Consider the following 72,089-nt stretch of genomic DNA (forward strand, 5'->3'; position numbering starts at 1 on the left):
TGTATACCTAGAGATATGACACTGAGCAGATTTGTGGAAGGGCAAGGTGTACATGTACATGGGGCTTTATGTGGAATGTTGTGGTAATTATTCTGTTAAAGGGGGCAGGTGATAAGAAAACAGGAGTGGTAACTCAGAATGAGGAGGAATTAAAGGGTTAGTTCTCCTCTTACCTGGAGAATTTTTGGAAAATTTGTGATGTCTCCAGACTTCCCAGGGCAAGTTATACACACACAATATCATTTTATTTGAGTGCTGGGGGAGAGAACAGCCCTACAAGGCTGGAGAGTTCTTGATACAGGGAATATTAAATAAAGAGTACATTAAAATTATACACCCAGGGAGCATGTAAGAAAAGTGAAGACAAAACAAAATGCCAACTAAACGTTCAAAGTCAGGCCTTGAATTCCATCTGTTTTCCTGGTTGTAGAATCTCGGCCAGGCAGGTTCACACTGATGATCCTCAGTGTCCTCACCTGTTGAACCATGACAAAGAAGGTCCAGTGTGAGCTTGAAATAAAGCAACACTTATAACAACATGTGTGGCATGGTTCCTGGTCCACACTACATATCCTATAAGTGGCTGTTCACAAATCTCAGGAAATGTGTCATTCACCAAATAATAATAATAATGGTTATGTCGCCAAGATGACTTGCCAGTAGCTCTGTGCCCACACAAACTATACCACCTTTACCCTTGCAAACAAACCATCCATCCCACGAGATAACTCCAGCACCTCATCAAACTCTCAGGGAAGACAAATGGTTCTAAAGAAGGCAGACTGGAAGCAGAGCATGGTGGCCTATATCTTTAATCCCAGCACTTGGGAGGCAGAACTGTGTAGATCTCTGTGAGTTCGAGGCCAGCCTAGTCTACAGAGTGAGTTCCAAGACAGGCTCCAAAACTACACAGAGAAACCCTGTTTTGAAAAACAAAAAAGGTAGACTGGGACCCTCCCTATTCTCTCATACATAGATACAGCATTGTTATAATTCAAGTGCAATCTACAGATAAACTTTGAAAAGGGCATATTTGTCAAATGCATAAGTATGTAGTATTTTTATCCTACATGTGTCTGCCACATGACATGAATGCTGAGCACTCAGAATCATATTCTCCAGTGCTCATTTAAATCTGTGCCACAAGTAGAATGTAGAGGACCTCAAAGTTGTTTAGCTTCTATTCAAGTTCAGTTGCAGGAAACTTGCACTGACAGCCTTGATTTGGGGACGTATATTCACCACTGTGTTACAGAAACAGCAATCACATTGGAGCTGTAAGCAATCACATGTAACAAAGAGAGAAACTACACTAGTAAAAAGTATGAGAGCCCAGTAGATTCTTGTGTTTTACCACAGAACATGGACTTTTGCCCAATTGCTTTCTAACTACCCATATCTAAGTATCTACATCTTATTCCCCTTTTCTAAGGTCTCAGCTTCCATTCTCCAAACAGCAATTCGAGGTCAGGGGTGTCTCTCACTGCCTTCAAACTCAGCATAGCCCTGCAATCAACCCACACACACACACTCAGTTCTCCTATAGAAGAGGCGTCTTTCACCTGGTTCCTCCCATTTCCTTGAACCTACCCTCTACTTAAATGACTCAAACTATGCCATATGTAGGAAAACTAACCCCCAGTCCTGTATGCTACCACTATATATGGGAATATGATGAGAAGGTGATGAACAATTAATTTAAGAAGCATCAGTGACTTAGCCCAGACAAGGTAGCCCTGTTTGTATAAGGAGTCCCATTTGGAATATATATTGGTGGTAGTCTTAATAGGATATATTAAGTAATCCACATCTCTCCATCTTCCTTCCTCAGCAAATAGTTGCACTTCATATCTGATACTCTGGGTAATATATAAGAATCACCCTCCATTTGTTTGTCTTTTTTCTTACTCATCTCTCCCATGTTTCCACGTACATCCTGTTAATGATATGACTACCAATATGTATTCCAAATGGGACCCCTTTTTACATGTGCAGGACTACCTTGTCTGACCTAAGTCATGGTTGTTTCTTGAATGAAATATTCATCAACTTCTCATCATATTTCCAGCTTCACCTTTTATCCTCTGCAGTCTATTCTTCAGCAGTGGCCAAAGAGAATTTGAAAGGCCAATCAGATTAAGGGAAGAAGGCACACTGCCAACTGTCTGGGTCAGTCACTGAGACAAGAAACAAATGAGCAACCCAGGCTCTGGGCCTTCTGCTCTAACACTGTCTCAGCTGTAAACTACAAATAAGACAGTCATAATGTCATTTGTCTTGTATGCTAAAAAACTGACAGTAAAGGAAAGATCCACAGTGATATTATATGCCACTTAGTTGTCATGACATGACACTACATAACATGCCACTTGTGACACTCATCTGGACCCTTAACAGGATGGTAAAGTGAGACTCTGTTTCTGATAATTATGTTTATAGCTGTTGACCTTGAAGATGCAGAATCTAAAAAAGAAAAATAGGTATTTGACAGAATATCAAGAACTAAGGTCATGGGTTCATTTCTGTCCCTTCCTTCTTACAAGGATCCTGAGTCAGCATGGTTAGCGTGATGGTGACGCAACCACAACAGCAAACTACCTCATCATAAAATACAGCACTGTCTCCTGCTCACCCTGTCTCCAGTGTGGGTTGGTTGAACATCACAGTCCACAGTTTTCATATCCCCACTGTAGGAAATCGCCAGACTGAGAGTGCAATGACTATGAGACGCAGCATTATTTTGTTTGTTGTACTTAATCCTCACATCATGATGCAATGTAGGTGTCTTTATCTCAATGATACAGGTTCATATGCAGGGGCGGGGGAGATTTGGCCTGGTTGATGACTGTCAGTTATGAACTCTCTGATGTGTGGAAACAGAAAAATTCAGAATCATTCAAAGTGATTCTCCTTCCCAGTTGACATGCGGCTGTAAGCGTTGTTGGGAGGACTGCGTTCCTGAGTACTTGAGCTCGCCGTCCTCCCACCTTGCTGACTTCCTTCCTGTATGTCTTGAGCTTAGTCAGCTTCATGAATCTGCACACGTCTGGCAATCTATTTCCTCTGAGCTGCCATTCAAGGGAGTGTGTCCAGTTAAAAGAAACTAAACAAAAACAAGCTGACCAGAAACCCTAAATAACAGAACTCTTTTCTACATTCTAATTTCAAAAGGAAGAAGCAATTCACAGTGAAGTATGGCGACCTGAGTAGTTTCAGGTATGGGTTGTCTTAAAAAGCAACTCTTTGGGTGATACTAAGGAAGGAACCCAAGACCTTCAACTTGATGTAAAAGTGCTTCATCACTGGCTCACACACATCGCCCCAGAAAACCGCTTCCTTTTATATTCACCTTGTCCTTTCCTGTGTAGTAAGAGGACCACTCCTAGGACAGCAAGGTCCTTAGTTGGTAAAGAGAGCCTCAAATGTCTTTACACAGTACTTATGCAGTAAGAAGCCTAGGCTGACAGCGTTAAGAAGGCTGTCATGCTAAAGGCAATGGGGGGAGGGTGCCATCTGATAAATATTCAAAAAGCAAGACCTCTCAGCCTGAATCTCACATTTCCAAATCATCCTGTTTGTACACATCTAATCCTTCCTACCTCACCAAAGATGAGGGACGGTGCTTTCTACCCTGCTGGCTTCCCCCAAGCCACACTATCAAGAATACCAAGTGTGATATGGGAAGGTTGGCAACTCCACAACTACTCATGCTGAACCCAAATGGCAGGTACAATGCACAATTTAGCAAGTGCTGACATTCCTGTGTAACTGTAACGCCAATGCAGCCATCTAATAAGGTATTCATTCATTCCTTTTGAACACTTTCTTCTTCCTTTGGGCTTCCTCTGCCCACTCCTTTCTGTCCTCTCCCTCATGCCCAAATGCCCACTGACCTCTTTTCTGTCACTATATATTGATGTGCATTTCCTAGCATTTCATGTCATTATAATTATACGATATATACTTTTTTCGACAAATTCATTTGTTTTGTCATTTATCCATGTTGTACATACCAAGAGTTCACTTCTCTTTTGTTGCTGTACAGTGTTTTATTGTATGAATATATGGTTTGCTTTTCTATTAACTATTTTCAATATCATTGTTTTGACAACTACAAATGATGAACACTCATAAAAAGTTCATATGGGGACCCCAGTCTGACAGCTGGGGAACCAGCATATGACTGAACCAGACCCCCTGAACATGGGTGTCAGTTGGGCGGCCTGGACAGCCTATGGGGCCTCTGGTAATAGAACCAGTATTTATCCCTAGTACACAAATGGGCTTTGGGTGCCCATTCCCTATAGAGGGATACTGTTTCAGCCTAGATACATGGGGGAGAATCTAGGTCCTACCCCAAATGATGTACCAAAATTTGATGATCCCTCATGGGAGGCCTTACCCTCCCTGAGGAGTGGATGGGAGGTGGAATGGGGAGTTGGTGGAGAAAACAGTAGGTTGGGAGGGAGAGGAAACTGGAATTGGTATGTAAAATAATATTTTTTTAAATTTAAATAAAAATTGAGTTTTAAAAAGTTTTGTATAGGCATAAGCTCTTATTTCTCTTGGGTATAGATGTAAGAATGGAGAAGATAGTGTATATTCAGGCTGTTCCTCAAAGTGGCTATACCATTGTACTTTCCTTGCACTATGTAAAGGTTCAGCTTTTTCATATCCTTGTCAAAACTCAGCCTGTTACTCTCTGTTAGTTAATGCAACCCACCAAGTCTATAGTACTGTCTTACTGTGACCTTGGTTAGCATTTCCCCAATGGCTAATGATACCAGGCATTTTTTTTTCATGTATTTATTTGCCAGTCACACATCTTTGGGCAAGTTGCCCTATCCTTATGTTTTTTCTTATTATGGACAAAACTTGGATTTTATCCATGCAGCAGGATTTTTCCTGTAGACATGTGAATACTTTTCACTCATCATCTACAGTGAAGTTTAAGATATTTTTAAGTACACACACAATGTATGTGTGCATAAATGCACCCTAATCTGTCCAGGAAAAAAATATTTTTGCAAGAACATATCACAGAATAGAAACCCCAGGAAACTCTTGCTTAGCTATATCTGACCAGAAAGGTTTCCATTTAGGCAATGGAAGCCGGAACCCAGAGTCAGGGCTGGTTATGTGCTAACAGGAAGTGCTACTGCAGCTGTTAGGACAGGGGCCAGGGCAGAGCTAATAGGTTCCTATGGAAACAAGATAGATACCCAAAGCTGGCAAAAGCCAAGTGTATCTTCTACAAGACAGGGAGTGTACATGCATGCATGGATTCAGAAGTCAGGCAAGCTGGGCTTTAAATCTCCTCTAGCTATAGGCCCAGGGATCTTGAGAAAATTTTATACAGAAATGTTCAACAAAAGAATTCTAGGAAACTCTGATATAGATTTAAAATACTGAAAGCCATTGCCCGCTAGCTTAGATTACCATGAAAGTCTTGTGTCCGCATCTGCCAGGTTGTTTACACACATTGCTTCATCTGGTCTGAAGAGCAACACCAATTTCATTTTAGCCGGGAAGAGGCTGCCACAGTTTGAATTGGACATTCCCCAAAGGCACACATGGCTAAGACTTGGGCTCCCATGTTAGGAGACAGGAGAATCTCTAAGGGTTCTAATAGGAGGTCTTGTAGTCACTGGAAGCACTTGGAGAGGACACGAGAGCCTCAGAATCCTCATCTGCTCTTTTCAGTTGCCAGCCATGCCCACAACCAGAACCTGCTCCCTGCTAGCCTGAGATAGTCACCAATGGCCCCAAACTAGAGGTCAGCCAAGTGTGGATGAAAACTGTGAGCCAAAAGAAACCTTTCTGTCACTAAGCTGATTTATCTGAGGCATCTGTTACAGTGACAAAATGTTGACTAACACAGAAGCTAATTCTAAGCGCGGCTATGACTACAGTTAGTCATGGGCTTGCAGCTGAGCCGCACCCAAGGCTCTGCCAGTGCCTTCCCCATGTACTACTAAGCCTTCCCACAGACACCTCTGTCTGTGTCCCCAGGACAGCTCCTCCCATTTGCTTTGTCTCCTCTATATCTGTTTCCTTTGCTCTGAAACTGGGCTAAACACAGTGTGGGTATAATTTGACACTGCTTATTTTTAAGCAACTTTTAACTTTTTTTGAACTTCCTCATTACTTTCTTTTTCCACTGCCCTTTCCTCTACTTCTCCAAATGCATCCTGCATGGTTTTTAAACCTTGCATTTAGAGAGTACAAAGTAAAACCGGAAACACTGTGCAATTACTTTTCCATTTTCTTTTTGCCCTAAAGGTCAGGGGCAGAGGGGTTTCCTCACTCTTCAAAGAGTCCAAAGGCAGCACCCTAAACCTCTGTTTAGCTTCCTTTGGTGTCTCCTAACAAGCCCTGACCGACTATTGATGTCTTCATTCAAGTAAGTTCCTCATTGTGTTTTGAAAGGCGTTCGCTATGGTGCAGTGTGGTGTGTGTGTGTGTGTGTGTGTGTGCTTGTGTGTGTAACTAAACATTGATCCCTGAATCAGTGCTGTACGATTTAAACATTTTGTCTTCCAATGCATATTTTAGTTTTTAGGTGGATGTTTTATTTGTCTGACCCACTATCAGATGAGAAGATGGTTACCACCTTTCATTATCTTTCTTCTTTATTTCCTTATTTCAGTGGTTTGTTAGACATGGTCTCACCATGTTGTCTAGACTAACTCTAACCTCACAATCCTCCTGCCACGACCTCACAAGCTCTGGGTCTACACCATACCCCGCTGTATATATTTCTTAATACATCTACAGTTGGTAGTCAAACAACCTGTTTCCCTACCACTTTAAGTTAGAAAACTGAGGGGGAAAAAAGGTCAGTCTTTCTTGCTAGCATCAGATGTCTGGCAAGAAGAATCATCAGCTTCCACACTCTTCATACATATCGGATAAAGGCAGTGCCTATCATGACAGGGTCAAAATCATGTCCATTATCTTATTGTTGTGTCCAACAGGATCTGAGCTTTACTTGTTAGCAAGTTGTTCAGATTTGAATAGCACATTTACCTAGTCTCTGACTGACTGTTTTGTCAGGAGACAGCTAGCTTCTCCCCAAGAAAAATCACTTGGTTACATTAGGAAGTTGAAATCCCATGGGAAAGCAGTCACCAGGCTGCAGCAGAGTTGACCTTGAAGAATGCTTAGCAGCCCAAAAGAAGGAAGCCTTCATTTGAACTTAATGTGTCCTTTTATTTGTTTGAGGATTGTAGTTGAGGTGCTGTGTGTTAAAAATAAGAAGGCCACTTTGCCTTATCCTTAAACCTCATCTTCAGTGTGGGCGTGTTTTTATTATACCCTACAGAAAACTGACTTTTAAAAAGATTTCTTTATCTTTGCTTTATGTGTATGAGTGCTTGCTTGTATGCACACATGCATTTCATGTGTCTGCAGTCCCTCTGGAGGCCAGAAAATGGTGTTGGATACCCTGGAACTGGAATTACAAACAGTTGTGAGCCACGGAGTGGACCTGGGAACTGAACCTCTGTCCTTTGCAAGAGCAGCCAGTGCTCTTAACTTCTGAGCCATGTTTTCAGTCCCTGACTTCTGTTTTGTTTTAAAGGGCAAGTGTATGGAAATGGTTTGAGAAATAAAATAAAACGCTACTCAGAAAATGAAAGTGAATTGCATAAAGGGACAGCAGTTACAGAGAGGCAATCATACCCAAAAGACCCTGAGCTAAATCATATAGATTCCACAACGTAAGGTGGACTCTATATTGATCATTATGTGAAGTCTGGCTGTAAATAAACTGTTGTGTGTATTCTGCAAAGACAATGGCTGAGGAGTCAAACAAAAGGACAGTCCTTTGCCTCTTGGCCATCAGTAAAATAACCTGAGAATAGAGATCCTCATGACCGGTGCAGGGGAATGGACAACATAGAAAGAGGAGTGGTAGGGTCAGCAAGAATGTTCTTTCTCTCCTTTCCATACTAGAACCGCAGAACTAAACCCAGAGTTAGAAAAATAGTCCTAGGGCTGGCCAGATAACTCAGTGTTTGAGACCACTGGCTGTTCTTCCAAAGAAACTGGGTTCAATTCCCAGCACCCAAATGTGAGCTCAAGCATCCACAACTCCAGCACAAGGGGATCTAATGCCCTTTTCTGGCCTTGACAGAAACTAAACATGGCACATGGTGCACATTCACACATGTAGGCAAAACACCCATAAACATTAATAATAATTTTAAAAAGAAAATACTCTTTTGCATGAGTGCTTTGTTTTATACTTTGGAACAAAGGTAATTAGTGACTAGTCAAAGTGAAAAATTACAAGAGAGTTTCTATTTTGAACAAGACCAGGATGCTCTCAGAGCCCAAATGGATGCTGCTGGCACTTACGACTACAGAACTGTATGGTACTCAGATTGGGAGATTTGAAGGAGCTCCATGACTTTGACAGCCTCCACCACAAGCTCTGCATACATTCCAGGCCTTCAGTTTGCCTTGCAGTCCAGTCCTGTCTACTCTCTGCAGATGGGAGAGACACACCAGGCAGACCCCTGCCCAGGCCTCTCTCACATCCAAGGACCCTGCATGAACCATTTTCTATATACTTCAAGAGAACCTCAATGACTTAGGGGTCACCTTCTAGCTGTAAGAAGTGATGCATAGTACTCCAGAAAAGAACAAAGGGAAACTTTCAGATCAGACCTTGATCTGAGCAGCAGCAGCACCTGGGAAGACCCTCAGCTGCCACTGGCTTCCTTGAGCCGATTTCCCAGCACTCAGAACAGCAAAGGCTGAGAAAGTCGCTGCTCTTGGGAAGTGTCTGAGTGAGCAGATGGGAGTCAGAGCATACTACCTCATTACTTCACATAATCTTAGCAAAGAGCAACAGCTGAATGACTGGGACACAGAAGGCCTTACAGCTTGGCAACAGTTTCAAAGACAAACAATGTCTAAGACCTGGCACATGTCATGAGAGCTGAGAACCACAACTTGGCCCAAAAAGGACACCGTCAGGACAATTGGAGACACTTTCACTTCTGTGGGAATTATAATCACAGGGCATTGTGTATTTATTTGCTATTTGGCTTATTTTTTCTTTCGACTTGCAAAGATTTCAGAGACACCCTAGTCCATGCCTTCGTTTTCCATAAGAGGCCTCAAATGGCCAGGAAGGCCTATGTAGCCTACCCACATAGCCCGTTATATGGCTTGTGGGAGAGTCTAGCATGAGTGCAGTGGTGCAGGCAGCATTGTGTGACACACGGTTAGTTACATTCAGGCAAACTCTGCCCACTCCTAGTTCTTTCTGGTTGAATTGCATAGACATGGACAAGTCACAGGGGCTTCCCTCAGGAGGTGATTAGGACTTTAATATTGTCCTTACTTCCCAGTCCGTGAGGCCACTTGGATAGCTTTGATCCACTCAGTACGCTCCTTGGGAGTGGCCGCCTGCAGGTAATAGTGAACTTCATCTGCTGTGATGATCTCAAAAAGGTTCTCATCATCGCTCTTCTTGCCTGGCATGAGAGAAAGTAAAGCAACATATGAGCTCCAAAAACTCTCCAGTCCACCTCCTCCCCCAAATCATGAAATGACCATTTCTCAGTGTCCTAAGCAAAGCCTGCATTCATATACACTGCCTAAGGATACATTCAGTATTTGTAAAGATAGCTATGTAGTGTGATCATTAAGAAACACATAAAATACTCAAGGAGAAACATTTTCTTTCATAATGTGTAAGTAAGCTAGATTTCTTGCACACCAATAGTATCTCTTGAGTAAATTCCGATGGTATTTAAGGAGTACCTTTGTTTTACTCATAAGCCAAGAGCCAATATATTTATGCACAAGCATGCATATATATAATGAACCTAAAATAGATCTAACCTTAGCATTGTAAATATAGTCTAAACTAAGAGCCAAGTCTGAGCTCTTAAAGAAAGATGAAAAGGCAAATAAACCTAAAATGTCAAGATGAAGCCAGAGCCTAACGTTGCATGGTTCACTCCTTTTAAAATGGCATGTCTTCATTTGATTCAAGATAAAGCATCAAGCAGACAAACACACATCAAACAAATTAGTGTGTAGTGATGCCTGTTGAAATTTGGTAATTGTTTCATACTTTTCTCTATAATTTTGTGTTTAAAAATATGATTTCTTTTATAACAACACACACAAAAAAATGGGTTTGGGTTGTGAAAATTGCATCTCCGGTGACTCTGTGTCCTCTACACCTAACAAGGCAGTGACAGTCGAATGGTTAATCCATGAGTCAGTCATTGGCATGTGAGTGCAAGGGAACAGAAATCACCCAGTACAGCCCCTTATTTTCAGAGCAGGAACTAAGACCCGGCAGGGTGGCATGCTCACTGGGGGGCTCTGTGGCAGACTGAGTTACACAGACCTAGCCCACTGTACCCAGGAAAGCTTCCCACTAGGCATCTCCCCTCACTGTGTAAGTATCCCATGTATTGCCAAGTGTTTCCTTATATGGATAAGTATATGATCTCCTCTAAGGAAACCTGCAGCATCAGGAGCTGCTGCCAAGGTCTTCATGGAAGCCAGGATGGAGGTGATAGGTTTTTCTAGCATTATTCAGTGCCACACTCAAAGCATCCACAAAAGCCGCTCCCATTTCCCAGGTTCTGAAAGGCAGGCCAGCTCTTTGGATGGAATGACACTTGCTCCCTCCCGATAGTAAATTTATGCATGTTGGTGCCTCATGATTGATTGATTAGCTCAATATGCACAGGTGTAGAGTAGCAGTAGACACATTTGTCTCCCACAGAAATTCATCCTTACCATCATGATTGCTCTCCACTGATGTCACCACACAGCCCCTCAAGTGAATCGCTCCCAGGGGATCTTCACCCTAGAAGAGAGAGGGGCTGCTGTGTCTCCAATGTGGACCTGCCTCATCCTGTTGCTGCAGACCTCACACAGGCTCACTCAAGTACATGTCAGGTAAGAGCAGAGGGCGACGAGAAAAAAACCTTTTCAGAACGTCTATCCTCCCCTACAAGCTGCATGAGAAGATATAAGGCAGTCTGAAACTCAGATCTGGAGGAAAGGGGGTGTGGCAGAGATGAGATGCTCAGGTTATGACATCCCACTGAAGAACTGCCTGTTTTCGCCTTTGACACAGAATGTCAGCGCTCACAGGAGTTAGACAAGGAACAGCATGTGTGAGCAGGGGAAGGCCTCAATCCCAACAGATGACATGAGCCTCTTTATTTCCAAGTCTGATCTTTTCATTGAGGGCAAATCCTCTTCTTTAGCCAACGGGCAGAACTGCTGGACCTACAGGGATTGTCCAGTTGTCCTAGAAGATGAATTATCTATTCTTGCACATTGAACCACGAGCATGGTGTTAGACGAAATGAGTTGCTACAAAAATATTAAACTGGAGAGTACTTGGGAAGATATTGTGGACTAAAAACTGCTTTCTTGTGACCTGGTAAAGGAGAAAATTAGAATAAGAAAGGATAGACTTTGCTCTGATAGGAAAGGGAAGGGGGAGCTTTGAAAATTCACAATGGTGGTGATAGAACAGGTAAAAAGTGCAGAGAAAATACAGGAGACACAAGTGAATGAGGTGAAATCCAAGCCTCCCTCGGGCACTAGAGAGATGGCTCAGCAGCTAAGGGGAACTTCTGCACTTGTATGAGGACAAGGTTCTGATCTCAGCACCAATATAACACCTACATGTGCCCCCCCCAACACACACACCTATAACCCAAACCTGTGGAAAAAGCAGGATTGCTAGGGCTCATTAGCTTCCAGCCTAAGCAGAAAATGACAAGAAAGCTAAACTCTAGTTTCCAGGAGAAAACTCACCTCAAAGAAATAAATCAAAGAGTGATAGAGGAAGGTCTAATATTATCCTCTGGTCTCCACATACGTTTACAATCATGCCCTCCTACGCAGTCATGCACGTGCACACACACATACGTGCACACACATGCACACACATGCACACACACACACACACACACACACACACACACACACACGGAGAAGCCTTGTCCAAAAGCACTTTGTTTTCTCCAATGTAAGCATCAATGCCCTCAAATGGCTGCTCAATAAGAATACCCCCTAATAGAGCCAACAGGTAAGCCAAGACATGCACAGAAACACAAGAAAAAAAAAAGCAGTATGACTCCTCCAGGAAGCCATAATAACCCCTCACTGGCTGAATTTGGAGATGCTGAAATCAGTAGATACAATATAGGCTGGAGGCATACTAGTGAAATGATCAGCGACCTCAGACCTCAGACCACAAACAAGAAGATGAAGTCAATCTAAGACCTGGGGAGGAAAGTCAGCAACAAAGAGGAAACAGCCAGAAAAATGGAAAATCGACAATATAGATTGAAAAGTGGCAAGGAAGAAAATTCAACAAGAAAGAGGAGATGCGGAGAAACAACAACACATAGATGTTGAAATTGAAAATCCCAATAAACGAAATAAAAATAGAGCACGAAGTACCACCAATGTGTTTGACCAAGCAAAATGAAAAATATCAGGGATGGAGGAGAAGATTGGAGACTATGACATCCAAACATCAATTAATATACATCAATAAGTAAATGAACAAACAGAACACAGTGTCCAAGAACTCCAGGTCCTAAGACCAAACCTAAGAATCCATGGAACAGGGGGAGATGTGGTAGAAAATGAAGATAGATAATCTGTTTGATCAAATTGTAGCGGAAAGTTACACAACCCTACAGAAAGGACATGCCCAGAGAAGAAACTTTCCACAGCATATTGTAGCTGCAATAGTAACAAAACAGAGCAGAGAAACAATATAAAAAAACTGGAAGGGAGGTGCATGTATATCTGTGGTGGGATGTTGAGTCCCAAGGGAAAGCTGGGGAGTGATATAGCTGGGTCACATGGTAGTTCTCTTTTTAGTCATCTGAGAAAACTCTGTGCTGATCTCCGTAATGGCTGGACTAGTTTGTACTCCCATCATTCCTGAATAAAAGTCCTCTTTCCTCAACAGCTGCTCTGAGAGGAGTGAGGCGGTGTCTCAAAAAAAGTTTGTGATGATAAGAATGCTTAACACTTTTTAAAAACATTTATTAACCATGTGTAATTATTCTCTTTAAAATTACCTGTTCAATTCTTCCACTTGTTGGTTGATTGGCAGAGTTTTTCATGTTTAATTTTTTTCAGTTCTTTGAAAATTCTGTATATTATAACTCCTCTGAAGTTTAGCTAGTAAGTACTTTTTCCATTCTGCCAGCCATCTGTTTGCTTTGCTTATAGTTGCTTTTGCTGTGTAGGGTTTTTTTTTTTTTAATTTTAATTTAGTCAATCTGTTGATTCTTGGATATAGTCTCTGTGCTGTGGGAAATCTGCTCGGAAAGCCATGTGTCTTGATGTACATTGCCTCTGTTTTCCATGATTAGTTTCAGTGCTTCAGGTTTTATATACAGTTAACTTCCCCACACAGGGTGAAAGATGCAGTTCTGCTTCCATTTTGTACATGGATAGCCAGTTTTGCCAGCACCACTTGTTGAATAAGCTGTCTTTTTTTTCTACTAAATGTTTGTGTTCCTTTGTCAAAATTCAGATGGCTGTAGCTTTGCTGATTTATTTCTGAGTCCTCTCTTCCATTCCATCGTTGTAACTGTCTGTTTTTATGCAAGTATCTGGCTGTCTTTCTCAATACAGCTCTGTTGTATAATTTGAGGTGAGGTGTTATGGCACCTCCAGGCATGTTCTTTCTCCCTAAGATTACTTTGGCTATGTGTGGCCTTTTGTGATTCCATATGAATTCTTGGATTACTTTCCCTAGTTCTATGAAGAATTGCATCGGTGTTTTGATGGGAACTTCATGGAGTTCATAGTTTACTTCTAGTAGTATAGTCATTTTCATATATTAATCCTGCCACTATATGTGTGGGAGGGCATTAATGAGGATAAAACCTTAAAAACTAGAAAATAATCAAAAAGGTTAGGATAGGTAATGAGGAAGGATGTGAAGTTTCAAAAAGACATGTGAAACGTGAAGGAAGAGATGGAAGGAAGCTTGCAATGGGGAGCAGAGGAATGGGGTAGATATCTAAGGAGTTAGGAGAATCTTCTAAGACACACTTTGTTTGAAAGTGTTATAACTATATCTAGTACCTGTAATTTGAAAAGGCTTAAAAATAAAGTAATCTCTCCTAATAAGGCAAACACATAGAACAATATCAGATCCCTATCAGTAGTCCTGGAACCAGGAAAGCATGGAACAATATGTTTCAAAGGCTTAAATGTACTAATTGTAAGCATAATTGCTATATACAGAAATGCTATCTTTTAAAACTCATAGAAAATAAGGACATTTAAGAGAGTCACAAACTAAGCCAGTGCATGGAGCTTGGGCCAGCACTTAAAAAGATTATTTTTATTAGATTGCATTTGTATGTGAGCCACAGAGAAACCCTGTCTTGAAAATGTAGATGTTAAGTTAGAGGAGCTAGCAAGAGACAAACAGAAGAGAAAGCCGACCATTCATAACTAAAAGTCTCCATATCGTGATTTGGGATCTATTTGGTTGTCCGAAAGAAAAAGCCTGCTGCAGAGTAAGAAAGATATTCTCACTTGACAGCACAGGAAAGAATAAACTTCATGGATAAATAAAGTAAGAAAATCCAGGAAAGGATCCATTATGTCCAGCACAGTCAGCTAGCAAGCCCCTGATACTACTAAAGGTGAAAGAACATAACAACTACTATTGTATCCAATAAGAAGAAACGCCAACAAAATTACAGAAATGAGTAAACATCAAGAATAAACTTAATTGTAAATGTCTTCAGCTCACCTTTAGAGGCAGACTGGCTGGCTCTATTAACTAACAAGAGTCACCTCTCTATTGTCCCTAAGAAACACACATCACCAGCTAAGGCACCAACAGGCTCAAACTCAAAGGATCGGCTCAGCCAATCAAGTGACTACCAGCCCAGAATAAGCTGTTGTAGTTATTATGGGATCTGACAAAGACTTCAAACCAAATTTAGTTAGAAGAAACAGCATATTAATAAAGAAAATGTTTGTCAAGAATATACAATAATTATAAATATATGTTTCAAATAATGGAGTTCGTAATTCTGTTAAGCAAACACTAATGGTTAATAAAGGTTAATCATGGTGAGTGACTTCAGTGCTCCTCCCATTTCTGTAAAGATGTCATGCACACTAAAAACCAGCAAAGACAATCCAGACTTGAACTTAGCTCAGACGCTCTTCACTGTGTATGCAGAACATTCCATCTCCAGATAAAGAAGATACATCTTCTCAGAGCTCTTCAGCATGTCTCTCTGTGAACCTGAATAGGGCTTTACAAGGCAGGCTGCCTCATTATTCTCCCAACAGCCCTTCAAAGGCTTGTTTACCCCAGAGACAAATTACTGGGTGGCAACTTTGAGCAAACACTGACACAGGTTTCTATTTTCCAGGATTTTTCAAAGCACAAATCAGAGCTCTGTGGCTTTCCCTGGAATGACCAAAAATAGAAAAAATAGATGTCCTCTGGGTCCACTGGAAAAGTGGCATTATAAATCAGGGAAAGTGCCTCTTATGTAAGAGTACATTCTGTAATTAGTTTTCCAGGACCTTCAGGGGCATTCTTGTGAAACACAGCACCTGTGCCCCCGTCCCAGCTGTCATCTTCTCCTTTGATAATGCCTCCTGGAATCTGGAATTCCTGGCTGGAATCTGGAGCAATAGCAACATGGCATTGGTGATATCCAGACTTTGAGAGGTTGGACCAGCCAGCCAATACAGTGAGGACACTTTCCACTCTCTGCGTTTGGTGGGAGGTGGACGGCTCGACACTGACACTGTCTTGATCGAAAGCTTTCTGCAGTCCTTCAGAGTGCTTGGTGCTGGAAATCTGCCTCCATGCCATCCTCCCGGTCAATCAATACTTCATCTTTTCTATGTACCAACACGCAGACCATCCAGTCTTACCTCAGGCAGCAGCAGTAGCAGAGAGACAAAACACAAGGTAAGGGTCCCAGCATTATTACCAAAATCAGGGGGAACCCTAAAATTCACATGAAAATACAGGAAGGCTGAAAATCCTAAACAATTCTAGACAGAAGCAGCAATGGTTGGAGGCATCAGGGTCTCTGATTGCACTGGAGCTACAATAACCAAGACGGGATTAGTTCAAATAATGGAAACACAGACGGGGGAACAGAACAGAGAGCCAAAAGATGCACCGCAAAGCTGTAGCAAGGGAATCTTAAACCAAAGTTCCAAAAACGCACATTACAAAAAATATGGTGGTCTTCAACAGTGTTGGGAAAGCTGGATGCAAATTTAAAAAAAAAAATCCACAGCTCTCACTCTGCACAAAATCAACTCGGAATGTATAAAAGATCTTAATGTAAATCCTGAAACAACAACATGGGTAAACCATTTCAAGATATTGCTTAGGAATATGGTTCCTGAAAAGAATTCCAACAGCACAGAAAATACCAAGAACTGACCAATGGGATGCAAGAAACTGAAAATCCTTCCCCACATCAGTAAAATCAGCAGAGAAACGACAGCCTGCAGAACAGAAGAAACTCTGCCTGCTCTACACCAAACATGATGCGAATATCTGTGATGAATGAAGAACCCATAAATAAAATACCAAGGAAAACAAATCATCAAATTAAAAATTGAGTTAGTTGTTGGGAGGAGTGGGTGGGGGTGTGTTTGGGGAGGGGGAGGGGGAGGAGAGATGGGAGGGAGAACTGTGGTTGGAATGTAAAATGAAATTTAAAAATAATTTTAAAAATAAAAATTGGTCTAGTGACATGAATAGACAGTTCTCAAAAGAAGAAATACAAGCAATTAATAAGTATTTGCTAAAGGTTTGGATGCCCTTGGCCATTAGAGAAATGCAAATCAAAGTCATATTGAGATTCTATTTCACCCCAGTCAGAATGGTCGTCATTTAAAAACAAAAACAGTAAATACTGGCAAGAATATGGACAAACACAAACACACACTGTTAGTGGGAATGTAAACTGAGGTAGCCACTACTTAAATCAATGTGGAGGGTCCTCAAAAGACTAAAAATAGAAAACACACTATAATTCAATCTAGAAGTTGGATTAAATGGATGGGCAATTAAAATGCGTTACATATACAGCTATAAAAATTAAAAATATTGATATTTGTAGGAGAACGGATAGAACTATAGACCATTTTGTTAAAGGATGATTAGCCAGTCTCAGAAAGATAATAGCCCGCATGTTCTCTTCTCTGAAGAACTTAGCAGAATGGGGGCTACAAATGAGGAGGAAGAGGTACAAAAGGGAGGAAGGGAAGGAGTGTGATGGACTGTACGCGACGCGACGTGAGAGCCGAAGGACTATTCAAAGGAAGGGAGGACCAAATAGGCGTGGAAAAGAGGAAAGAAGGGAGGACAGGGGTAAAGGAATGACACCAAACTAGGCAGTGATAACATGGATCTCAAAGGGGACACAAAGTTATACTGAGTTAACCAAATACATATAACGTATTGATATTTTCTCCACTCCTGAGTCTTTGCTGGTCTAAGAGGCCTGAGAACTCAAACATTGCCTCGGGAGGTGACAGAATAACACAACAGAGAGCAGGAAGAAAAGAAACATGAGGGTGAGATGAAAGTCATGGAAACAGAGGGGGCGTGGCCCCAGCTCCCAGGCACTGCAAAGCTTCCATGTGAGTGGACTTATCAACCATATAACCTCACCCCAGCAGGGTCATAGTAATGCAGGTAGGCCGGGTCTTCTCTTAGGATGAACTTCCTCACTTTCCAGTTTTTCCTCCTGTGCCCCTGTATCAGGGAGCAGAGAAAGCAAGGATGAGTTGCTAGCGTCACTCTGCACACTCAGTGCCCCAGGTAAAAAGTCTGCTGAGATACAGGATAAAGAATACCATGGCGACTTACTACGTCATGGCCCATGTCTTTCTCAGGGAGGTAGCACCAAGGCCAACTAACGAGACAGATGTCATCGAATCATGTGAATAAATCTATCTTCCAACTTTAGAATTATGTGAAATGGCGCAATATGTGCGTGACATGTTAGGCAGTGCTGAGCATATAATTTGATTCAGGACATGGTCCTGTTTTTTTGTGGAGTCTATGATCCATATGGAAATAGGCTGTGACAAAATCCAAATAAAATACTAGATATTAATGATGGGTTTCAAAAGAATTAAATGAGAGATATGTAATTGTAGATATGAGCTATCAAAGCGTAATGAAGATATCTACTTGCTGTCTTTCTGTCTGTCTTTGTCTTCCCCCGCACCCCCCTGGTGTGTGTGTGTGTGTGTGTGTGTGTGTGTGTGTGTGTGTGTGTGTGTGTGTGTGCAGGTGGATGTGTATGCATGTATGTGTGTGAAAGTCAGCAGTCAACCTCAGACCTTAAGTGTCATTCCTCACTAGCTGTCTAACTTACTTTCTGATACAGTGTCTTTCATTAGGATCTGGAGCTTGTCAATAAAAGTGGGGTAGATGGCCAACAAAGCCCAGTGATTTGTCTGTCTTTTTCTGTGTAGAACGGGGATTACAGATTAGTTCCATGCCAGACTTTTTACATGGGTTCTGGTGATAGAACACAGTGTCTCATTCCTACATGTATGCACGTGCACCATGTGTATGCTTGGTGTTTCTGGGTGTCATAAGGCGTTGGGTATCCTGTAACTGGAGGTAGGGATGTCTGTTGCCCTTGTGAGTGCTAGGAGCTGAACCCCAGCTCTCTTCAAGAACAGGGAGGGTTCTTAGATGGTAAGCCATCTTCCCACCTCAGAATGACTTCTGAGATCCATCAGCCTCTACAAAAATGGGTATTTCCTTTGCCTTAATAACAGTGCCCATGAGGTCTGAGCACTTAAGTTGCCTCCGACAATTTCTTCTCTGTTACAAGAGGTGAAAGCCATGCTGTCTTACATGACTACCAAGTTACCCTGAGCTTATGGGTCAGCCAACCTTGAGCAGCTACCATGTTCTCTCAAAGTTTATTATAAGTATCTGATCGCCTTTCTGTAAGGATTATTCACTGAGGGATTTCAAGAACATATCCATGCCTGAGTTTTCTAGCAACCATTAACTGAATTATCAGTTGTTCATTATATATGATTTTGTTCACTTGCCAAGTTGTTTATTGTTTATTACAGAGCAAAAGAGTGTTGAATTCTGTGGCACAAACAATAAAAGCACATTTCAATGCCATCTCTGCTCTCCAGAACAGAGTCAAATGTTGCTCCCACTTGAATTCCCCTACCCTCCCCTCTCTTCCCTCCTTCCTTCTCTCTCTCTCCCACTCCAGTTTTTTCCCCTTGGTCTGAACATGAGTCTGTATTACAAAATGTCACATTCTTAAAGGAAATAACCAATGTAGCAGGTGGCCTTAGACAATGAGTTGGCTGGATGAAAGGAAAGTCAGGGATCTTTGTGAACACAAATTAAATGAAACAATCACAAGCTACTATGGTATATACTCAAAGCTCTCCCATATTGGGAGTTGAGGTGGGTAAGGAGGATTCTGTTGCCCTGTGTCTGAGGGACGAGGCAGCCAAGCCACCCCTTCAGTGCCCCCTTTTCCAAAGAGACCCCATACTCTCTTAACTCTTACCCTCATATGCTTGGCACCTAGAACTATGTAGAGCTTCAGTTTACCCCAGACTTGCAGCAAGCCTGATTGTAGACACCTGACATTGTACATAATCACACACACACACACACACACACACACACACACACACACCTGTGTTATTCCCTTGCACTCAAATAAGACCTGATCTTAGCTAGCTATTCCTACATAATTGGCTCATGCCATTGTTTTTGGTCTCACCAGGCTTCACCAATGGTACCTCCTTGATCTTAAATATTACCATATAGTATGACCTATTCCTGTTTTCTGATTACCTTGAAGTACTTTATCATAAAATAGCTTTATCTTTTGAATGACATCTCTTGGCTAAGTTATTTCTTCTGATTAAGGGGAGGGCAGTATTTTCTTAAAAAACTTTTCATCATCATGACATTGGCAAAAGAAGCATTTCACTATTTCTACAGGAATTTTCTGTGATGCCTGCTCTAGTCATAACCCAACATTATGTTCATCATCTACTTAGCATTTTGTCTTTCACCTTCTGGCTCTCATTTTCTTGTTGATTATTGGTCAAGTAAACTAAATTCTATGTAATAATATCGACATTTTTCTTTTTCATTTGTTTCTTTTGTCTTTTTGATAAAGTGTTGATGCATAGTCTAGCCAGGCCTTGAGCTCACAGCAATCCCTGTGGTTAAGCTTTGTGAGTGCCAGGATCACAGATATGTACCTCCATCCTCAGTTCACAATGGTAATTTAGAAAAAGTTAGAAGGCTTGAAAAAGTGGGGGGAAACAGTGGTGGCCACTCACCTGCTTCAGTAGACATCCCTGCTTGATGATAACCCCTCTGAATTCTTCTCTCAGAATCACATCATCATCACTGGAATTCTCTTCGCAGAAGAACCCACTGTCGGGCTGTTGGGAAAGCACACAGCAGGTTTTCGCCAGTCTCAAGCATGTTTCTATACCTACATCTGCAGCCCCTCCTGCCAGCAACTTTTCCTTCATGCTGCGCTGTGCACAATGACACAAAGCTTCAAGGTTACTCTGGGTTTCCTGTCTAAGCCTCCCCCATTTTCCTGCTCCTTTTTCATCTCTATTCAAGGGTGATATACTCAATAGCATTTCATTTTCTATGGCGCTCCAGGCTATATCCTAAGCCTATCTCAGCCTTCTTTTACCAGGAACGTTTCTTACTTCAAAGTCTTCCTTCTCATGGGACTTGATGGTCACATGTTTGAAATCATACTGACCACACCCTGATGCAACACTCTCTCCACGATGACTTGTCACTTAGCTCCAACTCTAGCCTTGAGAGAATCAGGACTATGTGCATCAATCATCTCGGGTCAGGAGAATTGGAGATTTTCTGAGCTATATAAGAGTGAAAAACCGCACAGAGGAGGAGCTGCTGTGGGGAGTTAATTTAGCACCCTTAATTTAAATGGCTATAAAAAGACAGACCAAGGGTCTGAAACTCCCCAAAAAGTGAAATGAAACGCTATCTGGGATGTTCACCTCATTTGTGTAAGAAGAATGGTTCTTTATGTCACTTTCCTAACTTCTACATTCTGATCCAAAATAGAAACAAAATTGTCAAAAAAAAAATCCCCCTAGAAATCCACAGTTGCTAAAATAATCATGTGATCACAAGTTAGGCTCGTGTTACATAATATGTAGTTTAGCAATGTCAGGAGGCATAACATAGGAAGCATGAAAGTTTATGAGAGGTAGTGTATACAAAAGCCCAGTGCATATTTTATTGTACATTTGAACACAGAAAAACAGCTCATCACATTTGTGATTTCATGGGCAGCCCCCTAAAAAGGACAGCATACCAGGACTGACACTGATGTGTTCCCTTTGTCTGGGACAACATATACCATGCAGAGGTACACAGTACACTTTTATAAATGAATTGATTGTTTAGAATAAGAATAAAGGTAGTAAGATCTCAAAAGTGAGTTTAGAGAAAACTATTGAAGTACACTTTAAAGTGTTCAAATGGAGAAGGCAGCATTTGAGGGGGCAGCTGTTAAGTCTATAAAGTGCTGGTGGTAATAGAAGCTTTATGGGTCTGTGCTTTCAGGGCTGATAGTATTTGTTATTAAAGTGCAGTGTGTGTGTGTGTGTGTGTGTGTTTCTGTGTGTCTGCATATGTGTGTGTGTATCTGTGTGTGTATATCTGTGTGTGTATGTATCTGTGTTGTATGTGTATCTGTATGTGTGTATCTATGTGTGTGTCTGTGTATCTGTGCATGTATGTGTGTTTCTGTGTGTGTGTGTGTGTATGTGTGTGTATGTCTGTGTGTGTGTATCTGTGTGCCTGTGTGTGTATCTGTGTGTGTATGCGTATCTGCGTGTGGGTGTATCTGTGTGTGTATGTGCATATATGTGTGTCTGTGTGTGTATATCTGTGTGTGTGTATCTGTGTATGTATGTGTGTCTGTGTGTGTGTGTATCTGTGTGTGTGTATCTATCTGTGTGTGTATCTTGTGTGTATGTGTATCTGTATGTGTGTATCTGTGTGTGTATGTGTATCTGTATGTGTGTATCTGTGTGTGTATGTGTATCTGTATGTGTGTATCTGTGTGTGTGCATCTGTGTGTTTGTATCTGTGTGTATGAGTATCTGTGTGTGTGTGTGTGTGTATTTGAATATGTACAAGCAGGTACATGACATCAAGTCCTTTGACCATGGAGGTCAAAGGACAACTTGCAGGAGGTGATTCTCCCCCTCCACAATGTAAGTTCTGGGGATTGAACTCAGCTCATCAGGCTTGGCAGCAAGTACCTGTATGCAGTGAGTCATCTCAGCAGCTTGTGATTAACTTTCTGTGTCTGGTTGGCTCCTTCTGGCCTTAGGACCAGACATTCTGTTTGCATATGTGGCTGTAAACTGATACCAACAGAAAAATCTACCCTGGTCCCAAGACAGGAAAATTAAGCCGGTAGTTTTTCATACTTACAAAGAAGTAGAAAGCATCAGGGTTGTCCAGAAAAGGGTTTTCAGCTATCCCATCTGCTGCATTCTTAGACAGATCCCCCGCAGGCTGCAGGTACCCTTCACTGAGCAGTGATGCAGAGATCATGAGGCCTTCCTGGCGATTCCGGACCGACTTATTAGAAACCAGCCAATCTATAACACCACTTCCTGGATGAGAACATCAGGAGGAAAGTTAACTCTTTCCCAAGCTGCAGACCACTGAAGCAGTCTTCAGTGCGTCTTTGACTAGGTGTGCTGAAGTCTGAAAGACCTCACTGGGGCTTCTCTGCCCCAGTGATAAAAGGTACCTCTGCCCCATTGCATGTGAACACTGACTGCCTCCTAGTCTTCACCACTCAGCTGACACCACCTGACTCTCATGACGACTCCACTCATGGAGAGTTCTAGAATTCATTGTGACAGTCTGTGGGAAAGACTTGAGTACTGGTAAATGCTCTTCAGACTTGGAGATGCATTCATCAGAAAATAAGCCTGGCCTAGATCTGGTGGCTGAGTCTCTAGAGGAACCCCTTCTTATTCCTTTAACCTGGGGCTGTCTCATATTGACCCCAGCCCCACATCCTTAATGCCCGCCTTGCTTTTATTGTTTCCCTTGGTAGCTCGATGGCAAAGCTTGGTCCTGACTTGATGCAAAAGGCTACTGCCTGCATTCTCTGAAACACACTTCTGTGAGATACTTTCTCATCCTGCAAATTACATCCTTTCCCCTTCCCCTTCCTGACTCTGACCTAAGCCATTTTCATGGATTTTCTGAGGCGCTAACAAAGATTTTCTCAGATGCTCACACTGTTATAATTCCTCCAAGGTGTATGCCTATGGCATCTCTTGCAAGCATGTTTACTATACTGAGTGTCTGGCACACTTACTCCCAAATTAACTTCCCGTTTTGCTGTCTATAATGAGCCATCTTGCTGGTGGTTACTTCATTTTTCCAGATGCATACTCTGCACATTTCCACCCATAACCCATCAGAAATCTCCCCCACAAACCACCTCTATTTTGAGGTCCAATTGAAGCACTGCCTCTTAAGCAGCTCAGCAGCTCACTTAGTTCTTTCTCTTTCCTGAACTCATGGAGCTGATACATAGATATAACCTCTTTCACCATAATAAGTAATTGAAAACTTGGAACTCAAAGTGTTTGGTGTGTGTCAGGGACTATTCTACTACAAAACAACAAGTCTGGAAAATATGTGCACTGCAATTTCCCATCATACAGACAGTAAAGCACAGAGACAGTTATTGGCCAGAAGTTTTGTGGCTGATAAGTTGCAGGTCCAGAGTTTGAAACCAGGCAGTTTCTAATAAATGTGTTTTCACACCGCTTAAACTGGCGATACCTACTACCTCACTGTAGTGTCTGATACCCCCAACATTATGATTTAAATTTTATGCTACACATCTTAATTCTTGTTTGCCATAGTGTGGGTTGCAGCATATTAAGCTGTTCCTATTCCTAATGCTTTTTCAACATAATGCTAAATATCGGAGAAAAGGGATGCCTGATTGATATAGTAGTGACTTCTGAAGCCTTATCTTGAAAAAAAGAAAAAGAAAAACAGTCTTTTTCTACCCTGGTTTCTGTTTCCACACAGGCAGAATTGTAATCTCTTGGTCTGCATTCTGCAATTCTGTGCACCCACTATGCACGACACTGCACTGCACACACACAGCTGTGGGGGACACCACTTTCTCTCCCCAGCTGCCCACATTGGTAGTGTACATCATTTTACCTGTGAAGCAGTGGTTAAAAACCTTCTTGTCCTTCTCCAGATTCAGCTCCTTTATTCCTTTTTCAGGGTCTTTCATGGACAGATACAAAGCCCTGTACAGAGACAAAAGTGGAGGTGAGCAAGGAGCATTTGAAATGGTGAACCACCTTAGAGAGCCCTCAGTGAGCTACATTTCCCCAGTCCTTGGAGTAGCCCTAAGCCTAACCTCTCTGCCAGACCAGCAGTAGTTGAAGGGCAGTGTTCCAATTTGTACACGTGGCCTGCAAAGCATTTAGCACATGCACTTAATATCACTTAAATTCAATAATCTCTTTGTTAATTTAATCCTGGTGCTTAAGATGGAGAGTTGTCCTGCTGTGTGCCAAAGGTTAAGAGTTCCCTGAGCCAATTTTGGAGGAACAATGATTTTTAAAGTCTCTGCAATAGTTTGGATCTGGCATGTCCTGCAAATATCCGTGCCTTAAAGGCTTATGGCCCAGCTTGGTTGAAGCATCAAGGAATGCGGCCAGGGTGATGGTAGCTCTTTCAGTAAAGTGTTTGGCAGGGAAACATGAAGACCAGAGTTCAGATCCCCAGCTCCCACAGGGGAAAAAAAAACACAGTAGCTTGTAATCCCAGCACTGTGGGGGTCAAGACAGGAGAATCCATCCCTGAAGCAGGCTGGTCTACTAATCTCATCCAGTCAGTGAGCTACAGGTTCAGTGAGAAACTTTTCTCAAAAAGTAAGGTGGAGAGCAACTGAGAAAGACATCTGAAATCAGCCTCCAGCCTCCATGTGAGCCTACATACGTAAATACATGGAGCCACATACAGGTGCAAACATCTCACACACACACACAAACACACGTGAGTGAGTGAGTGAGTGAGTGAGTGAGTGAGTGAGTGAGTGAGTGAATGAGAGATTTTTCAAATCATTGTGGACATGCCCTTAAAGGAGACACAAGTTCCTTCTTTTGTATCCCAATCACAAAATGAACAGATATGCTCTGTTGTACATATATGCCATCATGTGCAGCCGCTAACCACCATTGTGGGACTAAAAGAAATAGATCAAACTAAACACTTTGAGCCACAATAAATCCCCCTTCTCCTAAATTGATTCATCTAGATATTTGTTAAATCGGTACAAAGACAACAGTCTCCCCATTCTTAGAGGGTTTTGAGAAGGCCATTTGTCACAATTGCCTTCAAGAAAGTGAGAAAGTCATTTTTCTTCTAATCATCTCTTCTTTTTCTTTTTCTTTTCTTTTCTTTTTCTTTTTTTTTTTTTTTGAAAACAATAAGGTAAAATAGTGAGTTCTTGTGTTTTGTCCCTGGAATAAATAAACTAAAAATAGCCTCTTCCAAATATTTCTAAGCCTCTGTTTCTTTGTTTTGGGCATCATTTCTACTTAGTTCTGAAAGTTCTGTCCAGGAATATGGTCATAAGTTGTCTGATGCCAGCAGCTATGTCTAGACCAGATTTCTCCTCTTGGGGCCTTATCCAAGTAAGAGAAGTTTTAGTTCTCATGCAGCTCAACATGATTCCATTCCTGTGGCATGCCAACTCTTACATTAGTTGTACAAAAAGTATGTCTCTCATGCCCTCTCAGAGACTGTGTTCAACCCCACCCTATGTGAACTGAATTCTTGTCACACATATTAAGCAGCCAACGCGGTATTCCTTCTAATGAGTCTCTTGTTTAACACCAAAGAGCAAATCTACCAAGAAGGATGGCAGTCCTGGAGAAAGAAACCCTTATAATTAGAGCAGATGGAAGGAACACTAGAAAGAACCACACTCCCAGCCCCAGCAGGCCTGGGATTACCTGCTGCTCCCTGACCACCTTTATATTACAAATGTCACCTGCATTTCCATGTCATCAATAGCTCACCTCAGAAGCCATTCATCAAGTCAGCACACCAAGGCTTCCAGACTGAGTGTTCACACTGGTTAGCCCTTCCTGACTAAGAGTGAAAGCATGAATCCGAACTTGAACTTGGTCTGCATGGCCCCTGCTTTTCCCTTGCTACCTACAAACCCTGAAATGCTCTTTCAAGGCTAACTTTAGACTACGTCATAGATGAAGCAACCACTCTACTGCCCTCTCTCACTTTTCTTCATCCCCTCTCTCTCTCTCCTCTTTCCCCTCCTCCATTCTGTCTTTCACACCTTTTGTCTTCTCTCTCTCTCTCCACTCTTCTTTTTCACCCCTGTCTCTCTTCTCTCCTCTCCATACACCACAAGCCTTTCTGCTCAGCCCCTGGGCCTTGGAGGTGCTGTTCATCAAAGATGACCACAGCAAGATTTGAAGCAGGATTTTTCAGATCAAACAGGAAAAGAAAATCAAAGGGTGGATGGAAAGAGGCAAACTCAAAAAATTACCCCAAGTCAATGGTTTCTGGCAGACGAATGGACCTCCTTGTGGATTTTCTTGCAAACTTCTGGCCTCCTTCAATACATTTAATGGCTTTCTTGATGTCCCGAACCCAAGCATCTCTCTCCTCCAGGTATGCTGCCTGGAAGAAGTGGTCCTGCTGTTTGGTTGTAGTGATCTTCAACACAAACTGAAAATCAAAATACATCCCATTAGAAATGTCTGCTTTCAAGGCCCCTCATGAAGCATAGCAGCTGATACAAACTTGTTCCGCCAAAGAGAGAGTCTAATGCCAGTGTAAAATTTGGATGTTGACAAGAGGGGACACTTGTCCAGAAAGCACTGCTGAAATGCAGATAGACACCAAAGTCAGCAGTTGGCACGTCTAAGTCCATAAATTGAGACTTAAGGATGGAGAGGCGAGGAGAGCTGGGAAGCAGAATTTGAAAAGGGTATTCAAGGTCAGCAGATGACACAAGGGTCACTGAGGCTAGTGACATCAACTCACCATCCTTTTGCCAAAGTCCTGACAGGGGCTAGTGAGAGTACTCCCTTTCAGGGGGATCATTCCCTTGGGGCTGTTGTCACTTTTCTTCTTATAAAACTCAATTCCATCTTCTAAGAGCACAACCCACATGGGTTTCCAGGTGCTAAACATGCTTCCCTGTAATGACAGGAAAGAGCCAAGAAGACGAGGCAGACAGGACAATTGTGGTCTGTATTTTCCGGTTAAGCAGAACAGATTCATGCTTTCTTGGAGTGGACGTTAAAAGTATTTTGTGACTAAACACAAATCCTCCCAAAGTGGTGATTTCTTGGGACACCGTTCTATTTCCCACTAGTTGCTATTTGCTTGAGTTGGCCATATTCTCTGCACACCCTTTTCGAACTCGGCAGCGCTTAGACCTCTCCTCCCGCTCCATCCTTACGGCCCAGCTTATGGGCCTCTCCCGTGAAGGCTTTCCAAACTACACTTTGTGGCTTGATCTGAAGGTTACATCCCACTTTTCTCACTGACTGTCCTTTGCATCCTAAAACTTCATTGTACCCTTCCTTTTAGAGTCAGTCCCTGTTAGCTTTCTGTTACTGTGATAAAAACACTCTGCCCCAGAGCAACCTGGTGCTGAAAGGATTTGTTTCAGCTTATAGTTTCCAAGCCCTCGGGGAGAAAAGTCAGGACAGGAGCTCAAGCCTGGAGCCTGGAGACAGGACTTGAAGCAGAGATCATGGAGGAATGCCACCTGTTGGCTCACTTTCTCTGGGATGTTCTGCTATGCTACCTTTCTTACATTCTCCCTTTCCAGACTGAGCCCTTCTGTACCAGTTACCCACGGGCCAGCCTGATGGAAGCAGTTCCTCAGTTGAGATCGCCTTTGCCCAGATATGTCTAGGTTTGTGTTAAGTTGACAAACTCTAACTAGCGCCTTTTGGTTAAACTGCCATAGTGTGGTTGTCCTTCCTTGCCAGAAATGGGCATTAGCAGGTCCCTTCATTCATGCATGTCATTGAGCATAGTCACCCAGAGACTTTACCTCCCACAGCTCTTTACCTAAAAACCACATTCTCACCCTGATGCTGTGAGTAGTAACCGTCAGCAAGCTTTTCTGTTTTATTTTTAAGTGTGTGGGGGGAGGATGGGTGGGTGTGGGGAGTAAGGTCACAGTGATCAGAGAACAACTTGTAGGGATAAGTTCTCTCAAAAATAAAAATAAAACCTCTCTCTCCCTTCCTCCCTTCCTCCCTCCTTCTCTGCCTGTCTCTCTGCCCCCTCTTCTTTTCTGTTGCTCGTGTCCACACAGGCCAGTCTCCCCACTTCCCTCCCCCCTTTCCCCTAATTAAAAAAGTCCACATGAAAAAAATAAAAATAAAACATTTTCAACAAAATATCCATGATTTCCTTTTTCTTTTTCCTCTTCACAAGGGAGGGAGATAAATACTAAACAGTTAGTTAAGATTTGTGAGATGGCTCAGCCAATAAAGGCTTTTCCTGCCTAGCCTGATGACCAGAATTCAAGCACATGACAGAAGGAGGAAACCAATCAACTACTGCCTGATTGGGCTTAAGTTACACTCCATAGGAGTAAAGGCATCTCTGGTACAGTAAACCTGACCAAGACATGGTTTTGCAGGTCACAGACTCCAGGGTTGAACCTACTACTGAGACTCTACTAAATGGACGAAGTATCAAGCTGCCTCTAAATGTGTGCCTCTCTTCCTGTTGATCATGAAGTTCTCAGACCTCATCAGAGAACTTCTTCGGTGCAATGGACAGTGGTTAGTAAGAAACACAGAGCTGGTGAAGTGCAGAGAACACATGTCAGTGGGTGCTCAGCCACAGATGGAACATCTGTGTCACACCCTCTACCCAAGGCTCAGGGACCACAGTAGAGAAGGAGGTGGAAAGAACATGAGGTCAGGGAGAACCAGAGGCAAACCGTGTCCTCTGAACATTACAGGGACACTGAGCTCATGGACTCAATGGTTGTGATTGTCTGCAGAAGACCTTCAAGAGATAGAGCCAGCCAGCATTCTAGCACACAGCAGGGAAAGTTCACAAGCTGCCACCCCTGACTGAGGAGCTATAGCCAGTCTCCTTCTCTGGAAGGAGCAGTCATTAAAAGTGTGGGCCTTGGTGAGGGAACCACGCTTTGGTGGATGGCTCCACAGCTGAGAGTAAATGAGTAGCACAAATTAGAGTCAATGTGGAAAAAAAAAAAAAAAGGCCTGGAGAACAGGCAAAGTATGGAGGTAGATCTGGGAGGGGTTAAGGGGAGGTATAGGGGTGGGTATAATAAATACACATTGTATGAAATTATCAACGGTTTAGTAAAATTATGTTTTTAAATTAACTATTGTGCTAGACCAAGGCAGTCCTTTCCGGTCTCTAAACTCAAACAGTTTAGAAAGGAAGGGGTAAGTTCTTGGCCTCTATCCTTTGACTCACAGGGACACCCTGTTGTAACTATCACAAACAGAATTATCAACCATTTCCCAGCAGATCCTGCTGTGCATCGGGGAACACAAAGGCCCTCATATATAAAAGGAAAATTAATTATACAAAGAGGATAAATGCATAAAGATACATATAGGACTGTCATTTTGCTTGTTCAAATGATTCCTTTATTCCAGTCTTAACATAATCTTTGTCTGCTAAAAATGCACTATCATTTTCTGCTCCAGAAGTAAAACTGGCCAGACAAACAATGATTAGCCTTTTCCAAAATGAACAGTATTTGACAGTACATGAAATAATTTTAATTAAATTCTTTCCTGGTTTACAACTTCAATTATTTTCATTTACAATCCTGCAAACTAGTAAGTAAAAACCATCCAATTTTTAAATGGACAGCAGCATGAAATGGGTATATCATTCAAGAAGACATCCAAAATCCCACACACCCCCAACCCCTCCCCCAACCCCCAACCCCACCCCCATACACACCAAAGCCTCAACATCATTTTCATCAGGGAACAGAGATTCGGACCACAGCGGGATGCTGATGTGCAACCAGTAGAATACCTAACATTTATGAAGGGTGAGAAGAGCCTCCCTAGACAAGAAGGTGGAATAACTGGAAAGCGCACCCACAGACCAACATCTGGCAGTTTGTGTGAATGCTAATGCGGGACATTATGACAAAGAGGAGGCAGGTGATTTGTACAAAAAGAGCTATATTGCCACTCCAAGCTCGAAAGTGGAATGGTGACTTACGATGGTGGTATTTATCGTATCTCCTCTGCCCTTTATGCAACTGCTACAAGCCACCAATTTGTCACTCAGACAGCCTAATACAGCACCTACTCTTGCTGATGCCTATATATTTCCCTCAATCTTCTGTTCACCCAGAGAATAAACTTGAGGCAGAAGTAACTTGTCCTAGTATGCTTGCCCAGTTAACATGAAATTGAGACTAGAATCTCTTAACTACTTGTTAATGCTCTTCCCCTTCCCCTCAGATGCTGTCTCTGTTTTGGTTCTTGAGTAACCAAGTAATTACAACTTAATGATAAATAGGGAGGTACATAGGTAAGTAGGTGGATTGGTGGATAGACAGACAGACAGGCAGACAGACAGATAGAACTCTTCCAAAATGATGTCTGGGACTACCATTGCTCCAGACTTTTTACTTTTTCAGGTTTTGGAATACATATAATATATTTTGAAGATGAAACCCAAGTCTAACCATGGAATTCATTTGTATGCCATATACACCTTATACACACAGCTAAATGGTAATTTTATATAATATTTTAATCATTTTGTGCATAAAACAAAGTCTCTCACAATAGGTAGGTTTTAGGTTATGAGTCACCAGTGAGTAACAGTGATCCTCATGGCACCTGGTACATTAATTACATGACAGCAAGAGAAACTACAAAGGATGACATGAGATCATATTTAAAATGAATTTCTGTATATTTTTTGAAACACCTATAAAAACTGAAAACAAATTGAAAGTGCATGATACTTAACAACATAACATCATTGAGTTAAGGTCAATGTCCTTAATATGTACTATTAAAACTCATTAGAATTAATAAATGATATATACATACATTCAAAGCTTTTAAATAGAGAATAATATGAAAAGTTGATTTTCAAAAGGATTACCTAGGGGCCAATAAACAGCATTACCTTAACAGCAACCCAAGGAATGCAAACTGAAGTTAGGTAAAATAATCTTTCCTACTAAGGCTTAAGATTTGTAAGATATATTGGAGAAGAGTTGTGATATGAAACCAAAAAAACTCTAAGTCAGAAGTTTGATGTCATTTGTCAAAAAAAAAAAAAAAAAAAAAAAAAAAAAAAAAAAACACCCTTGCCATGCTTTAGAGATAGTCCAGGCCCTAAGATGAAGAGGGATATCCTCTTTGTAAATGTACAGAAACTATTTCTAAACAGTATTTTGTTAGGCAAATGTAAGATGTGACTTTAATGACTCAAAGAAATTATATCTGTGGATGACTGCAGGCCCTGAGTTGTTCTATCTCACACCCAACACTTGCTAGAAATACCACTTAAGCACATTTATTTTTAAACCTCGTTTTCTACAGCTGGAAAATGGAGATAATAATATCTACATCTTAGTGGTCGTTTGGACATTAAATAAAGCTACCCATAGACATGGCTGGACATGATATCTGGCATCCAGAAACCACTGCTTAAAATACTGCCAATTCTACTGAACTGTTTACAAAAGCCAAGCCAAGAAGAACCAGCCTAGATGTGTATCGCCAGCTGAACAAATAAAGGCATACACAGTTTTACAAAAATGAAATTATGACATTGCAAGAAAGTGGATATAGCTAAAAATTACTGTGTTTAATGAAGTAAGATAGACCCAAAGAGTATCATGTACTAACTAGATTTAAAAGTATATATGTATATTTATATATATATATGTATATATGTGTAGATGTCTGTATGTGTGTGTTATGATTGTATCCGTGTGTACATGTTTGTGTATGTGTACTGCATGCGCATGTGTGTATGTGTGTGTTTGTGCATGTATGTGTGTGTATCATGAAACTAGAAAATGGGCTGTGAGAGGAGGGAGAAATTGCATGAGAGTTCAGAAATGAAGAGGGTAAGGGAAGGAGTATGGTGACCAGCTGGTGAAAGAGGAAACCAGCTAGAGGGTGTGAGAGGGCATGGGGAAGGAGATGGTGGAGAAAATGAGTAAGAGTGGAGTGGAGTGACTCATATGTATGAATGCCACTCATATGTCATTACTCTGTCTGTTAGACTTCAAAAAAAAATTTTTTGTAAGTACCTGAGCATATAGTGCCCATTAGTCTCTGTCAATGGAATACTAGGTGAATAAGCTTTAAATCTCCAAAATAATGAAAATAGGAAGTCAAGAAAAGTTTCTAGAGCTGAAGAGGTGGATCAGTGGTTAAGGGCACTAACTGCTCCTCCAGAAATCTTTCTGAACACTGCAAAGTGAATGAATATGCCATTGCTTTGAAAATACATAAATAGTGGGCCATTGCAACATTTATGTATAATACTGGGGAAATAACATTAAAGTTCATGTCCTATTTACAATGATTAACCATAGAAAGAACGGTGGGATTTGAAAACTACATTAAAATGGCTTTCATTAGGTATTTTAAGAAATACAATGGAGTAGGAAAAAATAATGTAACAAAATACTAAAATCGCTTTCTTTTAAGAAAAAGAAAGAAAATAAGCGGTGTCATAAAGTCCTAAGTCCTTCATACATTTGAAAAATTATTAAGTTCTTAAAATATACGTTTTTTTTTAACTGTGCAGAGAATATTTCTAAATCACATTTTGGTAGGCAAACTTAATATGTAAATTTGAAAGGCTAATTTTAGTATTGGTCAAGAATTGTTTTCTGCAGCTACATTTATCAGCTAGTCTATAAATGTGTCTCAGGAGGGACGAAATTTTCAGAATGAAAATGAAGTTAGGTTGAACATGGTAGAACTTGGCTGTCATCCCAGATGAAGCAGGAGGCTAACAATTTTGAGGGCAGACTAAACTTCATAGTGACATCCTGTCTCAAAGCCAACAACAAAAGAATGAAAAATATGTTAGCCCTCTGGAACTAAGCTAAGAGGTTAGAGAAATAGTTATTACAGGTTGTCACCTGACACTAATGTCTTCTGACTTTGGTTCTACTTGTGTTCCATTTATCATATTTGCTTTAGCTACAGGCATAGTTCATGAATTTTCACACCACCTCAAGCATATCAAACCCTAAATCACTCCAAGCTGAAATCTTAAAGCACAGAGGAATCGTAACTAATATGGCAGGAAACCATGCATTCTACAGATCCCCCTTCCTTTGTCTATCGCACAGTGGACCTCCAGCAATGAGGGTTTTCTCAGACATCATAAGGTAGTGGGGGCGGGGGAGGCTGGTGCTCCTGTGCCAGCTCAAGAAGAAACATGCCACCCGAAAAGAGATTTCACACAGTTCTGAAAACTTACCAGGCTGTCTACCAGGACCACCTGGAGCCCAGATAATGACAGACGGTGATGGACTGGGTCATCGATGCTGCTGAATAGTGTACACTTTCCCATTTATACAGAAACCTATTTATACTGCATGAAGGCAGACTCCCTCCCAGTGTGCCACATTGAATGCATGTCTTTGCTCTGTTTTTCCTAAGTATAGACTAATTTTGCAAGCTCTATGCTTCTCGGGTGTCTTGGGGACCAAAGCCTCATTCTGTGACCAGGACAGCTACAAATTAACTGAGGGCTGGTTCACAAGAGAATTCTATGGTGGCATTATTTCTCCAGGAGAGTTGTTGAGAAAAAGTGAATAGACCAAGAAGAGAAAGGCAAACTTGATAAGTATTTTGCTCAAAGATGTTTAGTTTGATTTTTGGTGGTTTTGTTGTTGTTGTTGTTGTTGTTGTTATTGTTAGTGGTGGTGCTGGTGCTGGTGGTGGTAGTGGTAGTGGCTGATTTGGGCTTTAGTTTTAGTTTTGTTTTTTGAGACAGCCCAGGCTGGCCTCGAACACACTATGTAGCTGAGGGTGACCTTGAACTTATCATTGTCCTTTCTCCCTTCGCACTGGCATTACTCAGGCCAGCCTAGAACCTGTGGTAATCCTCCTGACTCAGCCTCTTGAGTACTAAGACTATAGGCATGAGATACCACATTCAGCTTCTAGATTACTTGGAAGTTCCACCAGGTAGAAGTTTCAGAAAACATTTTTATTTGCATCAAAGGAAAATATTAAACTTGTTGGCTATCTGACAAGAAAAGTATTAAATATTAATTAATATATTAATAAAAATAAACTACGCACAAGTGAGAAAGTTGATTACATGCTTCACATCCCTTTCTACCTGATTTCTACACATTTTTGTAGCACTGCTAGCCCTTTAGACTTCTATTATCAAGTTAGTGTGACAAGCCTGATCCTCTCCCTTGATGCAAAAGGAATAGTAACTGCTAGGAGCATGTGTTATGTGATAACACTAGGAGTGCTTTAGCTGAGTTTTCTTCCCTTTTTCCGAATACTGTAAATGTTACTTCAATGTGGAATCCTGATTCTCTGACCTCTTTTAAGTCTATTTAAACACTTTCTTCTATGAGAAAAGTTCAGAAATGACAGAACATTTTATATGCTTTAGACATGAACTGCATGTTGAGAGTATAGAAATAAACATGATGCAATCTCCATCCTCAAACAGGTCAGAATCTACCAGAAGGGAGTGTAACCTCTTGTTCAGTGTGTCCTATTGCACTGGCAGAAGCCAGGACGGGCAGCTCAGTGATGAGGCAAGCAGACTGTTGTGCTTAGGACCCTCCCAGACACTTCCTAAAACGAAGCCTTCTTCTAACTTCCCCTTTCCTCCAAACTTCTCTTTTATATGTCAATGTAGAGCTCATATTCAAAGAATTCTACTATGGCCAAACTACATAAGAACTGTGTGTCATCTGAAACTATGTAAGAACCGCTCACTGTTTATACTACTCCCCCACACCTATAGGGTACGTAAATGAGGTTAGATTAAATCAGTCTTTAATGTATGTTACATTATAAATCTTATCATCCAGATTCCTACTTCTTGGAAGCTTGTTTTACATGTATATAAGCCCTTTGGATGAAAGGGAACAAGCCTATCCAGTGGTATATTTTTATATGAATAAATTCTGCCAGAGTGGACTTTCCCTGACAAAACACATTAAATAAGCTGGACAGAAGGGCAATGAGCTTAACAGCCTGATTTCCTGAATTTCAGATTTATGCTCACATTTCACCTTTGTCTTTTCCAGGCTCTGAGACCTTAATCAAACTATTCATTTTTCTCTATGCACCAGTACCTACTTCTACTTATAAGCACTAAGGAATATGATACACTTAAGATGAGCACACTCTTAGCCTGTGGCAGGGCCTCAGAAATGGCCACAATACAGACAGGTCAGAGCCCAGTTTTGTAAGCAATACCATCTGAATTATTCTGGCTTGAAAGTGACCTGGATCCCATCTATCAGAGAAAAGGTTTCTTTGAAAAAGGGGGTCACTATGGTTTGAACGCACGAGGACCACATGAACACTGGTTACAGTGGTCACATGCAACACTAGGGGTCATCCCGGTCCTATACTGCCTTGTTCCACATCAGCTGTGCCAAGCTTTATCTTGAGGGGCTTAAGCAAGACCTTCTGCCTCTCTGTTCCTCAATTTCCTCTTCGGCAAATAATGGATAATCATATGCATTCTCTAGGACAATCCTCAGAATGACCTATAAATGCACTAAATGCTTAGAACTGTACCTAACGTGATGAGAAGACATAACTGCCACCAGAGGGAAATGCAGACTTCTAGGGATCATTTCATTATGTTCAGAAGACAGCATGACTACAGGAAAGAATTCCTGAACAAAACCCCCAGTCTGTTCTGTTCTGTCTTTATCCTAGACTTGCCCACTTATGGTTCATTTACTTAGTTACGTACTGTTTAACAATGTCTTACTTATAATGTACTTTGATTAACACCCCTTCTCCAGTCAGCCTCTCTTATCTCCCTCCTACCTCCACCAAATCCCTTCTTCCCAACACTAGCTCAACACTGGGCTCAACAATAGATACTTTACACTGGGCTCAACAATATATACCTTACACTAGACTCCACAATATATACCTTTCACTGGGCTTAACAATATAGATCTTGCACTGAACTCAACAACACATACCAGACTCAACAACATACACCTTCTGCCATAAATCTCTGGAAACTCACCACCAGCCCCCTGGCCTTGTCTTTTTCACCAACCTGATTTCTGAGCTGTCTATCAACCTCATGGGCTGTCTATCAACCTCATAGGACATTCAAGTCTTAAGCTGCTGTTTGAGTCTTTCCTTCAATACCTGGTTGTTTTCATGGAAACTAGCTATCAGCAATGAGAGATAAAACATGGAGTTTTACCTTGTTTTAAAGCTATGATTAGAAGAACATCCAATTCATAGGTAATCAATAATGATCAAACTATTTATGTCTCAAGAACTAATTCCCTAATCACAAAGAAAGAATGTGAAGTTACTAAACCCAGTGTTTTGCAATACATCTGTGCACTATGGGGTCATGAGATGGGACTTTTATATTAGGCAAGCCTGAATGTGAACCCCAGGTTATCCTTGTACAGCTGTTTGGTAATGAGCAAGTCATCTACTCCCTGAAGTTTTAGGGCTGAAGAGAGATCACATTGGTGTAGCTGAATCTACAGGACCACAAATGCTCCTTAAAATAATCACAAGTGACAAACTCAGAGGCAAGAAGTGCTATTTAGAATGAAAGGGTTGAAAAATGACAGTCACATTTCTCCCCTTCTTAACCATACCCTCTATTTAAGGATCTTAGCCAAGAGGCAAAAGAGGAAACATAAATTGTGAAATGTAGACACTTATCTCTAACAGAACAAAAAGAGAAACATGGGCTCATGAGATGGCTCAGCCGGAAATGCACTGACCACCAAGCCAGATGACTTAAATCTAATCTCAGGAACCACATGGTGAAAAGAGAAAACCGACCTCTGCAACTTGTCCAGTGACCACAGCACATACACTGTGGCACATGCTGTACACACACAGAGAGAAGGGGGGACAGAAACATGTTACAGTCTATACCACTGGCCAACGACCCCAAGACTTGGCAAAATTCCTACACCAGCATTTTCCAATGTTGTATTTTTTCCAACCAAAATATCCTAACTCAAAAATAAATTATTTCATAAGACATAGGAGAAAGACATGTATAATTCCTATCCTGGAATTTTCAACTGCATAGAAGAGACTTCTGTTATTATTACTTGACATGCCTTTATCTGAGCAGCCACACCCATGACTCCTAAAGTCTCCACAGCAGGAGATTCTCATCAGTTCTTTCCTCAGGATTGATTTGGAACCATCACACATCTTCCAAGTTGTCGAGGTATGTGTTCTTGCTGATGTCCATCTTCACTTTTTTGGTTTTTCGAGACAGGGTTTCTCTGTGTAGCTCTGTAAACCAGGTTGACCTCAAACTCACAGAGACCCACCTGCCTCTGCCTCCCAAGTGCTGGGATTAAAGGCATGCACCACCACTGCCCTGCCAGATAGATTTTAACCCACATATTATATAATTGAAAGAAACTTAAAATATAAGGAAGTCAAGAAACTCAGGTTTACTTCTGCAACTCACAAGCTATTTCTGAAACAAATAGCTCTGTAAAATACCAAATTAGAAGCTTGGGGTTATAGCTCAGTGGCTAACGACTTTTGCTTAGCTAACCATATATGATGCCCTGGATTTGAGTTCCAACACTGAGAGAAAATTCAAACAACAGTAAAGTGCCAAATTAGAAAACTCTTTGTATATTACAAGAGGAGTGTATGAGTCCCTGAGGAAATGCAAAACAACCTGAAAAGACACATATGAGATTGAATATTACGTAAATTTAAGTGCACTATTAAAGTGTATTTTCACAAGAATTATGGAAGACCTACATTGTGGAAATAAATATCAATGTGAGGTTTCACTCTGCTCTCTTCTAGTCTTTCCTAGATTGACACCTCTCGGTAATAATCTGAGAGAATCATGTGACTGATTAAAAACTGTTAAATGGGGCTGGAGCGATGGCTTGGCCGTTAAAGGTTAGGCTCACAACCAAAAAAAAAAAAAAAAAAAAAAAAAAAAAAAAAAAACCTGTTAAATCCAGGTGCTTCATAGCCCTGAATCCTTTCCAAGGGAAATGGCCTCACTTATTGAAGATTGAATCACCTATATTTTTGTGGTATAGTGACTGTAAAATATAAGGACACAAACTTTATGACAGCACTTTTGTCATTTTGTACTAAAACAAGGCCTGTCCTATGAGGTGGCTCAACAGATACCGGTGCCTGCCAGCAAGCAGAATGGTCTGAATTAGATTCCCAGAGCCTATACTGGGAAGAAACAAAACTGATTCCTGCAAGCTGTCCTCAGACATTTATACACACACCATGCAAGATGTGCACCCACACAAATACAAAGACACACACACATACACACACACACACACACAATTCACAATTAGATGCTCTTCCGTATGATCAGGGAGGAGATCAGTTCAATCAACCATGGTTCTTTCAGTTCTCAGACAGGGACAGCATGGGTGCCAGTTACCAATAATCTACACCCAGCTGTTTCATTTACATGCTCTTTCTAGAAAGGATGTTTCAAATTCATCTAGCCTAACAGAAGACCACTGAAGGCACATGTATCCTCCAGCACCAACTCATAACTCTTGCCACCACAGATACACTGTGAACACTAATGGAGATTATCTTTGCTTCTGTGAAAACCCAGCAGTGCTAGGGAACTCAATGCCCAAAGATAGAGAGGGTGCTTCTCCTGACTCTGTCACATGCATTGAAATCTTAGTCTCTTCACTGTTTCTCACTAACCCAAAATAAAATAGAATCAGATCACAATGTATACCATTTAGTGCCCATACACATAGGATATTAGAAACTAAAAAGAAACAAATGCAACTCTAAGATAAACTTGCAGCTGAGTGGGGTTGTTCATTCCTGTAAGCCCAGCTTTTAGGAGCCTGAGTCAGGAGGTTTGCCACCAGTTCAATGTTAGCCTTGCAAACACATTAAGAGCTATAGAGTAAGACCCCATCTCAAAATTGATTAACCAAAGCAGGGCCTGGATCGAACACGCCTTTAATTCCAGCACTCTGGAGGGAGATGCAGGCAAATCTCTGTAAGTTTGAGGTAAGCCTTGTCTACAGAGCAAGTTCCAGGACAGGCTCCAAAGCTACACAGAGAAACCCTGTCTTGGAAAAAAAATTAATTAACCAGTTAATTAATGATTTTAAAAGAAAATAAGAGTCACATTGCCTGCATATTTGGTTAGAAAGCCACCCATGAATTTAGTCAAAAGCAACATTTCTGAGCTGTTGAACCCACTGGATTCACAGCAATGTGTTTATCCACAGTGTATTGCCCACAGGATGCCAGCAGCCCCTATGTGTGAATGCACCATGCAGGAAACTTTCCCAACCCAGAGCACATACTGTAGCAAAAGAGAAACATTAACAAAATTCAATTTCCCATGACACAAACTAATCTCTAGTATTCTCACATCTCCACTTGTGTTCTTTAAGGCGATACATCTACCACTTTGGTGATCTGTTATACAAATTCACTAAAGTTGTAAGAAATTGAAGCCCCCACCCATCATCACCACCTCCAACCACCCCCACACCGGTGAAACAAAAACATAGCATCTCTCACACAATTAAGTCCAAGAAATTAGCTCTATTGTTTTGTCTGCTTGTCGTTACCCACCCCTACCCAGCCCACCCCAATCCTTCCATCACCCAGCAATGTAAATAAGAACTGAACAGTTAGTCCTCCAGGTAAATTCTGTAACAAGAATTTAAGGCTTTTTTTTTTAAACCAAAAATCAAAGTGTTTTAAGACATGAAAAAGTTAATCTGATTTTTTTTTAACCTTCCACACCCTGCAGTCTAGAATTCTCAAGCTTATACGGGCAAATTTTGCTGAAGCCTGAGCTAGGTAAATTCACTTTTAGGACAAAAAGGAACTTGCAGAGGCTGCCTCACTCCAACACACTGTGTGATGCAAGGCTCTCCCATTTTGACCTAATAAACCCAACAGGGAACATCCCTGCCAGGGACCGGCAGAGTATGAAACAAGGACTAATCCCGTGCAAGCCCCTCTCCAGGTCCACCCGTGTGCGTGGGTTCCCTACTTACCTTCTTCACCAGGTAGCCCTCCCTGATCCGCTTTGGTTCCATGCCTGATGGACAGACACACAGGACCACTCTTCAGACACATTCACTGAGGAGCTCAGTCTCCTCTGTGAGCCGAGGTGATTGTGGGCTGCCTTTTCACGGTGAGGTCTCTTTCGAAATTTCTCTTCTGCTGGTGACTTACATGATGACATCCTTTTCCCCTCACTGGGGTGATGAGTTGGAAAGAGGAACTGCACAGCTGAACAGCCCATGCTTTCCTAATGCTGGAAATTAAGTAGTGCAGCTGATTCAAATGTTTACCAGATGTAAATTTTTATTGCCATATGTAAAATTCTCCTAAAGAGAAAAAGGTAAGAGATGAACAGTAAAACTTCATTGGTTGAAATTGCCTTGCTTAGGAATTATTCTTGAGATTGTACAAGTTCTTAATAAAAATTCCAAGAAGCAGGCTCCATCCCCAAATTTCCATGAGCACCAGCCCAGCCAGGTGAGTGCCCACCCCCTACAATGTCCCCACACTCTTAAAAGGCCCAGGTGTAAAGAAAAATGAAATCATGAAATTTTCAGGTAAATGGGTGGAAATGAAAAATGTTATACTAAAGAAACACAGTCCCAGAAAGACAGATGCCACATGTCCTTTCTTGTTTATGAATCTTAGCTCCAGATCTTTAGATGTGAATATGCAACCTGAAGTTACCATAGAAGCCAGGAAAGTAGAAATAGATCATGGAAGGGAGGGGGACAGTGCACTTTAGAGATGGGTTTAACAGGATAGAATGGGGAAAAGGGGCAGGGACTTTAACTGGGGACAGAAATGGAGGGGTAATACAGAGAAGGGGGAAGAATTAAAGACAAATAACACTGAGGATCTTTGGAAAAGCCTTAGGGAAAACATTATTTTATATGTTTATTTAAAAATACATATATGGTATGGTATGTAGTGTGTGTGTGTGTGTGTGTGTGTGTGTGTGTGAGTGTGTGTGTGTGTTTGAAGTGGAGTTGTGCCATAAGAGTCATAGACTATCTAACAGTGTCAGGCAGGCATGGGAAACTTCCCTTCAAATTTCTGGTCAGAATGGTCAAGGAAACTCTCAAAACAATAGATCAAAGAATGGTGGCACTTTAATCCCAGCACTCAGAAGGTAGAGCCAGGTAGATCTCTGTGAGTTTGAGGCAAATTTGGTCTACATAGTGAGTTCTAGGACACCCAGCACTACATAGTAAGATCCCTGTCTCAAGTTGGGGGAAGGAAAAATAAAGAGGTTAGTTGTCATTGCCCTTGGTTGGCTCCAAGATCTCAAAGGTAGAACCCTATTGCTGAAGACAGAACACTTCAGACATGGAAGACCAGATGGAACAGATCTGGAAGCTTCCTCTATGAGGACTGGTTCTCATAGCATCAGAAGCAGCTGAGAGGCAAGCTGCCAAGGGAGAAAAGTTATAAAGTCCATGAAACACAGAAATGGCATACACAGCAAGATATCCCCAATGGTACAGTAGTGGCGCTTACATTTTGAGGGTAACCAAAAGCTGTCTAATTGGATTTAAGGCTCACTTTAAGGGGAGGAATTCATGTTGGCTACTTTTAACCTAACCAACTACCTCTGGAGAGAGAGGACTTAGATCCAAGAGGAGAACTTATTTACTGCCATTTTTCTAAGTCAAAATAGTACAGTTTCTAGATATATTCTCGGTGCTTACACTCTCAGATAAGTGTGGCTCTTGACCTTCATCAAAGATGTTTCTTTTTGCAGCACAACTGGTCAAATGCAAATAACAACTGATCATAGGGTTCCTAGCTTCAGTTGAAACATCTACAACTCAACCCTGACATGGAAATCTCAGGGGTCATTGTAGAAGAGGGGTAGAAAGATTATAAGAACCAAAAGACCAGGATGAGTACTGCTAGATAGTATCTTCTAGACAGGACAGGGAAGCTGTACCCATGAGATCCCAACAATGTGCTTGATTAAATATGACCTGTATAATGACACAAGTTGATATACCAACATGATAGGTGAAATCTCACAAGACCTTGCCCCTAGATGAAGAACTACAACCAATAAATTGCTACTGAGAGATGGAAAATCAGTTTTCTCAAGGGGTAAGCCCCCTGATAGTTTATCCATCCCAAGGGATCAGACCTAAACAGGTGTACATAAAATAGCACCAAACACTAAATGGACCCTGTTACGAATAGTTTCCTACCAGCACTGGTACTAGGGCCACATCATTTCCAAAATAACACACAGAGACTCTATTAGTTATAACTGTTGGCCAATGGCTAGAGTTTCTTATTGGCTAGCTCTGTCTTAAAATTTAAGTGTTCCCACGTGGTCTTATCTTACCAGAGAGAGGACCTCTTACTTCTCTCACATCCTACATCTTGACTCCTCTCTACTACATCTCCCAGAATCCTACTTGTCTCCTAATCCCACCTATCTTGCCTACCTACTGGCCAACATGGCTTTATTCATTAACCAATATGAGAAACATATTTACAAAATGACATCTCCCATCAGGACCCCTAGGATTTAATGGGATTTGTTGTTGTTGTTGTTGTGGGGATGTTTTCTGGGAAGGTAACAATAATAATTCAGATGAAGTTGTCATTAAGTTAAGAGGATTAGGAAGAATATGGGAGGGGAGAAAGAGATGGGGAGAAATTATGTAACTAGTACTCATACATGAAATTCCCTAAAAATAAAATTTTAAAAACTGCCAAGAACTTCTGAACCATCTGGCCAGCAGAGCAAAGGTGCCCACTCTTATGTGCATACCTGTTTCTATGCCAGAGCCTATAGTGGATGTTTTTCAGTCAGCCTCATTTAATTTAGTCCCTCAAGAAATCCATGGGAAAGTATAGTATTGTTTCTTAAAAATAAGGAAACTCAGACTCGAGGAGAAGAGTGCTTGTCTCAAGTGACACAGCAGTTAAAATCCAGAAAGAAGAGCACCTGCACCAGGGTTCTCCCAGTGGGCTGAGAGCAGACTAGCAGACTAGCATTATTCCATCCCAGGTCTTACAGGAGAAGTTCTTTTAATAGTATTGTCAAGCTTTTTCAACTGGAGAATTCTTTTTGAGCAATTATTAATAACACTTAGTTTTAGATGAAATTAAAGAAATAGTTCTAACAACCCAGTACCTCAGAATATAATGTATTTGGAAACAGGGTCACCATAGACATGAGGTCACACTTGAATAGAGGGGCACCAAGTCCAATATAACTGTTAATATAAGAAAAAGAAACACACAGAAAGAAACTCCATTGTGATCATAGAGGCTGAATTGTAGTAATGAGTTTATAATCCAAGGGAACCAGCTAGAAGATGAAAACAAGGCTGCCTTTCAGAAAACATGGCAATACAGACTTGTAGAAGCATGAGACAAGATGTTTCTGTGTTTTAAGCTATGCACTTGGAGACACTTGAATTATGGTTGCTCTAAAAAAGATAATGCAGTTTTGAAAGGCTAATATTCTATAGAATACACTTTTATATGATAATGGGAAAGCTACTTAGACATTCACACTCAGATTTATCATCTCTTATACAGGGATAATAATACCTGCCTAACGAGGCCATTCTGAATATTAAATAAGATAATACATGCTAATGTCTAGGACATGGTGTAGAATACAGTCGAGGCCTATAATGTTAGCTACACATTACTTTCAGATGAGTTACCATTATTCAGAGACCAGCCCTTCTCAACAGTAAATTTAATAGAGATTTTGTAGAATTCACTGGGATGGTTTCTGGGGGGTTAAAATCTTTATCCCATAGACTAGTCCTGATCTGTCAGCTTCAATCAACAGACAGCAACTTAGACTATTCTAAGTGTGGAGGAGAATTCCAATGAAGATGTGTGTCTGCAAAGACTGATGCACTGGTTCGAACGGCAGTGGTCTGGATGGGGGTGGGGGGATGCAGCAAGTACAGGGAGCCTAATGACACCTCACTTGGGTTAGCTTTCACCCTCTGAATACCCATGCTGTTGACCACCTCTGTGTGGGAACTAAGATCCTGTGACTAATCAACAAAAACCTTCTGTAATTTATTAACTCAGACCATTATTTTCAACCAACCCAAAAGTTAAAATGTCATCAAGGAGAACCTGAGGACCATAGGAAAGATTCCCCATCTTGCTCTAACCTGCCTCTCTGATGTCCCCACAAAGGTATTTTTAAAGGCCCTTGTTTGTAATGCTCTTTGTTCTGTTACTATAAAATGCTACAAAACTGCTTCCCTGTTGGAAAATTATAGTTAGGGAGGTCTACATGTATGTTCCTGGACCGTGGCCACTCATATTTGCTCCAGAGCAAATCCTGTCTTTTATTCTGTTGAGTTGAGAGTTGTTTCTTTTGATAACAGAGGCTAGGGGATTTCCTGAAGGAAAATAAGATGATTCATAACCCTGAAGGAACAGTGAAGACTGGCATCTGAGGAAAGAAAGAACAGTGGCAGCTGTGGGGTTCTAGCAAGCAATAACTAACAGTGTCACTTTGAGATATCAAGAAGACAGTATACCCATGATTCCCAAGCTCCACAGCCTCCAAGTACAGAGCTTCTGATGAGCCCCACGTGACCTCAGACTCCTGTCGTCTCTGGACACTGAAGGGGCAGCAGGTGGACTGACCACACTCAATAGACTCTGAACAGTGTAGAGAATGAGCCATTCTAAAAGTGAGCCCCGGATGTTACTAAGAGCAAGAGGTAGTAAAGAGGAATGAAAGGCATCCGAGAGCCTGAGGAGCTCAGAAACTGGGAACCTTCCAGATCGTTCCTTGCCATTTCAAGCCCAGTTTACAGAAAGCAATTGGTGCCTCTTTATTTTCAATGTTTTCTACAAGTGCTCATCACATAAAATTATAAAGGGCCTCCTAACAGTTCCCCAATTACACCAACATTAATCAGAAATTCTTAGAAAATGTATGTGGATGGAAGAATCAGCATTTGACGGCATTTTCACAGAAACAGATGACGATGATTTGTTGAGTCCATATTTAGACATTTTGCTATAGAGGCAATGGAAGTCACCATAAGTAAAATTACCATTTACCCATGTCAGTTGCACTGCCTACCTTCCTCATGACTTCTTAGCAACACCTGCTGGTCAGTAAAGGAAATTTTCAATGTTGTCACTAAAGATTTCTCTTTCTCAACGGAGTTTGAGTTTAAGCAAATTCCTGTATAAGACCTTACCCTTCGACCAGATCCCTAGAGTCTCTTGCAGTACACTCCCACATTTCACCAATAACCTTCTGGAAGTGTGTAGGACTTATTACTGGTGTAAGGAAAATTTTAAACTTTGGAATGAGGTATGGGGCGATTACTACAGGTCTTGAGTGTAACACTATCATTTTCAGTAAATCTTCTGGATTGCGTGTTTCTGTAAATGTGTATGCCTCTCCTTGTTTAGGGGTCTTTTTCATAACTGTTTAATTTCATAACTGGATAACCCTTGACAACAAACACAAATCCTAACAGAACAGAATAGCACTTCAAGAGACCACATCAAGCCCTGCTTTCCTACTTCACTTCCCATGGTAAAGTCAGGTTTTGGTCCATTTGTGAGTGTATTTCAACACCCCTTTCCTCTGTATACTTTTGTCTTTGGCCTCTCCTTTGAACAACTTGTGATGATGAATTGCAAATATTTTTATTTAGTCTATGTGATAGTTGCAATTGTATCCCCCTTTGAAATATTCCATTAGCACTAGTTACTCAAAAGGACCTTAAATTTACCTGAGAAATATCACAAAAATTGCTAGTATTAATCCTAAATTGAAAGGAAAGTATCCAAATCCTGACTAGCCAGGGATTTTACCCTGGGGCAACTAACAGTTGCCCTGCTGGTCTCATGGCCAACAGTCATGACTTCTGGATCTTTGGGTGAGACAAAGGACTTTGTAACTTATATCCTAGCAAGCAGAGTGAGACAAATGTTTGTGTGGGTACGATTTGCCCTCAAGTGCTGTGAAGAGGAAAGAGGTCATCTCCAACAGATACTGTGTATTGCACTTAAGGAACCTTGAGCTCAAGAAGCCTAAATCTTTTACAATAAGCCACAAATCAACCTGCAGAATTTTGCCACAGAGAGCGATAATCTTTATTGTCCTTATAATAAATAAATCTACCACCTTCTGTAAAAGGACTCTCTCTTCCTTTTTCTCTAATAGATTGTCATTGTCAATATGCAAATATCAAAAAAGAGAGTGCCTCTGATTGCCAAGATCTTACCTAAGATATTCATGAAAATAAACACCAAGTCAAAAAAATTTCATGTCCTAACTCACTTAAACATATTAGAGGGTGCCAAGGAAATAGGCTTCCAGATCAACAGATAGGAAAATTCACATGGAATTATTTAATGTGTGTGTGTAGAGGCATGTGATGTATAGGTCTATTTTTCTCAAAAACAAGTTTGCACATGGAAAGTTTCCCTTGTTTTATCATGTGAGAAACTATTATTAACACTCTGGGATTAGTAACAAGTACACTTGGATCTCAGATCTTGATTTATGTTATTAGTCTCCAGTAAAAAGAATTAAAGATCTTTGGAGAAATGGATGATTTTGAGATTCTAGTATGAAATACACAAGGTGCCCCAAGATCATCTTGTACTATAAAAAGTAAAGTGCTTTTACGAAGTATTTAATTTGGGACTGGAGGGATTGCTTAGTGGCTAAGAACACTAAATGTTCTTCCAGAGGATCTAGTTCAATTCCCAGAACCTATATGATGCCTCACAACTGTCTATAACTTCAGTTCCAGTGGATACAGGGAGCATCATGGTACATACACACAAGGTAAAAATAAGTTTAAAATATTTTAGAGAAGCATTGAATTTGAAAAATTCATAGATGAATCCACAATTACGTGTCATGTCAAAGATGACAAAAATCTGAAAGAACACCAAGTGGCTAAGGCCATGTGAGAACAAAACACTAACTCTCTGTCTGCAGATGCCAGCAATCGTTGATTGCAAATATTCAAATAATCATGTCTGTATAAGTATGAAAGAATTCTTGTCATTTATATAAGTACCTTAGCATTTCAACTGTTGGCACAACATTTATTGCTTTGTGGTCTTTCAGCTAAGATTTAGTATAAGACATAACATTTACATTGCATCAAGATTTATGAGCAATCTAAAGATATATATATATATATATATATATATATATATATATATATATATATATATATCAGGCAGTGGTGGTACACTCTTTTAATCCCAGTACTTGGGAGGCAAAGGCAGGAGGATCGCTGTGAGTTTGAGGGCAGCCAGGTCTACAAAGTGAGCTCCATGACATCCAGGACTGTTACACAGAGAAACTCTGTCTCAAAACAAATAAACAAACACTGTGTGTGTGTGTGTGTGTGTGTGTGTGTGTGTGTGTGTGTGTGTGTGTGTTATAAGCAATTACTATGAAATGTTACACAAGGAACCTGAACAGCCTGAAGCTAATCTCCTGTGGATGCCCAAGGGGACTGTATTACATTATAGATCTATGTATAAAGTTGATAGATGGTATGGAGTGCATAAAGGAAAGAGACATCAATTCCAAGAATTTCAAATAATTTACGTAGCTAGACTACCCATGAAAATGAAGTAAAATTCCTCATTTCTTTTTTTAAATTTAATTTATTTTTCTTATTTTACATATTGATCCCAGTTCTCCCTCCCTCCCATCCCATCACCCCCCACACTCCACAGGGAGGGAGATGCCTTCCAGGAGGGGTCAACAAAAGCTGTCAAGTCATTTGGAGTAGGGACTAGGCCCTCCCTCCTGCCTCTAGGTTAAAAGAGATCCCTCCATGGGGAAAAATTCCCTATTTCTTAGTATTAGGACTGAACATGATGACTTCCTTTCACTAAATAGAGAGGAGGAAGAGAATAACTTTATTAGGGAAAAATCTGATAAACACTTTCTCAGGCAGAGCCCAGTGTCAAAGGTTTTATTTTTTTTTTATTTAAATACTTTTCATTTTACATACCAACTCCAGTTCTCCCTTTCCCCCTTCTCCCCACCTCCCCCCATCCTACCCCCTGTCCACTCCTCAGAGGGGATAAGGCCTCCCTTGGGGGAGTCAACAAAGTCTGGCATACTAAGTTGAGGCAGAACCAAGCTCCTCCCCACTGCATTAAGGCTGAGCAAGGTATCCAACATAGGGAATAGGTTCCAAAAGGCCAGTTCATGCACCTAGAATAGGTCCTGGTCACACTGCCACCCCCGCCCCTAACAAATCAAGTCACATAACTGTCACCCACATTCAAAGGGCCTAGTGCAGTTCCATGCAGATTCCCCAGCTATCAGTCCAGAGTCCGTGAGCTCCCATGAGCTCAGGTCAGCTGTCTCTGTGATTTTCCCAATCATGATCTTGAACCCCCTTGCTCATATGATTCCCTCTTCCCTCTCTTCAACTGAACATGAGAAGCTCAGCCCAGTGCTTGGATGTGGGTCACTGTGTCTGTTTCCATCAGTTACTGGATATATGTTTGATAATGATAAGTACGGTAATCACTAATCTGATTACAAGAGAAGGCCAGTTCACACACCCTCTCCATTGCTGCTAGGAGTCTTAGCTGGGGTCATCTTTGTGGATTTCTTGGAGTTTTCCTAGCACCAGGTTTCTCCCTAACCCCATTATGGCTCCCTCAATCACAGTATTTCTTTGATTACTCCTGGAGAAGGTTTTAATATTGGTAACTAAAGTTGTAGATGGTAAATGTTTTGATGTCTAATCATGAATAAGCAATTAGATAAAGTCCCAGTTGAGTTATATTCTATAAAATATCTAAGTTTCTCAAAAGTGTCAAGGTCATAAAAAAGAACAAAGCACTTCTAAAAAAAAAAAAAAAAGAGCAAAAGAAAGTGTAGGAAAGGACTTGTGTACCTCGTTAAAAAAAAAAAAAAAACTTATCAACAGTATTTGTCTAGTAATGACAAATGTGCCATATTAAGGTAAATGCTAACAGTAGAAAAACTGGATATCAGGTATATGAGAACTCTGTACCATCTAATTGTCTATGAATCTAAACTACTCTATAACTAAAGGTTCATGTTCATAAAAAGAAAGCATTTATAATCCATATTCAGCTTTATTCGATCATGTGTAATAGGAGGTTTTGATACAAGCATTTGTATATTGTTTACAATCAAGTGAATCTGATTTTGCAATAGGAACTATGGACAGCAATTCCTCAATACTTAACAGTACTGAGTCATAGATGAGCCTTTAATAACTGAGCCTTTGCCAACTTCAAATTTTTAAATCAGAAAAAAATTTTAAACCAGATCTAATACTCTGACTGCCATAGAAAAGAGCATCCAGATTCTAAACTGGATGCTGAGTAGCTCTTTGGCTCTTACCTAATAGTTCTGATTACAATGACAGAGAACATGGCATCCCAAAGGGGATTAATCACAATGTGACATCCTGGAAAAGAATAATTAAAATGAGATTATTGATAACATTGACAACATGAATTTAAGGAGGTTCATTTCTGAGATAGTCTCATGCAATACAAAGGATTAAATCTATGAGATTTTTCCAAAAATCAAATGTGCATATTTAAATTGTATTGCTTCCTTTCACAATACCAACTAACATTTTGGAAATAACAACAACAAAATTAGACATCCAATTTGAACTATGATGAAGAAGGAAGAAGTAATCCTTGAATTTTCAGTTCAAGGCACAAAGTAGACTGATTTACTCAGATACCTTTCTTATGCATCCAAGACTCACCTTCCCAAGATGGCACCACCCACAATGGGTTGGGGCACCTACATCAATTAGTAGTCATGCCCTACAGACATATTAAAGGCAAATCTGAAAAGGTCTATACTGACTGCTTTTGTGTGTCAACTTGACACTAACTAGAGTCATCAGAGAGAAAGAAAAAGTCATACAAATATAGTGGTATATTGCTGTGACAGACATGACCATGTTTTTGGAAGGATTGTATAAGAACTTTGTGACTTTGGGCCGGAAGAGCCGTTCAATGTTAAGAACTCTGTGAGACGTTATGTGGAAACTTGGAAGATAAGAATGCTAAGAACAGTGCAGAGGATGATGGCCTGACTTGTGAAGTTTCAGAGGTAAGTTTAAAGACTCTATGAGGGCCATTTATTATTTTGAATTAATAGTCTATGGTTCTGGTTAGCTGGGGCTGAAGAATCAGCTGTGATTAACAAGACACCAGAATGACTAAAGTAAAATTTTGCTTTGCTGGGATGCTTGAGGCTAGTCGACTGGAGCTAAGAAATTAGGGGTGGTTAAGAAGAGACAAGCATCTCATGGATCCGACTGATAGCTGGGAAACCAGCATAGGACCGACCCAGACCCCCTGAACGTGGGTCTCAGTTAGAAGGCCTGGGCAGTCCATGGGACCTCAGACAGTGGAACCAGGATGTATTCCTGGTGGACAAAAGGACTTTGGGAGCTCATTCCCCATGGAGGGATACTCCCTTAGCCTAGAGAGGGCCTAAGCCCTACCCCAAATGACTGGACAGACTTTGATGATTTCTCCTGGAAGGCCTCACCCTCCCTGGGGAGTGGATGGGGAATGGGACTGGGGTGGAAGGAACATGAGGGGGGTTTATGGGAGGATGGGAGGGAGAGGGAACTGGGATCAATATGTAAAATAAGAATGTGTGTGTGTGTGTGTGTGTGTGTGTGTGTGTGTATTTTTTAAGTGAGAAAAAAAAAAAAAAAAAAAAAAAAAAAAAAAGAAGAGACCAGCATCGCTGAGGTGAAATCTTCTGGAAAGTGTTTCCTGGGAGCACTCCTGAACTCACAGTAATTGTTACTTGCACAAAACACGCACAGGATGAGACCCCCTCAACATCCTATTACACTTGAACGATACACTCATGAGGCTCTGCCCCTTCCTGATGACCTAAAGGCAGTTATTTATTGCTGTGACAGGGAAAATTATTTTCTTTGGTGCCATAGCCACTAGTAACTTGCCCTTTTGACAGTAAATAATCCCCACTCCTACTTTCCTCAAATTTTGAAATATTTAGTTCTTCTCCTAGGGACGGTAGTACCAAGAAGCCTGCATGGGAAATCATTCTCAGGGTTGTTGTGATTCACAAATTTCTTTCCTCTTTAAAATTTACTTTCTTTAACTTTAAAAAAGATTATTTATTATCTTAAAATATTTTTATTAGCTCTCTGATAATTTCATACAAGTTTTTGACCATATTCTAACTCTACCTAGCAGTTATTCACTGCTGTTTGGAGTGAAAACAGGTCCAGCCGTTACAGAGATCAGTGTGGAGTTTCCTCAAAAAGATTATATCTCTACTATAGGATCCAGCTATTGGATGTATACCCATGTGTATACCCATTTGATGTATACCCATTGGGTGTATACCCATGTGACTTCATATCCTGCTCTAGAGATACCTGCTCATCCACGTTAATTTCTTCTTTATTTACCATAACCAAGAAATGGAAGCACCCTAGGTATCCATCAGCTGATGAGTGGATAATGTGGTAATGTTTACATAATGGGATGTTATTAAGCTATTAAGAAAAACAAATTTGTGAAATCCACAGCTAAGTTTATGGAGCTGAAAACAATAATTTTGAGTGAGGTAGAACCCAGCCTAGAAAGACAAAGGCCTCATTTTCTCCCATTTGTGAATATTACCTTTGAGTCTTCAGATATGTGTGTTTCATTTGTAATACCCACAGAGGTCAGAAAATTATTACAGGGAAATGTGAAGGGGCTTCAATGGAGGGGAGATAGAATTCACTGGTATTAAAGGGTTAAAGGGGAATAATGGAACAGGAAGGTTTAAACTGGATTTGAGTACTAGGCAGCAAGATTGAGTAAGCTACTTCAAAAGCCACTGACATCATCAAGTCAGGGCTGGTATTGCGGGATCAGCACTTTCTCCTTGCAGCAACAGTCGCAGTTCTAGCTTAAAATTTGTCTGGCTACAAAGGGCCATGGAGAGCTGGGTGTGGTCACCAAGCACTGGACAGCTTCCTAATATCTAGCAGTGGAGCCCTCACAGATACTGGTAAAAGTCTGTTCCCAAGTAAGTCCCAATGAAGTGAAACACCAGAATATGAGGTGCTTATGAATATGATATGAATATTAGGTTGCTAAAGTGTAAGTTGTATGTACATAATTCATTCTGAATTAAGTCACTTCCTGTTTCTTGTCCCTTTTGTTGTTGTTGTTTTGTTGTTTTTTGTTGTTGCTTTTTGCTTGTTTGTTTGTATTGGTTTGGTTTTCAAGACAGGGTTTCTCTGTGAAACAGTCTTGGCCATCCTGGAACTCACTCTGTAGACTAGGCTGGCCTTGAACTCAAAGAGTTCCTCCTGCCTCTGCCTCTGCCTCCCCAGTGCTGGGATTAATTAAAGGTGTGTGCCACCACCACCACCCAGCCACTTCCTATTTCTTTGAAAGATACTTTTATCACACATAGAGGAGAAAGTTAATTCTTGGATTATTTAGATAGTTATCAAGTAAATTTGCAAAGACTCTACTGAATGACCTGTAAGTTCAGTGAAATGATGCTCTCTCATTTTAACCACATCTAGTCTTCTCAATTTAATGGAGCAGCTATCATTATCATTAACATCATCATCATCATCATCATTATTATTATTATTATTATTGTATTATTGTAGTTGAGGCATCAAGATCAGAGAAGTTATGCAATTTGTCAAAAGCAACACAATTTGTAAGGATAAAACTTGGAACTCGGATGAGATCTGCTTCACTCCAGAGACTGCAAACTCTACACAATGCCTGGCATAATGTCACCTTTAGGCTACCTGCATTGACACTCAAGAGAAATCATTCATGAAATTTACATCGGCTCTCCAAAAACTACCTTTCTGTGGAGTAGATAAAGCTCTCTTGGACTTTAGTTATTTTAAGGTATTTAGAGGTGTGCATTTTATATAGAAGGCACTCAATAAGATATTTCTATGATGTAGTATTAGATTTTATAACACAGTTTTTAATCTCTCAACAAATTGGGGGAAAGGAAACATCTTCACCCCAACATGAAAAAGACCCTCATTCCAGGGACTTTCAATACAATAGGAGACATGTATATATATATATATATATATATATATATATATATATATACATGTATACATGATACATACAATCTCAGGAGATAATCCTTTAAACATTCCTCCGTGTAAGTGCATATTCATCCCAAAGACTGAAACAAAACTTGAGCAAAAATTCTAAGGTTAGAGTCTTTGGCAAAGACTTGGAGTGTATGTGTTATAGAACATGAAGTGGGGGGGTGTAGGTGTGGGTGTGGGTGTGTGGGTGGGTGTGTCCTCTGAAGTATAATCAAATTGTTAAATTATTGTCCAGCAAATTGTGGCATATCAATGGTGAACCTTTAAAACATTTCCTTGCATACATGTCAAATATTGCATGGGAGTTAGCTGTCTGTATTTTTTGCTAGAAGTTGGAATTGGTACTCAGCATTGGGCTAATATTAATATAATCCTGTAAATAAAAATAAAAAGCCATGCAGGGTGTAAGGGGGTCCTTTTTATGTTTCAAGATGAGTCCTATGTATCTCAACCTGATTAACACAAGCCATATTTCATCACAGCAAGCATAGCAGGACCACTAATGAAATTACACGTTTTCACATGCTTTTTGCCATCAATCTATTTCAGCTGATAAAATAAACTTAGCACAAAGCACAATCTCGTTATGTCTCCCTAGTTAAAGGGGTCAGGAGCCAGCTCTCCCACAATCAGGGCTACTCATTTGTGCCACTGCCAACAGGGTCAGCTGTACCGTGCTGCCCAGCTGAGCTTCAGGGCCTGCTCTCCCAAGTGCTGCAACCAGTGAGGGACAGGATCAACTCTGTGCAGCATTATCCTCATGCCCTTTGGTAGTAACAGGAGCCACAGACATCAACACAGCCTGAAGCTGCTTCGGGGACCATGGACCCACATATGGTCCTTAACAGCAGCCCAGACCCAGACATCACCATGGCCACCCACATCAGTCCTTTCCTCACTGCCTTTGCCTCTTCAGATCTACCTCTCTCACAGGACATGAACCCCTCTGCCTCTCTCTCCCTCCAATATCCACCATATATATGCTCACCATAATAGTACCTGACCACACCCAGAGAAGTAACCCCAGGCAGGTGTCCTTCACCCTCCCTGTCCTAATGGCCCAACTTAAATATTTTCATTGAGAGTTTCACACATTGTATGTTGATCATATTCTTTGTCCTCCCCTAGCTCCTTCTGGACTCATCCACATTCCATACCCACCAGTCCTCATTTTAAAAACTACTCCTTCCCTCAGCAACTATAAATCACCAGTATCTCCTCAGCTAGAGTTTGCACTTCATGTGCACCTCACCCATCCATGCTTGGATATTGTCTAACTTGCGTCTTCATAGATCTTTTGCATGTTGTCACAACTGCTATGAGTTCAGAAGGGTAACTTCCCTGTTGTGTCTGGAAAACAATTTCCCTGTAGTCATCCACTACCGCTGGCTCTTTTAGTTTGTCTTTCTTCCCCCTCTTCTAAAATGACCCCAAAGCCTTGGGAGGAGAGGTATGTGTGATATAAATGTCCCATTTAGGGATAAACATTCTGCAGTCACTTATTGGATACATCTCGACCAGTTGTGGGTCTCTTCTGCAAATAGAAACTTCCGTGGTGAGGGTTGAAGGATGCATTAATCTATTGGTATAACAAAAAGTCATTAGGAGCCCAAATCCGGGCCCCTGCCAAAGAACGAGGTCTCAGCTGGAGAGCACCAGTTTCCAGTGAGATCCCACTACCCTGCAAAACCTTCTCAAGTTCCAGCCCAGCCCTCGTCCTCTTCTGCCGGCTATTGGCCAGAGGTGAGTCTGGGCCCAATCGGGGCTGCCTGTCCCCTTCAACCTCTTTTCCCCCTCCCCCGCCTGAACTCCCTGGATTGGCCCCTGATCCTGCTGCTCCTGTCTCGGTCCCCTTTGAGAGCACCCTTGGAGCTCTGATACACCCCCACCCATCCCAACCTCCAGCCTACCCCCCCCACCCTGTGCCCTACCCCACCTACGGTCCTGCTGCTCTGGTTGAGCACTGGGACAGAGGGTGGAGCCAACAGTCCACCCTACTTTGGAGACCTCTCGGAGCAACTCCGAACAAAGGAGACCTGACTATCCACGTGGGACCACCTGTAATTTCCACCGGCTTGGTCCCTGACCCCGCCTCCAGTCCTCTGCTGGAGTCCCAGGCCCCTCCCAGAGATCCACCTATCTCTGCAGGTCCACTTGGAGTTCCTGCAGGCAAGATCCTTGACCCACAAATCCGGGCCCCTGCCAAAGAACGAGGTCTCAGCTGGAGAGCGCCAGTTTCCAGTGAGATCCCACTACCCTGCAAAACCTTCTCAAGTTCCAGTCCAGCCCTCGTCCTCTTCTGCCGGCTATTGGCCAGAGAGAAGCCTCCTAGAGAGCTTGGACCATACAGAGATACAGACATTGAATCTTTGATCCACATAAGCCCATCTGGGAAGGACCATAGAGAGAGGGAAGAGACACCACCAACACCTACAGGAAGAAACTATGGGAAGAAGGCAATACAAGAGAACACCTAACAACAGAAAGACAAACATGACACCACCAGAATCTAGGGAATCTACACCAACTAGAATGGAACACAACAACAAAGCAGAGGAAGCAGAAGGGTACGACTTAAAAATCACCATCATAAAAATGATAGAGGCCCTCAAAGAAGATATGAGAAAATCCCTTAAAGAAATAGAGGAAAAAACAAACAAAAAAGTGGAAGAAATGAACAAATTCCTTAAGGAAAGTACAGAAAGCCAAGAAAAAACAATTAACCAGGTGAAGGAAACGGTTCAAGATTTGAAAACCGAAATTGAGAAAATAAAGGCAACACAAATGGAAGGAAAGGAGTTTGAATCGCGTTACGACGGAGGAGTGGGCGCCAGGATCTCGCTGTGCGTCCGCCTGGCCTCCTCTCTTGCTCACTCGTCCGATCTTCAGCGCGGTCCGAGATGGCTGGCGGTAAGGCTGGAAAGGACTCCGGAAAGGCCAAGACAAAGGCGGTTTCCCGCTCGCAGCGAGCCGGTTTGCAGTTCCCTGTGGGCCGTATTCATCGACACCTGAAATCTAGGACAACCAGCCACGGTTGGTGGGCGCGACCTCAGCTGTGGACAGCGCAGCCATCCTGGAGTACCTCACCGCAGAGGTACTAGAGTTGGCAGGAAATGCATCAAAAGACTTAAAGGTAAAGCGTATTACCCCTCGTCACTTGCAACTTGCCATTCGTGGGGATGAAGAATTGGACTCCCTGATCAAGGCTACAATTGCTGGTGGTGGTGTCATCCCACACATCCACAAATCTCTGATTGGGAAGAAAGGACAACAGAAGACTGTCTAAGGATGCCTGGATTCCTTATTATCTCAGGACAATAAATATTCTTAACAGCTGTCCAGTGTCGGTGATTCCAGTGGACTGTATCTCTGTGAAAAACACAATTTTGCCTTTTTGTAATTCTATTTGAGCAAGTTGGAGGCTTAATTAGCCTTCCAGCCAACCAAATTTCTGCATTCCAGTCTTAACCATATTTAAGTGTTACTGTGGCTTCAAAGAAGCTATTGATTCTGAAGTAGTGGGTTTTGATTGAGTTGACTGTTTTTAAAAAACTGTTTGGATTTTAATTGTGATGCAGAAGTTATAGAAACAAACATTTGGTTTTGTACAGACATTATTTCCACTCTGGTGGATAAGCTCAATAAAGGTCATATCCCAAACTAAAAAAAAAAAAAAAAAAAAAAAAAATTGAAGGAAAGCTGGAAATTGAAAAGCTGGGCAAAAAATCGGAAACCACGGACACAAGCATGTCCAATAGAATTCAAGAGATGGAAGAGAGAATCTCAGGCGCAGAAGATAAACTAGAAGAAATAGATTCATCGACCAAAGAAAACCATAAATCCAACAAATCCTTAACACACAATATCCAGGAAATGTGGGACACCATGAAAAGGCCAAACCTAAGAATAATAGGCATAGAGGAAGGTGAGGAAGACCAGCTCAAAGGTGCTGAAAACATATTCAACAAAATCATCGAGGAAAACTTTCCAAATCTGAAGAAGGACATGCCCATGAAAGTACAAGAAGCATACCGAACCCCAAATAGGCTGGACCAAAGAAAAAAGACCCCTCGACATATAATAATCAAAACACCTAGCATACAGAATAAAGAAAGAATATTAAGATCAGCGAAGGAAAAAGGACAGGTAACATATAAAGGCAGACCTATCAAAATTACACCTGACTTCTCCATGGAAACCCTCAAGGCCAGAAGGTCCTGGATAGATGTTCTAAAAGTATTAAGAGAACACGGATGCCAGCCTAGGCTACTATATACAGCAAAACTCTCAGTCAATATAGATGGAGAGAACAAGATATTCAATGACAAAACCAGATTTTCCCAATATGTATCTACAAATCCAGCCCTACAGAAAGTATTGGAAGGAAAATTCCAACCCAAGGAAGGTAACTACGCCCACAAAAATGTAGGCAACAGATAATCCAACTACACCAGAAACCTAGGGTGAAGCAGAACAAATATATTCACAATACCACTGCCAACAACAAACCTAAATCAAACAACCATCAACAATCAATGGTCCTTACTCACCCTCAACATTAATGGTCTTAACTCACCTATAAAAAGACACAGATTAACAGAATGGATACGAAGACAGAATCCATCCTTCTGCTGCATACAAGAAACACATCTTAGCTCCAAAGATAGACATTACCTCAGGGTAAAGGGTTGGGAAAAGATTTTCCAATCAAATGGAAATAAGAAGCAAGCAGGCGTAGCTATCCTAATATCTAACAAGCTAGACTTCAAACCAAAACTAGTCAAAAGAGATGAAGACGGTCATTTCATATTCATCTCAGGAGAAATCCATCAACACAAAGTCTCATTTCTGAACATCTATGCTCCTAATACAAAGCCACCCACATTCGTAAAAGAAACACTACTAAAACTCAAAGCTCATATAAAACCTCACACACTTATAGTGGGAGACTTCAATACACCACTCTCAACACTAGACAGGACCACAAATCAGAAACTCAACAAAGAAACAAAAGAATTAACAGAAGTTATGTCTCAACTGGGGCTAACAGACATCTATAGAACATTCCATCCAAAGACAAAAGAATATACCTTCTTCTCTGCTCCACATGGAACCTTCTCTAAAATCGACCACATACTAGGAGACATAACAAACCTCAACAGATACAAGAGAATAGAAATAGTCCCCTGTATCTTATCGGACCACCATGCTTTAAAATTGGAATTCAACAACAATACAAATAGCAGAAAACCTGCAAACTCATGGAAACTTAACAATGTGCAATTGCACCACTCCTGGGTCAAAGAAGAAATAAAGAAAGTAATTAAAGACTTTCCAATATTCAACGAGAATGAGGATACAACATACCCGAACTTATGGGACACCTTGAAAGCAGTGCTATGAGGGAAGTTCATTGCACTAAGTGCCCATATGAAGAAAACAGAGGATAGTCACATAAATGAATTAACAGCCCAACTGAAAACCTTAGAACAGAGAGAAGCGAATTCACCCCGCAGGAGGAGACGCCAGGAAATAATCAACTTGAGGGCTGAAATCAACAAAATAGAAACCAGGAAAACAATACAAAAAATCAATGCAACAAAGAGTTGGTTTTTTGAGAAAATCAACAAGATTGATAAACCTTTATCCAAATTAACGAAAAAGCAGAGACAGAACATGCAAATTAACAAAATCAGAAACGAAATGGGGAACATAACAACAGACACAGAGGAAATCCAGACAATTTTCAGGTCATACTTCGAAAATCTGTATTCCACAAAAATTGAAAATTCAAAGGAAATGGACAAGTTTCTGGATAACTATCACTTACCAAAATTAAATCAAGAACAGACAAACAACTTAAATAGACCTATAACCCGAAATGAAATAGAAGCAGTCATCGAAAGCCTTCCAACGAAAAAAAGTCCAGGGCCAGATGGATTCAGTGCAGAATTCTACCAGACATTCAAGGAAGAACTAATACCACTACTCCTCAAACTGTTCCACAAGATAGAAACAGAAGGTTTATTGCCAATCTCTCTTTTATGAGGCCACAATAACTTTGGTACCCAAACCTCACAAAGACACAACTAAGAAAGAAAACTACAGACCAATATCCCTGATGAACATCGATGCAAAAATACTCAATAAAATAATGGCAAACCGAATTCAAAAATACATCAGAGAAATCATCCACCTTGATCAAGTAAGCTTCATACCTGGATTGCAGGGATGGTTTAACATACGAAAATCTATCAACGTGATCCACCATATAAACAAACTGAAAAAGAAAAACCATATGATCATCTCCCTAGATGCAGAAAAAGCCTTCGATAAAATTCAACACCCTTTCATGATAAAGGTATTAGAGAGGTCAGGGATAACAGGAACATACCTAAACATAATAAGAGCAATATACAGCAAACCAACTGCCAACATCAAACTGAATGGAGAGAAACTTAAGCCAATTCCTCTAAAATCAGGAACAAGACAAGGCTGTCCTCTCTCTCCATATCTCTTCAATATCCTCCAGGAAGTTCTAGCTAATGCTATAAAACAACAAAAGGAGATCAAGGGCATCCAAATTGGAAAGGAAGAAGTCAAACTGTCTCTATTTGCAGATGATATGATAGTTTACATAAGCGACCCAATAAACTCTACCAGGGAACTCCTACAGCTGATAAACACCTTCAGCAAACTAGCAGGATACAAGATAAACTCAAAAAAATCAGTAGCCCTATTTTTTTCAGACGACAAAGAGGCAGAGAAAGAAATCAGAGAAACATCACCCTTTACAATAGCCACAAGCAACATAAAGTATCTTGGTGTAATGCTTACCAAACAAGTAAAAGATCTATATAATAAGAACTTTGTGACTCTAAAGAAAGAAATTAAAGAAGATACCAGAAAATGGAAAGACCTCCCATGCTCTTGGATAGGTAGGATAAACATAGTAAAAATGGCAATCTTACCAAAAGCAATCTACAGATTCAATGCAATCCCCATTAAAATCCCACCACAATTCTTCACCGACCTTGAAAGGATAATAATCAACTTTATATGGAAAAACAAAAGACCCAGGATAGCCAAAACAACCCTATACAATAAAAGAACATCAGGAGGCATCACCATTCCTGACTTTAAGCTCTACTACAGAGCTATAGTTCTGAAAACAGCCTGGTATTGGCATAAAAATAGACAGGTAGACCAATGGAATCGAATTGAAAATCCTGATATTAATCCACGCACCTATGAACACCTGATTTTCGACAAAACAGCTAAAATTATACAATGGGGCAAAGACAGCATCTTCAACAAATGGTGCTGGCACAATTGGATGAGGGTGTGTAGAAGACTGCAGATAGACCCATGTCTGTCGCCATGCACAAAACTCAAGTCCAAATGGATCAAAGACCTCAACATCAATCCAGCCACATTGAACCTCTTAGAAGAGAAAGTAGGAGGTACCCTTGAACAAATTGGTATAGGAGACCGCTTCTTGAACATAACTCCAGGGGCACAACCACTGAAAGAAACAATTAATAAATGGGACCTCTTCAAACTTAGAAGCTTCTGTAAGGCAAAGGACACAGTTGACAAGACCAAACGGCAGCCCACTGACTGGGAAAAGATTTTCACTAATCCTATATCCGACAAAGGGCTGATCTCCAAAATATACAAAGAACTCAAGAAACTAGTCAACAAAACACCAAATAACCCTATTAAAAAATGGGGTACAGAACTGAAGAAAGAATTCTCAATGGAGGAAATCAAAAAGGCTGAAAGACACTTAAGAAAATGCTCCACATCCTTAGCTATCACAGAAATGCAAATCAAAACAACTTTGAGATACCATCTTACCCCTGCCAGAATGGCTAAAATTAGAAACACCAGTGATGACTTATGTTGGAGAGGATGTGGAGAAAGTGGAACACTCCTCCACTGCTGGTGGGAGTGCAAACTCATACAGCCACTTTGGAGATCAGTATGGCGGTTCCTCAGGAAAATGGGAATTAGTTTACCACAGGACCCGGCAATCCCCCTCTTAGGCATATACCCAAAGGATTCACATCAATGCAACAAAGACATCTGTTCAACTATGTTCAGAGCAGCACTATTTGTAATAGCAAGAACCTGGAAGCAACCTAGATGCCCTTCAATTGAAGAATGGTTAATGAAGATGTGGCACATCTACACAATGGAATACTACTCTGCAGAAAAAAATAATGGTATCTTGAAATTCGCAGGCAAGTGGATGGCACTTGAAGAAACCATCCTGAATGAGGTAACCCAGTCACAAAAAGAGGAACACAGTATGTACTCACTCATATATGGATTTTAGACCTAGATCAAATGATCACCAGCCTATAATTCACATCACCAGAGGAACTAGGATACAAGTTGTATTCTAAGAGATTCATATAAAGTCCCTCACAGAACTGGGAAGGGACAATTCCCCCAGACCTCAGGTATAGTGGGGGAGGACAGCTAATGGAGAGAGAAGTAGGAGAAAATGAGAGGGAGGAGAGGAAGGCATGTGCGACCAGGAGGATTGAGCCTGGTTAGGAATGGAAAATAGGAAAGAGAGAGAGAGACAGAGACAGAGAGAGAGAACATAAAAGAGGGAGCCAATATTGGTTTGAAGATAAAGTTGAACACAAAGAAAGGTCGAGGGAACTACAAGACTGCTCCCAACTAACAATCTCAGCTTCCGTGGAAAGGCTATCATAAATGCCCTTCCCGGAGAGTGAGATCAACAACTAACTTCTCCATGGAGTCCTCAACTAATGCCTGTTGAAAACAGGAGCAAACACCCATACATAAACACTGAGTCAAACTAGAACCCAGAAGCAGATGGAGAGGACAAGACCATGCGGTAGAAGTACATAGAGACAGCTTACCTGAACAAGGAGGAGCTAAGGGCCACTAGACTGATAGCTGGGAAGCCAACAGGGGTCTGACTCGGACCCCCCTGAATATGGGTCTCAGCCAGAAGGTCTGAGCAGCCTAAGAGACCTCAGACAGTGGAGCCAGGATGTATCCCTGGTGCACAAAAGGACTTTGCAAACATATCCCCCATGGAGGGATAACTGCCTTATTCTAGAGATAGGAGAGAAGCCCTAGTCCCTACTTCACAGGACCTGTCAGATCTACATGACCCCAACTGGATGGCATTCCCCTACATATTGTATTGTGGTGGGGGGTTGGGAGGGGAGGGTGTTTAGAGTGCATGGGAGAGGGTAGAGAGGGCAAAAGGGAGGGAAGGAGGGAGGGAGGGCTAGGTGGGAGGGAGGGAGGGAGGGAGAGGGAACTGGGATCGACATGTAAAATAATAAAAAAAAAAAAAAAAAAAAAAAAAAAAAAAACGCTTTGACTCCAAAATTTAAGTTGAAGAACAAGTTACTGGGGAAAAGGATTTCTATTTTTGTTTCCACAGAAAATGAAAAGATGTGGATTCCTTCCAGACTAATGTGGTTTGATCACACCAGACCGCCTGAAACAGAGTACAAGCTGATCCTACATTCCAAACAGCTGGACAAAACAGCCCTACAGACTACAGCTAGGATATCTGAATCTTCTTCGAGTCCTCCATGACAGCGCCCCTTACCAGCAGGAAGTAGTTTGGAAAGAACGACGCCCAAATTCCCAAATATTGTGTATAAATGTTTGTTTTCATTTAATTGGACTTTGTTATATAAAATTAAATAAAAAATACTCTATATGCATAAAAAAAAGTCATTAGGAGTTGGTTTAATGCTATCTGTCATTAGCAGAGTAAGAGTAGTAGATTATACTCTAGGGCCAATGACCCTCTCATATATTCTTGGCCTTGATAACTATGCCAGGTATAGGCCCCATCTTGTAGATTTGGCCTTAAATCCAATCAAAAAGTGATTGGTTAGCACCATAATGATATTCATGTTGCTCTTGTTCCAGTGGGAAGGATGCCATTATAGCTTGCCATGCAGGTTTGTGTGTGTGTGTGTGTGTGTGTGTGTGTGTGTGTGTGTGTACATACATGTCATGGTGTTCATGTAAAGTGAAAGGGCAACTTACAGAATGCATTTCTCCTTTGACCATTTGGATTCTGAGGATCACGTTCAAGTCTTCAAGCTTGACAGCAAGTGTCTTTATCTACTGAGGCACCTAGATGGCCAACCCCCATGCCTTGCAAATCCTTAACAATCTGCTTTAGTCTCTGACATCTGTTTCATCAGTTCAGTGGTTGGATAGATCTAGTTTCACTTTTTCTTACTCTGTCCCATGGAGTAATACCCCAACAGTAAGCAAAGACCACCACAGAGTTCACCATTTTTGTTGTTGGTATTGTTGGTCTAACTATGTAGCTCTGGCTGCACTGAAACCATCTATATATGGCAGTCTCAAACTAACAGAGATACACTTGCATCTGTACCCCAAGTGTTGAAATTAAAGATATGTGTCACTACTCCCAGCCCCACACAGGATTAATCTTAATGATGTCCTTTCTGTGATAGTTAATCTTAATAGTCAATATGAGTGTATGTGTGTGATTTTCTTTTTTCATATTTTTCCTTACTGAAAATAGACTCTTCTTACATAATGTGCCCTGATTACAGTATCCCCACCTTCCAATCCTCCCAGTCCCTCCCCACCTCCCTTCACATCTGGATCCATTCCCTTTCTGTCTCTCATTAGAAAACAAACAGGGTTCAAGTGCTGGTGGTGCACACTTTTAACCCCAGCATTCGGTAGGCAGAGGCAGGCAAATCTCCATGAGTTCAAGTCAGGCTGATGTACAAAACTACACAGAGAAACCATGTCTTGAAATATCAAAACAGAAAGAAAGAAAAGAGAAAACACACAGGCCTTTGGGGTGTATTAGTCAGGGTTCTCTAAAGTAACAGAATTTATAGTATGAATATAATATATATGTATGTGTAAGCATGTATATATGACTTACTAGAATGATTTACAAGCTGCAGTTCTGCTAATCCAACAATGTCTAACTGTGAAAGGAAAGTCTAAAAATCCAGTAGTTGCTCAGTCTACAAGATTGGATGTCCCAGGTGGCCTTCATTATTCACCAGAATCCCAAAGAAGTAGGATCCGTAAAGAAAAGTTTGTATGTATTCACTTACATGTGACTATTAGCTCAATGATAACCAAGCTACAACTCATAGAAGCACAGAAGGTAAATATATAGTGAGGGACGTGTGGGCACAGGTAGATCTTGTTAGGAGAGTGAAATGAGGTAAATAGGGATGTATGTGGGGGTCACCATCAGTTTAACTGGATCTGGAAGTAACTAAGCGACAAGCCTCTGGGAAAACCTGTGAGGGATTTCTGGAGTGAGTTAATTCCAACGGTAAGACCCTAACGACTCCAGCAGAAAAAATCTTAGAGTTAATAAACACTTTCAATAATGTGGGAGGATACAAAGAAATATAAGAATCAGTAATCATTGTACATACCAGTAACAATAAACATACCGAGAAAAAATGAGGGAGCAATCCGACTTACAGCCACCTCTAAAAGAAAAATAAATAAAATTCCTGAAAGAAATGTAACTAAGGAAGTAAAAGACCTCTGCCAAGAAACCTTTTCAAACATATAAGGAAGAAATAAACAATGGAAATTTGAAAGACCTTCTGTGCCAATGGATTAGAAGGAATAATGTGGAAATGGTCATCCTACCAAAAGCAAACTACATATTCAGTACAATCACAATCAAAACCCCACTGTCATTCTTTACAGAAATAGAAAAAGCAATCTTCAGCTGGGTGGTGGGGACACATGCCTTTCACCTATGCGCTCAGGAGGCAGAGACAGGTGAGTCTGGGACCAGCTGGTCTAAGAGCGAGGTCCAAGTCAGGGTCCGAAGCTACAGAGAAACCCTGTCTCAAAATAAAAAGCAATATTAAATTTCATACTGTGAGTAGCCAATGCAGTCCTGAGTTTAAAAAGAAATAGTACTAGAGAAACCTCACCTGATACCTTACACTACAGAACCTTAGTAAAAAAGAACAGCATGTATAATACTGGCACAAAAACAGATAAATTGACTACAACAGAAGGTCCATATGTAAGTCCATGTAACTAATACCTACCTGCTTTGGGGCAAATATATCAAATGGATCAAAGTCCTCAATATGAGGCCACAATTTCTAAAAAAAAATCTATAAGGAACACATATGGAGTACACTTCAAGATGTGGGAATAGGTAAGGACTGTCTACATAGGACTACATTATTCAGTAAGGCCAACAATTAAAAATGATGAGTCAGGGGAGGAATAGAAGAGAGAAGAGAGAGAGGGACCATAAAAAGGGAGCCATTATAGGTTTGAAGAGAAAACTGAACCTAGAGAAATGTCGAGAGACCTACAAGACTGACCCCAACTAACAATTTGAGCAACAGTGGAAAGGTTACCATAAATGCCCTTCCCTGATGATGAGATTGATGACTAACTTATCTACCATCATGGAGCCCTGATCTATTAGCTGATGGAAACAGAAGCAGACACTCACAGCTAAACACTGAGCCAAACTGGAATCCAGATGCTGAGAGGGAGGACAAGACCAGGCTACAGAAACACATAGAAACAGTTATTCTGAACAAGGAAGTTAATCTGAGCCCCCATACTGATAGCTGGGAATCCAGCATGGAACTGACTCAGACCCCCTGAACATGGGTCTCAGCTAGAAGGCCTGAGCAGTCTAAGGGACCTCAGACAGTGGAACCAGGATATACTCCTGGTGCACAAAAGGACTTTGGGAGCACATCCCCCATGGAGGGATACTCCCTTAACCTAGAGACAGGAGAGAAATCCTAGTCCCTAGTCCAAATGATTGGATAGATTTAGATAACCCCTCCTAGAGGGCATCACTCTACATGTGGAGTGGGGGGAATGGGAGGAGAGGGTGTTCGGGGGCATGAGGGTGGGAGAGAGGGGAAGAGGGAGGGAGGAAGAGGGAACTGGGATCAATAGGTAATATATATATATATATATGAATATATATATTCATCATGACATTAAAAATAAACATTTAGAAACCAAAGAACCCAACCAAAAAGTAGCCTATGGAACTGAATAGAGTCTTGAAAAGAAGAAATACAAATAATTAATATATATCTTTAAAGTGTTCAACATCTTTAGTCATCAGGAAAATACAAATTAAAAGTACCTTAGAATGGATATCAAAAAGAAATGCCAGCAAATACTGGCAGGATGTTAGGAAAAGGGAATCCTTAGTGTTGTTGGAAGTGTAAACCAGTTTGGTTGCTATGGAGCTCTGTGTAGAAGTTTCTCAAAAAAGCAAAAACTAGAAATACAGTATGACCTAGATATTCCCCTCCTAGTCTATACCGAGTGAATTCTACATCCTAATACAGAGGCACTTGCAAATCCATGTTCACTGATGCCCCTTTTATAATAGCTAGAAAATTGAATCCGCTTAGATGTCCACCAACTGAAGAACAAATGAAGAAAACGCAGTACAAACATACACATAATGAAACTCTATTTAGCTGTAAAGAAAAATGAATCCACAAGATTTACAATAAAATGGGCAGAACTGAAAATATCATACTGAGGTACTCTGGGCTCAGAAAGACAAATGCTATATGCATTCTCATATGAAGATTTGAGGTTTTAAATGTGGATTTTCTGTAGATGCCAAGAAGCTAGTAAGAGGTCATGAAGCAACAAGGAAAATATATTAACATGGTTAATGGAAGAACAAAGGTAAAGAACAGATCAAGGAAGACTCACTTAGAAAGAGTACATTAGGGATCAGGGAAGGAGATGGTAAGAGGAGCAATGGTGGACAGGTTAACTCTTAGAAGATATGAAAATGCCATATGAAAGCCTACTTTATAAGCTAATTAAAAGTATAACCTTTAAAATATATGAGTGGAGTCACCCTGCATGAATAGGTAATGTGGCTCCCAGAAGCCATGAATTTGCAAATGAAAATTGCAGTGCCAGGTGTAGAATGCATCCCTGTGCATTGTTGGCTAGGGAAATCCCAGAAGCATTCCAAATAGACCACTGCACTAAGATGCTCATGCTGAAGACACCTTGTATTTGTCTGCAGGCCACAGAAAAACCTAGCTGGAACTGAGCTTGAAGCTTTCTCTTTGGGAGTGAGCTTTCCTAGTGCTGAATGCTTAGCAGGCTGCTGGCAGAGGAAGGTCACCAAAGGTTTTGCCCATCTGTGAACCCTGTACCCTATGGTATTGACCCACCAGGCATATGTGTCCATTGGTACCATAGTGACAAGACATTTGTGGGAGCAACCAACTGCTTTGTGGTTGGAATTTAGGGTCATTTCTGAGAAGAAATGCATGCCTGAAACTGTAAAGTTCCTGTGCCTGGCTGGAAAGGTTGTAATTCTTGAGGGGTGGAAAGACAGACTCCGGTAGTTTTGCTGAAGGGACACAGTGTCAAACTGTCATCTGAATATTTGTTTGACCTCCAAATTGTGCTGTTCTCTCCCTTGCTGTGAGGAGCTTCTACTTGTATTTGACAACAGTTGATGCAGACTCACAACTATCCAAGTGTCAAGAATAAGTAACTGGTGAGTGTTCAGCCCTATCTAACACAACTCTGTCACCTTCTCAGAGGCTCAGAGAGCATCAGGGAAGATGAAGCAGAAAGAATTAAGAGCTGGAGGACAAGAGGGAGTGAAACATTATCTCATGGACATGATATGGCTATTGCATCATGAAATTACAATAACTGTAGTTACCTAAACAAAATCTGCACAATATTTGACCTGTTAATACTCCATCATGTGGGGATGAAGAGATGGCTCAGTGGTTAAGAGCACTGACTGCTCTTCCAACAGACCAGGGTTCAATTCCCACCACACACATGGCAGCTCACAGCTGCCTGTAATCCCAGTTCCAGGGAAGCTGACACCCATGCAAAACACCAATGCACATAAAATAAAGATAAATACTCCATCATGGATAGGATGCTCTTAAGACCCTACCTCAGGAGGCATTGTAAATTAATTATTGCTGGGGGAGGAGAAGTAATGTTTTTCAGTGGCACAGCCTCTGGTAACTTGCATATGCTCTGGTAAATAATCGTAAGCTCATGCTCATGTAACAACCCTAATTAAACCCAGCAGGTCACAAAAGAAAATACATAAATAGGAGGGAAACCTGTACATTGGGATAGAAGGAATAAAAGGGAAAGCAATAGATATCTATAATGAAAATGTAACATTTACATGTATAAAATTCTCAGAGAATAATTTTAAAAAGAAAAAAATACAAACAAGTTAAAATTGAGTGGGGATTATATGTTAGTTAGAAATTGAAACCTATTGTATTAGATAATGAGTAAATACAGCCTACAATTTTCATAATTGAAATTTTCTTCAGTAGTGTTATGGGGACCATTGTGTTTAATACCCATTAAATTACTTCTGTATCTATGTAGTAAGAATTAATAGCCTAGGAACAGATGTTTAATGGTTTAAAAAAGGGGGGAGCAGAACAGGAGAGGAGACAGAAAGCATATAAAGGACCAAAAAGGAAAGAAATATCACAGCTGGCGACCCATAATCTCACAGCATACCATGCTAACCATGGGCTTTCTGATTCTGTGTTGCTGAGAGAGGACAGAGATTCTACCCATCCTCCCATTGTCAGTCACACTCTGACTTCCTAGTCCTTATTTTTAGAGTGTGAGATTTCACAATTCTTAAAACCAATCTGTCCTGTCACTCCTTCTAAAATGAACCTGGATCACCATGGTAACAGCAAAGGCAGTCACTGAGGTGTTCATGTTTTAACACTACAAAAAAAGCAGGTAAAAAGCAAAAGTCAGAGAAAGTTTCCTCTGTGTCCTTTAGGATCCAGCCCAGCCACACATCCGTCTATACCAGTGGGGTGCAGATACTGTCTCCAGTGGCCCCTGTAGTGGCCCTCCCAAGAGCTCTATCCACCATCATCTACATTTTTCAGAAGGATAAAATGAGTCACGAAATGACAAGAACCAAAAGGAAGATTGAAGCCTGGATTCACCTGGTGCCAAGACCCAACTTCTCCTTGATGCTAAGGCATTAAGGTGATATTGAAAAAGTACGTTGTATTCATTGTGCAATCTTTTGTGTCAAGAAATAAACACAACACACAATCTAATGAAGCCAAAAGTGATCATAAGTGTAAATTGTGTGCATTTAAAGCTCCAGAGTGCTTGAAAATTCGTGTAAAATTCCTTCCTTTCTCAACTTTCTACCAAAAGATTTTTAGTAAACAAAAAGAGGAAGTATCTTTCCATTACATAAACCTATGAAGAGATAAACAAAGAACCTCATGAAGGTATGGGACACACAATCAATATTCTTAGATAAACAAAAATTATAGCACTCAGTTCAGGCTTCTTCACATAATTCCTTGAAGAAGCACATCATTTCCCACCTATAATAAATATATTGTTGGCCTATTCACGCGGGACCACCCGTAATTTCCACCTGCTTGATCTCTGATCTGACCTCCAGGCCACTGCTGGAGTCCCGGGCCCCTCCCAGAGATCAGCCTATCTCTGCTGGTCCACTCTGAGTTCCCGAAGGCAAGATCCTCGGCCCCCAAAGCAGGGCCTCTGCTAAAGAAAGAGGCCTCAACTGGAGAGTCCCAGTTTCCAGTGAGATCCCACTATCCAGCAAAAACTTCCCAAGTTTCACCTCAGCCTTTGTCCTCTTCCGCCAGCCATTGGCTAGAGGTGAGTCTGGGCCCAATCGGGCAGCCTCTCCCCTACAATCTCCCCCCCCCCCGAACTCCCTGGGTTGGCCCTTAATCTCACTGCTCCTGTGTCCTGTGCCCATCGAGAGCACCCTTGGAGCTCTGATACACCCCCACTCATCCCCACCTCGAGCTTGCCCCCCCACCCTGTGCCCTACCCTGCCCACTGTCCTGCCCCTCTGGTTGAGCACTGGGACAGAGGGTGGAGCCAACATCCACCCTACCTCAGAGACTTCTCTGAGCAACTCTGAACAAAGGAGACCTGACTATCCATGCAGGACCACCCGTAATTTCCACCTACTTGGTGTCTGACCCCACCTCCAGTCCTTTGCTGGAGTCCTGGGCAAGATCCTTGACCCCCCCAAAGCAGGGCCTCTGCTAAAGAAAGAGGCCTCAGCTGAAGGGTGCCAGTTTCCAGTGAGATCAGGCTATCCTGCAGAAACTTCCCAAGTTTCAGCTCAGCCTTTGTCCTCTTACGCCAGCCATTGGCTAGTGGCATCTTCTACTGGATCCTCAGCGCTGACCCAATCCCTGGGTCCCTGTCTTCGGAGAGACCTCCTATAGAGATTGGACCACCCAGAGCAACAGATATTGAATCTCTGACCCACATGAGCCCACCAGGGAAGTACCATAGAGAGAGGGGGAGAACCCACCAATACCTACTGGAAGAAGCTATGGGAAGACAGCAATACAAGAAAACACCTAACAATAGAAAGACAAGCATGATACCACCAGAATCTAGGGAATCTATACCAACCAGAATGGAACACAACAACAAAGCAGAGGAAGCAGAAGGGAACAACTTAAAAGTTACCATCATAAAAATAATAGAGGCCTCAAAGAAGATGTGAGAAAATCCCTTAAAGAAATGGAGGAAAAAAAACAAACAAAAAAGTGGAAGAAATGAACAAATTCCTTAAGGAAAGCAAAGAAAGTACAGAAATCCAAGAAAAAACAATTAAGCAGGTGAAGGAAACGGTTAAAAACATGAAAAATGAAATAGAGAAAATAAAGGCAACACAAACCGAAGAAATGCTGGAAATAGAAAAACTGGGGGGAAAAATCGGGAACTACAGACGCAAGTATAACCTACAGAATTCAAGAGATCGAACAGAGAATCTCAGGCACACAAGATAAACTAGAAGAAATAGATTCATCGACTAAAGAAAATCATAAATCCAACAAATCCTTAACACAAAGCATCCAGGAAATGTGGGACATCATGAAAAAGCCAAACCTAAGAATAATAGGCATAGAGGAAGGTGAGGAAGCCCAGCTCAAAGGTGCCGAAAGCATATTCAACAAAATCATCGAGGAAAATTTTCCAAATCTGAAGAAGGACATGCCCATGAAAGTACAAGAAGCATAACGAACCCCAAACAGGCTGGACCAAAGAAAAAAGACCCCTCGACATATAATAATCAAAACACCTAGCATACAGAATAAAGAAAAAATATTAAGAGCAGCGAAGGAAAAAAGGACAGGTAATATATAAACGCAGACCTATCAAAATTACACCTGACTTTTCCATAGAAACCCTCAAGGCCAGAAGGTCCTGGATAGATGGTCTACAAGAATTTAGAGAACATGGATGCCAGCCTGGGCTACTATATCCACCAAAACTCTCAATCACTACAGATGGAGAAAACAAGATATTTAATGACAAAACCAGCTTTTCCCAATACGTGTCTACAAATCCAGCCCTACAGAAAGTATTGGAAGGAAAACTCCAACCCAAGGAAGGTAACTACGCCCACAAAAATGTAGGCAAAAGATAATCCAACTACACCAGAAACCAAGGGTAAAGCAGAACTAATAT

The 72,089-nt window shown here is 41.2% G+C and overlaps 1 protein-coding gene and 2 pseudogenes across 2 annotated transcripts; 1 reads left to right on the top strand and 2 right to left on the bottom strand.

The window, feature by feature from the left end:
* Positions 1–212: 212 nt before the first annotated feature.
* Plek (pleckstrin) lies at positions 213–40,564 on the bottom strand. 2 transcript variants are annotated; one of them, XM_051200594.1, is made up of 10 exons: positions 40,398–40,562; positions 27,170–27,325; positions 26,670–26,851; positions 24,305–24,396; positions 22,535–22,719; positions 20,377–20,481; positions 17,699–17,782; positions 10,774–10,843; positions 9,356–9,488; positions 213–476 (listed from the first exon to the last, which is right to left on the bottom strand). In XM_051200594.1, exons 1-10 carry the CDS (start codon positions 40,437–40,439, stop codon positions 473–475), a joined length of 1,053 nt encoding a protein of 350 aa, XP_051056551.1. In that variant the 5' UTR covers positions 40,440–40,562; the 3' UTR covers positions 213–472. The 2 variants fall into 2 exon arrangements, with proteins under 2 accessions (XP_051056551.1, XP_051056552.1); XM_051200595.1 differs by lacking the exon at positions 213–476 and having other exon boundaries at positions 9,352–9,488; positions 40,398–40,564.
* LOC127233931 (S-formylglutathione hydrolase-like) lies at positions 15,318–15,874 on the bottom strand (annotated as a pseudogene).
* A 15,773-nt stretch (positions 40,565–56,337) lies between the features above and the next one.
* Positions 56,338–57,222, top strand: LOC127233925 (histone H2A.Z-like; annotated as a pseudogene).
* The last annotated feature ends 14,867 nt before the right edge of the window (positions 57,223–72,089 follow it).

Source organism: Phodopus roborovskii, unplaced genomic scaffold, assembly GCF_943737965.1.
Source record: "Phodopus roborovskii unplaced genomic scaffold, PHOROB, whole genome shotgun sequence".
Taxonomy (NCBI): Eukaryota; Metazoa; Chordata; class Mammalia; order Rodentia; family Cricetidae; genus Phodopus; species Phodopus roborovskii.

Bases quoted from the DNA above. Each gene is read 5' to 3' on its own strand.
- Plek (XM_051200594.1), bottom strand. From the start codon at position 40,439: ATGGAACCAAAGCGGATCAGGGAGGGCTACCTGGTGAAGAAG. The intron at 24,397-26,669 runs GTAATTTTTTGA...GTCTCTGTACAG, and splicing joins CCAGAAACCATTGACTTGGG to GGCTTTGTATCTGTCCATGA. The intron at 22,720-24,304 runs GTAAAATGATGT...GTTCTCATCCAG, and splicing joins TTTTAACCACTGCTTCACAG to GAAGTGGTGTTATAGATTGG.